The 72,089-nt window shown below is 35.6% G+C and overlaps 1 protein-coding gene across 1 annotated transcript; it reads left to right on the top strand.

Moving 5' to 3' along the window:
• Positions 1-28,244: 28,244 nt before the first annotated feature.
• LOC113775876 (cadmium/zinc-transporting ATPase HMA3-like) lies at positions 28,245-38,507 on the top strand. Its single transcript, XM_027320919.1, has 10 exons — positions 28,245-28,402; positions 28,540-28,780; positions 30,413-30,673; positions 32,916-33,013; positions 34,217-34,472; positions 34,564-34,701; positions 35,036-35,363; positions 35,660-35,862; positions 36,026-36,228; positions 36,673-38,507. The coding sequence occupies exons 2-10, from the start codon at positions 28,546-28,548 to the stop codon at positions 38,275-38,277; spliced, it is 3,327 nt and encodes a 1,108-aa protein (XP_027176720.1). The 5' UTR covers positions 28,245-28,402; positions 28,540-28,545; the 3' UTR covers positions 38,278-38,507.
• Positions 38,508-72,089: the final 33,582 nt, after the last annotated feature.

Raw genomic sequence — 72,089 nt, forward strand, 5'->3', positions numbered from 1 at the left:
AAGGACAACATTGAGCATAGAATGCAAAGCTGGAAATCCAAATTGCTAAGCTCAGCTGGGAAAGAAATCTTGATCAAAGCAGTCTCAATGGCCATGCCTACTTACACTATGTCTTGTTTCAAATTGCCATGCAAGTTATGTAAAGGTATCTGCTCTCTACTCTCAAAATTCTGGTGGGGAGAGCAAGACAACAAGAACACAATCCATTGGGTGGCTTGGGAGAAGATGACCAAGGAGAAGAAAAAAGGAGGCCTAGGCTTTAAAGATTTACAAAGCTTTAATAGAGTCTTGCTAGCCAAACAGATTTGGAGAATCATCAGAAATCCAAACCTGTTATCTAGCATGGTGCTAAAGGCAAAGTATTTTCCTGAGAGCTGCATCCAAGAGTGCATAATTCCTGAGAATGCATCATGGTTCTGGCAAAATATAATGAGCAGCAGAGAGGCCCTTTGGTGGGGAGTGGAAGACGAATAGGAAATGGGAAGAAAACCAGCATTTGGAATGACCAATGGATTCCAAACAACTACAAAGGGAAACCAGTCACTGCCAAACCACAAGATTGCAAGCTTGACAAAGTTGCTGACTTGATCAGTAACTACAGGTGGAACAAATCTCTCATCTTCAAGAACTTTTGTAAAGAGGATGCAGAAAATATTTTGAAAATTCCTACCAGCATTACTTGAAGAGACGATAATACCTATTGGACAGGGAACCTAAATGGGGAGTACACTGTGCAGTCGGGATACAAAGTGGCAATGGACAGGAGGGAGGAAGAGACTAGGAAAGAAGGTGAGGGAGCAGAATCGAGCTGCAGCTCACTGAGCCAGCAAGTGTGGAAAGTACTGTGGAGCTTAAACATCAGCCACAAAGTCAAGATGTTTATATGGAAAGGCCTCACGGATGCAGTACCAGTCAAGGAACTGATTTGGAGAAGAGTCAAAGTGGGAGATCCGATATGCACAATGTGTGGAGAAGAAGTGGAAACACTAGAACATATGTTATTTAAATGCAGCAAAGTGAAGGACATCTGGAAACTAGCTCCTATCCACTGGGATGGCATCGAACACAGGTCGGATAAATTCAAAGAATGATGGGTAGCAGTTTCTGAAGCGAGATGTAGGATTCAAGGGAAAGCTCATATAGGTCTCACGGCATATCTTGTGGCAGATCTAGAAAAGTAGGAACAACAAGATTTTCAACAACAAAGATATGGATCCAGCTACAATAGTTAACAAAGCATGCAATGAATGGTGTGAATTTGAAAATGCAGCAGGGAAAGCTAGGAAATGGGGCGTTGAGAAACCAGCAGTAGCTCAGCAACACAAGGAACAGGAGGAAGAGCAGCAAGAGCATTCCACAATCCCAGGAACAAGCTTGAGAAATGCAGTGCAATGGAGCAAAGAGGACAAAGCTGTTGGGTATGGCATTGTAGCGTGTGATGGAAGACAATAGGAACTAATGGTTTGGGCTTTGAGAGAAAGGGCAGTGGACAACCATCTTCAACACCTGATTGAAGGTGTCAAATTTGCCCAAATTAAGGCAGCCGAACAAGGATGGCGACTCATTAACATAGGAGTTCCTGACAAAAATCTACTACAGCAAATCTAGCGGACAAAACCAATGGCACAAAGAATAGCAACTGTGATACAAGATATCCATGAGATGAGCTCCATGTTTTACAAATGCTCCTTTTACCTAGACATAGGCAATAGTAATGATCTTAGTGTTCAATTTAGTGCTCAAGCTTTGAGCAGTTATCAGGATATAGAATGGGTTAATCCCAGTCTAATGTGCTAGATGCACAGTGTATGTATCGAGCCTTTGCTCGGGTGTAAATACTTTTGACCCAAGTAATATATATATTCCTATCGTTTCGTCAAAAAAAAAGAATATGATTTACACTTGTTACATCTTGTATTAACTTGTTTATTTATGCATACTTATCACTTGTTGTTGTTTGATCACCAATAACAAGCTTATAGTTGTTATTGTTCAATGAAAGTTGGTAGTAATAATAGAACAACATAAATAGAACTTAAGGAGTATACTCATGAGAATAGAGATACACTTAAGTGGATTAACTATGCATTTCGTGAAGAAAACAAGAGTAGAGCTAATTATTCACCATGAGAATAGGGAAAACTAGTCTAGTTTAGGCCATTTCATCATGAGAATGAGATTTGGTAATATTGAAAATGAATCCCTAGATAAACAAGAGTTGTAACAAGAGATAAATCTATTTATTTGTATCTTTTATACCATAAGTGGAATCTACATCCCTAGACTCAAATGATTAGTGAATTTTCTCTATTGTTACCTTGCATGTTATCTAGTTAAGATTAGCTAAATAGTAGTAATTGCAATTTCTCTTGCTTAAATTGATTATTAGTTTAAATAATAGAGTAAGTAAGGTCTTAGTACTTGTTAAGTTGCTCCCTATGGGATTGACCCGATTTATACCATAAACTATTAGTTAACCTGTATACTTGTAGCAAAATGGGTATAATTTGGAATAAACTCGTACTTACATTTAAATCCCGTCACTAAAAAAGGCATAATTATGAGATGAAATTTAACTAGGACCATAGCTATAAATATATTATTTGTTTATCACCATGTTAGGGATATTGATTTTTTAGACATTATTTGTCCTGGCTGTTATAAAATATTGGAGTTGACTAACTATTTTATTAACAAATAGATAACTTGAAAAAAATAATGTTGGGAGATAAAGTGCAAAATAAGTTGGAAAAACTACTGTATTTAACTATTAAGGGTATAAATGTCCTTTTCATATTATCATTACACAATGTTAGAATTAATGGCTAATTACAAAAACTCCCCTTAAGGTATAGCCACTTTTGCACTTTATCCCCTAACGTTAATTTTTTCTCACTTTATCCCCTAAACCATTATTCAATTCCAACATTGTGTAATAGTGATGTCAAAAGGACATTTATACCTCTAAGAGCTAACTACAGTAAATTCCCTTAAAGTATAGCTTGTTTTGCACTTTATCTCCTAACATCATTTTTTTTGTCAATTTGTTTATTTATTACTAATATCATTAATGAACTACAATATTTGATAACACCCAGAACAATTAATATCTAAAAAATCAATATTTCAAACATAATAATTAAATATTATATATATATGGTCCTAGTTAAATTTCATTCCATAATTGCACCTTTTTAGATTAAGGAGAATATCTTACTAATTTGATTCAATAGTGGGAAAAAATGGAAATTATTATTAAAAAATTAAAATGCGAAAATATTTTTAAAAGTCTAAAAATGATTAGGGTATTGTCAATTTCTCTTTAGAAATGTGCATACGGTTAAACTTTTCTTTTAATAGCTAGATTCTTTTATATGGAAGTACACATTTTTTTTCATTAATAATACTAAATAAGAGAAGCATGGTTGATTTGGAGTTCAAAATTTTCAAAGTTGTTCTTTTAATATACCATACTTAGATGCTATTAACATTTATTTGAGTTGCTGAATTTTTCTTTATTTTTTTTATTCCATCTAAAAAATTTATGTTGACTGGTACAAAATATTAGAGTTAACTAAGAGTATTAGGGATGAATAAACAAATTAAGAGAAAAATGATATCAGTGAATAAAGTACCAAATAGCTATACTTTAACGAAATTTACTATAATTAGCTTTTAGGGGTTCCGTTATGCAATATTGGAGTTGACTAGCGGTTTTTAGGGGGGTAAAATGAGAAAAAAATAACGCTAGGAGATAAAGTGCAAACTAGTTAGACCTTAGGGGGAGTTTTTATAATTATCCCTAGAATTAACTAAAGGTTTAGGGGATAAAGTAAGAAAAAAATAACATAGGGAGCAAAGTACCAAAATAGATATACTTTTTTGGGCCGGGGGGAGGGGAGGGGGTTTGTAATTAACCCTACTAATAATTGACACTGATGCACAATTTAAGTGATCTACTGATTGATAAGAAAAGAAAAATCAATTGGACACATTTTTAATAGCTGTTCTACTTTTGGAAGACCATGCATTATAAAACATGGAATATGCAATATCTTCTCCACAACTCTCAGCCACTTTTTTTTTTTTCCTGTCTTTAACTCGATGCCCCCAATAATTGTGCTCCCAAATTCGGCTAAACAACAAAAGATGTGATAGCTGTAATGCAAACAGAGAGGCACACGTGGAAAGGATCAAGAAAAGACATAAAGCAATGGAGATGGTGGATAATTTATTATTGTTCTTGCTAGGGTTAGGCATAATTTGTGGTTGGTGTGTCATGTCATCCCCATAACCAATTTTGTTATTCTACCATGCGCATAGAGGGAAAAATATAATGCCTATTGAGTTTGTTGCGGTCCATATATACTTCATAGGCTGCAATCCAATTAGGTCGGATAGTACGGACATGGTTACTTTCAATTTGTGGTATAATTATTAACTTGAATTATTTGTCCTGGTGGTACTTAGGATACACACTAAAGAATTAGTCATCTACATGATAAAACCACATCAATATCTACTCAAACAAGAAAATGACTTGACTAATGGTGATCGTGTCAATACACGATAGCTTATGTTAAGATTTGGGCTTTGCAGGTTATTAGTACTTCAGGTGCCTTTTACACTACCTTTTTTAAACTAATTTTTTAAATCTTTTTTTAATTGATCAGAGTTTTTTATTCCAAAATCTCCAACGTTTTAGGCTGTAACAGCTTCTTGAAGTAACGAAATTGTAACATGATAAGGCCTTTATGAACCTATTAAACGGCAAGTCTATTTTCCTCAATGTTGCAGAATTACATGGTTTGATTTCTAATTGGTATTCAGGTATGTCAAGCTGATTTGGTGGTTCTTGCCAAAAGCAAAAATATTAAGAGCGGTGAACAAATTTTTTTTTCAAAAAGATGGCAAAAATTTAAAAGCTTGTGGCGAAGATTTGAGGTACAAACATTATGATAGCATGGGTACATGGAGTCTTTTCACTTTCATTTCCATTAAAATGCATGGATTCAAATCGATTTCAAGATTTCAGCTTCACGACAGGCTAGTAAATAATTACCACTGCAGGAGATGACTAGCCAGAAGCAGGTTAGAAGTGCAGATGCAGACACTCCGGCGGCTGAACGAGGAATTCTATTTTAATTTGCATGGGAACCCTACTGGATTTTCTGATTATGATCACTTGATTCTAGCTTCTCACCCTCAATTAATTGATTTGTGTGATTTATTTGTTTTTATGCTTCTATATTCAATGTATTTTGACTAGAAAAGAATTGATTTTGAAAGGATGAGTGGTGCTTACCTGAAATAACGTTCTGTTTTACGAAACTCTTAATGCAAAATGATCTTCTTGCAGGTTTTTCAGAAACCTAGTGCCTAAGAACTTTTTTTTTTCTATAGAAGTTTTAAAAATACAGGAGATATTTTATTTTATTTTTCCTAGGAAAGAAACCTATTGTTTTGAGGCCATAGATTTGTTGCTTTGAGTAAATTCATGTTCAAATTTCAAGTCATGTATAGTACTGCATGATGATTGATGAGATTGGCCTTTAAAAAGTCAAAACCACTGTCTGTAAGTCCGCATGTGTCTTGCCTCCCAGAAAGAAGGTACAAAATCAGATGATGGTAAAATGGAGTCAAATCGATTTTGCTAATTGCAAAAACATTACATTGTCGCACCATCTGGCCTGTTTGGCATCTTGTCTTTTCATTTCCATCAAAATGCATGGAGCCAAATAGATTTCAGCAAAAACCTATCCTTGTTGCTGATCCGCCATTCCAGTTTCATGACAGCCAAGGATTTTTTCCTTGGTAAGACAGACCAGATATTAATTGCCAATTGCAAGGGGTGATTAACCGGAAGGAGGTGAAAAGTACAGGTGCAGACATTCGTGGCGAACTAGGAGTGCAATATTTGCATGAAGTCCCTTATTAAAAAAATTACTTGATTCGGGTTTGTGGATTCCAATCAATAGTTTTGGAAAATTAATTTGTTTATGCTTCTATTTTTAAGGTATTTTACCTAGGCTATAATTGCTTTTGAATAGAATTGTTGTCTGTGCCTTCCACACATTGTTTTGAAAATCGGACTGAACTGGTCTGTTCAATCGGTCGGATCATGAATCGTTCATAGCTCCAGTTTGGTTTATACTTTGGGTTGATTTGACTTAAAAACCGGTAAAAATCATTCGAACCATGCGAACTATATGAACCATTGAAAGGAGGGTTTTTTTTTTTGTTTTTGTCTATTAAATTGAAAAAATTTATAAAAAAATAATAGATTTTCCTTAACCTAAAGACTAATTATTAAATGTCACATCCAGTCACTTTCTTCTCATGTTTTGCCTCTTATCAAGTTTGCATCTCTATTTCTATTTTCTGGACTTCCTCCAAACTCCAGAATTCTTTTTTTTTTTAAGTTGCAATCTCTAAATTCTAAAAACATGATTTAAAATTTAAACTCATAATGTCTAATTCCCATAGACGTGAATTTTGTAAAATTTTGTAACATTGTGGTATTTTAGGGTTGAATTTAAGATTATTTTATTAGTAGATACAATTGAGATTGGGATGAAATTTATTTGTTTGAACTTATAATTTAAAAAATTATTTGTGAAAATCCAAGTTCTTTGAAAATATTAAACTTTTCATCATATAAATCTTAAATTAGTGCATTTTTTAGCTTATTTTGTGCATATATATTTATATAAATTATTTTTTAAAAATTCATTGAACCAGAGTTGGACCAATTCGACCAGTTGAACCTCTACTCGAACATCTCGCCGGTTCAATTAACAGTCTAAGTTTCAAAACATAGCTTTCACATTAGAATTTTTTATTTTTCAACACTTTCAATGCAATATGATCTCGTTGCAAGTGTTCAAAGACCATTCTGGCTACTCAATATGAGGTCTTTAACTGTTGGGGTCTACTTAGTAAATGCATCTTTATGCACTGTCCACATCTTGAGCGCTGCACACATTGATGAGAATGGTGAGGACATGATATTTCTGATTTTAGTATGGTATCCCTTAGTGATCCCCAATTCTCAAAGATACCAAAATTGAAAACTTGAAAGACAAAAAAAAAAAGAAAAAATAGAGAAAAAAAGTTACTTTCTTCACCGAATTTGACCTGATTTATTTTGATATGTAGTTTAAGTTTTAATTTGTGCATAAGAAAAGGTAACTTTTCACAATAACGTGTGAGGCTATCTTTGGTGGGTGGTGCAAAAGAAAATGTAATAAAAATGGTATAGATTTGGAGAATACCATTAATCTACACTTAGTCACTTACCTAAATAACCTAAGGTTTGAACCCTAATCCCTTGGCCTAAATCTTTATAAACAAGCACACCGACATTTGCCCTCCAAAAACTAAATCAATAAAAAGCAGCCTCGTACCATCTTCATCCGTTCTTCATCCTCCCAAAACCCCACAAAATCTTCAATTAAAAAAAAAAAAAGGGGGGGGAGATCAAGAAAGGTGTCAAGTGTCAACAAAAACCTGGCCAATCCTTGACTGTCTATGATGGTGACGAAACATTCGACAGAATTATAACAAGAGTACGTTGTCTCATTATCACTCTTCATCACCAACACAGCACTGGAATAATAGAAAAGCTTGGGTTCGCTCCTGTATCAGTTCCTTGTTAGTCAGGTAAGAGCATTTTATCGGTCATTGTAGAGCTACGTCTTTTACGGGTTGGAAAATTGAATTATTTTGAAACTAGATGGGTTGGATTAAAACTAAGAAATTATTTTGAATAAGGAACTTGAAATTTGTTGTAGTTTTACACGTTGCTATGTTTGAATGTACATATTTCTTAGAGTCTTCTCAACTATTAAATTCAGATTTCAAATTCGAATTCTGTACCTGATAGTCGAGAGCGAAAAGGGTGTGAGGAACATGAGAGGGTTAAAAAAAAATTGTTATTTACTAGTATAGAATTGCCTGCCATGATCCCCATTCCTTAAAATCACAAACTATTCCAATTGCTTCTCACTCTGCCATGTGTCTTTTCCTCAATATTCCCTATATAGTGCACCAATTTGAATTTCATAAATACTGCTGTTACTCAAAGCATGTATCTTTTCTCTTCGAATAAGACTGGTTATTTGCTGTTACTCAAAGTGTTATAAGGACAGCCCTTTCCCTGAGACATGTAAAGAAGACATGCAGTTAGGAACAAATCTTAGTAATGGCTTGGTTTTGATTTTGAATTCTTTTATTCATCTGGAATGAACCTAGGTATGGTATAAACTGCTTTCACAATATGAAGTAGTTTAGAGAAAGAAAGTGGGTAAATAAACGAATCACTTCGTTTGACCGTTATCACAACTTGCAATGAGTTTCGATTATACGTAGCATGCTTTTTTAATCCAATCTCAAGGAGTGGCTTTCATAAACCTTCAACTCTTTTATTAGCTGCCAGGCTATCGATTCTATTTTTTTTGGGGCTGTACAATTTTGCTTTCTACATCTTAATTTTTTGTCATTAGGCTGTAAATTTAATCTAATCGCTGAACAAGTAAAGTTTCGAAATTATTCGACCAACATATCATACTCTAAAACAAATCTTCTTCAGTTTTTTCTTGCTGTGCTTGTTGCCCCATTTATTTCTCTTCGCTGCTAGGTAACTTTGACCACGATTTCACACTATCTTTCAAGTGCTAATCACTAAGCTATACATCAGAAATAGTTATTATTTGAGATATAAGAAGCAAAATAGGCGCCAATAAACGGATGTTTTCCACTATGCCATGTACAAAAACAAAACAAGTAAAATAGCACATTGGTATGAATACTCAAAGGGCTAGTTTTGAAACCATACTTAAAGAATCTAGTCATCCAGCTCAAAGCCAATCAACAATGAATAGAAAGGACAAGATCTTATTCTTTGATTTAAAAGCCCTTAGCCATGTAATATAAGATTTTTTTTTTGTTTAATAATAAGGCTGAGTCCTATCATTTGAAGTTGTTTATCTTTTCATGATATAAGTGAACTCTGAAAGGTTAATAAGTAAAAGTTACACATAAGTTGATCGAACATCATGCATAATTGACAAATAAAAGACGTAAATGGATACATGAAGAATATTAAATATTGTGAATCCAGCACATCGATCTACATCTCAACCACAACTCGAGCAAGTATACAATGGAGTTAAAGAAAAGGATTCAAGGAAAACATAAGGGAAGAAAAGGACTGAAGAGGGTTAATGATTATTTCATAACGTAGAGTGTATTTAGTACTGGCACAAAGAAATAGGTAAACTATAACCGATTGTGATTTATCACAATCACCTTATATAATTTGATGTTAGAGACATGAAAAAAATGAAAATTATTCATTTGACCAAAAAAAAAAAAAAAAGTGGGCTCAGTCCAAAATTTTGGCATGAAATCTGAACTTTATTTTTTATTTTTATGTTTATTTATTTTCTTTCTTGGCTACATCTAGCCTTCAATAGCAAAGACGGTTCAATAATTCCATTTTCATAAGATTTAAAATCATAAATTATCTTTCCGCAGGGATTGTTAAGTATCGACAACTGCAAAACCTGGAAATGTCAACAGTAATAATTCAATCCGCCCGTCATCCGATGGGTTATGCTGAATCTTTATGTCTTAAAATTTTGTAAATTTCGGCCTTCGCCGTCAAGGGCCTTAGATGGGCAGTTTTGAACCGGATTTAACAATTGATTGTCATGAATGATATGCCCACTATAGTATGTGGTTTCTTATTTGGTCCGGAGGGACCATGACTGTCCATTAGAAGTACATGCCTGAGCCCAACACCTTCAAATACTAATGGTGGATACTGCTTTTAATGGTGGTAGATGCTTTTGACAAAAAAAAAAAAAAAATGGTGGTACATCCCTGACTTAAAGTCCAATTTGTCTACTGACCACAAAAAAATAAAATATAAAGAATGAAAAATAAAGGTCCATTTTGCCATACAAAAGGTAACATTTATACTTTTATACTCTGATCACAAGGGAGAAGCAAATTGGATATGCAACAGTTAAAAGGAAAAGGCCAATTTTAGGTAGTCAAATTGGCCTAAAATTGGCCTTTCCCTTTTATTGGATTTACTTTAATTAAAATATCACTCCACACATCAGATTTTTCAGAGTACAAAAGGTCATCTAAAAAATCTAATGTGGTGGAATCATATTGTAAGTTTATGTGCATGTTTGTGACCTAGTGAAAATTATTAGTGCACAACGTAGTAATGACACAAAAAAAATGGTAGCGTTAAATTTTATCACCGGTTACAATTTGATGACAGAGATATAAAAAACAGGTATTTGTTCATTTTGAAACAAAAAGTGGCCTCAGTCCAAATTTTTGGCATGAAATCTGAGCTATGCTTTTTTTTTTTTTTGGGTAAAAATAATTTTTCTTTTGCTTTTTATTTATATTTTTATTTATTTATACTTTTTTTTTTTTTTGCTTTCTTTGCTACATCTACCCTTTAAGAGCAAAGTCAGTTGCTCTCTAACAACCATTCCTATCCCAATTTCACATTTTCTTTCTGACCCCTTTATACTTTGTGGTTCAATAATTTTATTTGCATGAGATTTAAAAGGCATAAATTATTTTTTCATATTAGATTGTCAAGCATCATTTTTTTTCGGTTATGTACTGGAGGTAAGGTTCAGTCCTCCTCCTAGTTTTTATTTTTTTTTCCGTATGAGTATAACAATAAATCACTTTACACAAAAAAAAAAGGTATTTATAACGGCTGCAAAACTAGGAACGTCAAAGTAATAATTCAATTCGCTCATTATCTGATGGGCCATGCAGAAGCTTTGTATAATTAAAGGGTTAATCACAAAAATTCCTCCTAAGTTATAGTCGGATTTGCAATTTACCCTCTAAATTTTATTTTTTTCTCACCTAACTCCCTAAGAGCCAAAACTATTCCTCTATTATGCTCAGTTTTGATTTTTCTTCTTTCTTCTTTCTTTTCTCAATTAATCTTCAATTGTGGTTGAATTTAATCACTCTAATTTATGGTGATAAAGTGCCAAAGGAAAGAAATAGATTATTAGGAAAATATATTAGTATTTGATTACTTTTTGAAAAATAGTAAAAAAAAAATCTAATAAGCAAAAATTCAATAAAGAAAAAGAACAAAAAGATGTCAAAATAAGGATTTGCAGTTTCTTGTTGAGGCTAGATGGACAATGAGAGTCCGGCTGATATACATATCTGAGCCAACGATTTTAAGTGCTAAATTAATGAGTTAATCTGTGCATGGGACTTGGAAGAGGGCATGAACGGTTATCAGTCTAGACAATGTAACAGCTTTTCAACACGGTGTAACTCACTGCAAACTGTATGTACATTTTACAATAGAGATGTTACATTTGGATACTGTTTATGCGAATCCTTATTTTTTTTTATTGTGTCCAAATTATGTGGCATTATTGATGAACACAAGACCCATTTTGGGCATTTATTATTTGGAACTATTGTTTCTAGCAACCGTCCTTGCTCTTTGTCTATTTTTGCATAACCAGTGAAATGTTGCCTAAGGATTGTTTTTATTGGTTGATATCATCCCTGACTTAAAGTGCATTTCCCTACTGACAAGAAAAAAAGGGAAAAAGTTCTTGCAAACCTATGGTACAAACAACCTCTCTTGCTGTTTCGGATTTGATCTTATTTTTGGTGCCTTTAAACCCAATAGAAGTACCTATACTCTAATAATTACAAGGGAGAAGGCAATGGGTTTTTCTTTTAAACTTTTTTTTTTTTGATAAATGAGAGGTTTTGAATTTAAAATCTCTTACTTATAATTTCTCCCATCTTACCACCCAACCGAACTCTCTCCAAGCCATTGGGTTATACAACAAGTAAAAGAAAAAGGCCCATTTTAGGTAGGAATACATGACTGTATTCAAAATTGTAACCTATCAACAAGTTACAACACTCTCAAGACTAGATTGTCTTCTACTTTAATTGAACTACTTGCTTAATCTGCCACTCCTCCTTGCCAGATCCCTAAACTCTTTTTTTTTTTTTTATCCCTAAACTTTTAAGTATATAATACCCTATGGACAATTTTTTTTTTTGTCATCTAAAAAAGTCTGATGCAGTGGAGTCATATTGTAAATTTATGTGGGTGTTTTTGACTTAGTCAAAGTTTAAACTTATGTGGATTTTTTAATTGTCAAAACATAACATATATGATACGATATACAATTAATTAGAAAAGAAAAGAATTCAAGAATTTGGAAGGTGATGCTAATCACAACAGTTTATCTTGAAGCCAATCCTGTTGAAAATCCACTTCAAAATCTTTGGTTTATTTGACTGGCAACTTGAAATGCATCCATATAGTTGTGATAAATTTGTAGTTTGCAATTAAGCTTAATGGAATGGTTCTAATGCTAACCTCAACATTTTTTTTCTTTTTTTTTTTAACCAAAAGACAATGATTTCATTGATCATCAGAAAATATAGCTTCATATAGGAGTAGAACCACCTAGTACATCAAAATTCAAGTCTACTAATGCCCACTATACTAACGCTATACAAGTGAAACCTAATAAGCAAAGGAAAAAAATTTTCAAGCAAACAACCCCTGATCCAATCTCCATTCCAATGTTAATTCTAGATTTTCCTTGGCACGAGGAGTTTTAGGCCTTGAAAAACATGTGAACTGCACCACTCGAGCTACTGCTGCAACCATTTGTAGACATAGAAAAGTGCTGAAAGATTCACTTGTTCCTCACTTGGCACAAGTGCGAGACTGTAGCAGTCATTACCTGTCTCCTAAGCTTAGCAACCAACGAATCAGATCTGGCATGCTTTCTCCTCCGGTGCACTTCCTACTGCCTATATAAAGCAAGCACATCCTCGGAACCTTGTCCCACACAAATTGCGAAAAATTATGGATTTGACAAACAAATGTCCTATAGAGTCATTTTCTTGCCCACATAAAACACAGTGGAGATATATTTTCAACACCCCACCCACAATGCTTGTCTGTGGCCATCAATTTTTCCCGATAGCTAACCGAAGTACAAACGCAAACTTGGGGAACATGCCCTTTACCTCAAACAAGATTGAACCACCCCCCATTAATGCCAGACCCAAACAATAATTTTCCCAGCATATTTGACAGAATATTCACCAGAAGAAGAAGACAACCATACAACATGATCTTGTGGATGTAAGTGATGCAATAAAGACGGAGGGGGTAACCGTTTGAATTCCCTAGCCAAAGAACTAAACCTCCTTCGTTGTGGCCAATTCAAGTGTTCATGCATTATGATTACAATTATCACTAAAAACCAAAACTTGTTTATGAGTACATTTTGAAATCCCTCTTATAACCTTTTATGCTTGCATTGGTCTGTCTAGATGGATTCAAATAAATCCAAGCCAGTGAAGATTGTCTTTGCAAGCGTACAATTAATAAAGGGCCACTGATGGAGGATTCGCTCTTCATCTTCTGTCATGATAGGCTAGTTGTCATTATAGGCAAACTATCTCCATTACATACTCGATTTTATTCAAAATTGAACTCTATTTATATTACATTTCACTACTTCTATTTTATTACATTTCATTTTTATTTCTTCATAGCAACACTTTTAAGTTCATTTTGAGAGATATCCAAATTAAGGTACTACATCCTACTTTAGAGGTGCTTTTCTTGCATAATTTTTCTCTCATTCGTTTACCCCTATATCAACTTTAAACAGTAGAGAAGTACTCTCAAAGAGGCCCACTACTCCCTATTGAAAGCCATGACCTTTGAAAGCGCTGTGGAAAGTATTTGAATGCATAAGAATGTCAGTGAAGGCCCTGAAAGTAACAGCTCTTGAAAATGCATAATGTCGACGCTAATATCATGGCTTTGCCTAGCTTTACAGTCTCTTCCAGAAGAACTATTACACGTAAGAAAGGACGAATTATTTATAAAAAGGAAAAAAAAAAAAGAAAAAGGAACTTGACATGGACATGCAAATCAACTTTCTGCATTCATTGTCTTGTGTTACATTTTATTATTCGTAAATTGTTATAGAATAATATGACTAATGGTTTGTCTGTTATGTGTGACCAATATACAAATAAATTAATATTAGGGAGATATTGTTAGCACTCTTAAAAAAGCCTCTAACATTCCATCCTCCTTTTATAATTTTAAAGGAAGGATGGAGTGTTAGGGGCTTGTTTAGAAGTGATAATATCATTTTCCTTAATATTATCACACATTTCAATTTAATGCAACAGTTTAATCACTTTTTTTTGTCAAAATAGTTTAATCACTTATACTACTAAAGTTAGGATAAATTTTTTTCTTTATGAATGTGTTTTGCTCTATATTGATGCTTTGATCATGGAGTAATAAGTTACATGAATTGATTTAACTTCCATAAATATATATAGACAAGAATGGTTTCTTCCGTATTTATCACTTGTCATTTCTGCTCTAAGGACATCAAATAGAAAAGCCCGTGCATGCACACAGACGTATGTGGATTGCTTACATTACTCACCCAGACAATAAACAAACAAGAAGTTCATGCTTACATGTAAGTCTATTTTTTTTCTCTTTTTAAAATTTTTTTCTAGCAGTGGGGGAGTGGAATTTAACAGCCGAGAAAAGGGCAAGAGGATAAGAATTCAGGGCCTCTATATAAAAGATGCTTAAATGTAAGTCCATTTCCCTTTTTGATACACAAATTGCTTTTGTACAAATAACGAAAGGCACCATTATAACTATGCGAACTTAACTACATTGCTCTTTTTCTAAGTCCATGACCCTAATTGTGCTCCCAAAGTGGACAGAGAAACAAAGATATTGCACGATTAGCACCAAAATATGAGACCTTGATCAACCAACATGTTTGTAATTTAAAAAATATGCACTCAGGCAAGACAACAAGAAAATGAAGGAGAAACCAATGGAAATGGAGGTTTCTTGCCTATATTTTTTTGCTAGGACGATTAGGCATCATTTGCAATTGGTGGTGTCATGTGATGAGACACATTCGGTGTATGCATAATCCCCACTACGATGCTTATTTTGTTAGTGGGTTCTTCGTAATACCTTTTGCAGTGCCTAGTCGAATATTGTCGTTTTAAATTGCAAGCTCAGTGTACCCACTCCAAGTTCTCTACATGTAGTACAAGAAATACTAAATTATTTTGTTGTGGTAGGATGCAGTACAATTAAGTCTTGGTACGTGATTACTTTTAATCTTTGGACATAATTACCGACATGAATTATTTGTGTTGGTGCTACTTAAGATAAGACTAGTATGGCTATTGAATACTTAACGATGCAATTTATCTAATCACTTTCGTATCCACAAGAAACAGATTGGCCTAATGGTTATCGCGTCATTACATGATGGTTTTTGCAATAAGTTTGGTCTTGCGGAGTGGTTACTAAAGACAGATGCTTTGGTGCTTTAAGAACAAAAACTTTTGCAGCTTTTTGACACACTGATTTTTCTTTTGTCAATTGACAAAAGTACTTTCTTTTCCAAAAGCTCCAATGGTTTTTCATTTTTTTTTGTTTGGGTGTGTGTTAATTAATTGTGCACTTGTGCTTGAAATCTGACATTCAAGATTAAAAGTTCACGAATTAAATTAAAATCAAGGTGAACTCGAAATAATATGTGATATTTTATTCATGTTTGATAATGTAGGAAAGTGTTTACGATTAAATATGTGAAAACCACTAGGTAGACATGTCAATGGGTTAGATTTTACCCAGATCCAATATACTTGGATAAGATTTGGATTTAATTTCTCAAATTCAAAACTCTACTCAGACTCAGACCTTGTAAGAAAGTTTTGGGTTTGGGTAAGGTCTAACTTTCTATGATCCATACCTAAATTCAGATTCATAGCAAACCCATGTATATATAATTAAATAATATATGTTTGTATATATATATATATAAGTATAATAATCTAATATTCTATGGCTATTGGATCGAATATAGTAAGTATTCATGATATTTTTAAACTAATCCTAGTTGTCATTGTAATTGGTACAAAAATTTTAGAAAAAAAGAGAAAAAGTAGAGGCAAACAAATAAAAGATTAAATATGAATACAATTGAAACTTTGAAAATAAATAGAAGTAGCCGACAATAGTTCTTTTTTTGAGTTCATAGTATTGCATTCAACTTCTTAAATATTAATTTTATTATTTGAAAATAAAAATTGGATGGCATTTATAGTATTTTTGGACTCTATATATTTTAATGAATTTTAGTTTAGTATATTTAGAAAAATCCAATAGATATCCATCGAATACCTAGATCCATGAGGGTTTGGGTATGAACTTAGATTTCAAATTCATAAGGATCTGAATTTTGATTTAAGTCTAACTAAATTTAATGGATCTGAATGTAGATCAAAGGGATTCAATCCAAATTCTACCCATTGAGATGACTACCATTGACATGACATACAGTAACTTACCCTAATTAGTTTCTTTTAACTGTAAAAGAAATGAAAGCGTATTAAGCCAAAATGGATTAATTAGGTCATCGGACAAAGCAGCTACACAATATCTACAAAAAGGGCATTATGTGGTGCTTGCAAAAACAAAATTGTAAGACTGAAATACAAAGTTTTCTTCTGTAATATTAAACAAATTGTTTTTCCAATTTGAAATCAATTCGCATGAGAGAATAGGTGGATGGGCAACCATCCATGATCAGCTCAAAATACCATTTCAAAATATTTGCATATCTAAGTAGCGAGTCTAAAATCTTACAAGGTATATAGTATTATTTTAATTAACACAGAAGAGTGCCAAAAATATACGTGCACGTCTTGCCCCAAGTAAATTTGGTAGAAATGAAAGTTTGATCGTGGCCGAGGAGGTTTTGATCTATTAGATAAAAATGAGATCCTAAAAATTGGAGATTTTGAGTTCAAATCTTTCGCCTACCCCTCCCATTTTCCGCTTCTTATATTCCATTATTCTCCTATTAAAAAAAATTTCAAAAAAAAAGACCGTGTTTGGTTTTTTATGCGTGAACAAAATAATTTATGGTTGACTTGTATGACTCTTAACTTTCAGAATTTCGTTCCCTAATGCCAATGATGAGGAGCACTTTGCAAAAAAGTAATGCATGTCACACCATTTTGCTTGGTCGTGTGTCTTATCATTTTCATTTCCACTAAAATGCATGGACTCGAATCGATTTCAACAAAATCCCCTCTGTCCATATCATTGTTGCTGATCCACCATTTCACCTTCCGTAGAGGCCAGTTTTTAATTGCTTATTGCACGCGATGATTTGCCAGAAGGAGGGTGACAAGTGTTGATGCGGACGATTGTGGGACTGAATAAAAACAAAGGATTGCAATATTTGCATTGTGAGGCCACCTTTTTGTTGATTAAAATTACTTGATTCCTGCTTGTCTTTTTTTCAATAATTGTTTAGGTACTTTTGTTTGTTTTCTGCTTCTATTTTGACTGGAAAAGAGCCGATTTTGAGAGCATGAATGGGGTGTGCTTTTTGAGCAATAATTTTTAATTTTTTCAAAGAGCTTCATTCAATAATAACATTTCTGTGTTCAATATAAAAATGCCAAATCCATGGTTTTCTGATAATCGACGGTAATGGGCATTTTTTTAGAGGCATCCCCAGTTTCTGATCTAGTATGCTGTTTCGTAATAATAGCATAAATTCCATATGAGGATATTAATAGAGAGAAATATCTCGAGAGAGTTCATCAAAGAATCTAATATGTATGTTAGGTACCCAACTTTGACCCAAAAGCTTAAATCATTATGTCAGGAACCCAACTTTGACCCAAAAACTTAAACCATTAGGTCTTGGACTCTTACTTACATATTAACTGCTCTTTCTCCATTTCTCGGACCAATGTGGAATATAACCCTTTACTCATGAATCTAACAAATGTCTCCCTTCATGAGCAACATTTACATTAAACCCAAATTTACAAGCCCTTCTTTGAGCCCACTTTAATATTCAGCGCAAGCCTACCTTATCATCTAAGGTCACATCTTCTCCCAAATATGGACCCACTCTTCTTTAACATCCAAACTACATTCTGGACCCCCTGCCAACCTTTGACTCCTTCTTACACTAACCGGACCCCTGTCAAACCCATGGCACATCTGGTCCAATACTAGTCAAACTCTTTAGCAGTTTGATCCACCATCAAGAAGAGAATTTTCACTGATCCAACTCCGAAAAGAATCCACTTGCCCATGAGTAATCCAGTTTAGCAACTTAAAACTCTGATACCAATTTGATAGGGGAGAAACACCTCGAGAGAGTTCACCAAAAAGCCTAATATGTAAATCAAGAACTCAACTTTGACCCAAAAACTTAAGCCATTAGGCCTTGAGCCCTTACTTGCATATTAATCGCTCTTTCTCCATCTCTCGGACCATGGGATATAATCCTTTACTCATGAATCTAACAGATATTACAAGATATAGCATTTCATATTTGTTTGGTTGGTTTTATAATTTTATTTATGAGATTAGTTATTTGATTTTACCAAAATAATCCCATTACCATGGAATCAAATGATCCCAGTAGACGTAGTATCATGAAGCCAAGAATAACCACTTGATAATGTTTGTAGCATTATCTAGTATCACGCATTTAAAAACAGTACACATAAAAATTGCTAGCATCAATGAAATACATATAGTTATTCGAAATTTGTGTTCAGAGACAGTAAGTTGTTTTATTAGAAAAAAAAGTAATCAAAGTGGTAGAAAAAATCTTTTTCTCGTTAGTGGAATTTTTTTTTTTTAACGACTGAGAGAAGGTAATTACACCTTTCAAAGAACTTCAATCTAGTTCATTTAGGGCATTCTGGAGTCATTGTTTGCTGAATGCTATTATCACAACTTAGCTTTACGAATTTGTTTTTTAGACAAAAAAAAAAAAGCTTTAGGAAAATTATATTTGGAAAATCTTATAAGTGACAAACTTCACTAAAATGCATAAACTTAGGTTATGTTTGGATTGCATTTTTCTAGATTTTTTGTAGAAAATTACTGAAGCAATTTGATATATGTTAAGTAAAAATGTGATTGGGAAATGTATTCACGGAAAACGTAGCAATTTTTCCAAACAAGGCCTTAGGATGCGTTTGATAAAACTACAGTTTGAAAGCTGAAGTTTGAAATATGAAATCTAAAATCTGAATCCATTAAATTATTGAATTGCTAATTATTAAATCTAATACATTGGAATACATATCACGTTTAGTGATAAGTGAATAGCTTATCACCTAATTTTGGGAGCAAGTTTTGCTTAGAAAAGTCATTGCTACTTAATTAATTCAGATGTTTAATTTTTGGTTATCAAACAGTCTGAATATGTTAAGATCTGATTTCATTAAATTTAAGTCCTGAATGGGGTTATCAAATAGGGCCTTAGAGTGCGTTTGATAAAACTGAAGTCTGAAATCTAAAATATAAAGTTTGAATCCATTAAGTTATTGAATTGTTAAGTATTAAATCTAATACATTTGAGTACATATCACATTCAGTGACAAGTGAATAGCTTATCACTTAATTTTGGAAATAAGTTTTGTTTAGAAAATTCAGTGCCACTTAATTAATTCAAATGTTTAATTTTTTGCTATCAAACGATTTGAATCCATTAACTGTCGAATTTGACTATCAAACAGCGCCTAGTCTTTGGAACCTCTTATTTATGTCAAATTTGTTGAATAGATGAATAAATAATTTCTGGCGTCTGAGCCTTTTATAAAAGTTCCTCCTCTCATGCGCCTGTAAAAGCTGCTAACGGACGATGCATTCTAATAGTTTTCACAATGTAATAAAGTTAATCTTTAGTGGAACGGGATAATCATGAAAAAGTATTCTTTTTTTAACATGCACATTCTTTATGGTTAATTATATAGACATGTAATGTATCACAAAAAAAAGAAGATTTAAAAAACTAAAGAAAAAGAAAAATTGAAGTAAACTTATTTGAGAGGCAATAATTACCAATTATTTGTTGAGCTGCATACAATGTTTTAAAACCCGGACCGAAAAGTGAATTGGAAAATCTTCCGATTCATGGTTCGATCAGTTCAACCGGTTCAATCCCGATTCAAAGGTTTAATAATTTTTTATTTATTTAGTAATAAAAATTTTGAATAAAACTAAAATATTTATTTTAGAAAATAAATACTTAATAAAAACCGATTGAATCTCCCGATTTTTACCGGTTTTGATTGGTTTTGATCGATTCAATTAATTTTTTGAGTTTTTAATTGAATCAGACCGAAGACATGACCAGTTCGTGGTTCAACCGGTCGAACCGGCCGATCTGGTTCAATTTTCAAAACATTGCAGCAGCTTAGCCATGCAAACAAAAGAAATAAAACTTATTTGTCATGTGACACTTTTCAGTCAAAAGGATTTAGGCCGGGGACACCCAAAAAGGGGAAGGGACATGAACGGCTGCAAACCGTTTTAAAAAGAGGAGAGGCAGAAACAATTATAAAAATAATCATTTCAGAATGGTATATGATGTTTTAGACAAATTGCAATTCTTTTTTAATTAAATAAAAAATTGTAATTTATCGCATTTAATTGTTGCAAGATTGTAATAAGGGTGTATTATGTTTTCAATAAGATCCATATATGTTAGTTATATCAGAATTATGCATGTGATTTCAAAATTACTTTTTAATTTCTTGTGTTGGTGGGATGTCACGTGAAAAAAGAAAAAGAAAAAGAAAAAGAAAAAGAGGGGATGGAGAATATGAGGTGGCCAAAGGACATAGTAAAAATGGTTATTTACAAAAAAACCCCACTTTAATGTCACTTTGGCCCCTATAATTTTGTTTTTGTGTCATTCTTTAAATTATCTTTTCAAATGTTGTTCATTCTTTTTCTTTCTCCCATTCCTCCTTTTACCCCTACCCCTGCTAGCATTAGGGTGCATTAGATAGAATTGAAATTTGAAAACAGAATTTTGAAATATGAAATCTAAAGTTTAAATTCATTAAATTATTGAATTGTTAGATATTAAATCTGACATATTTGAGTGTATATCACATTAAGTGATAAGTGAATAGGTTATCACTTATTTTTAAAAACAAGTTTATCTAAAAAATTCAGTACTATTTAATTAATTTCAATGTTCAATTTTTTGTTATCAAACTGAACATGTTAAAATTTGAATATATTAATTTCAAGTGTTGAATTGGATTATCAAATAGGACCTTGATCTTGCATTCATCAAACATCTCTCCCATCAACTTTCTGCCCCTTTCTAACTAGAATATACTTTATTTTTTTAATTTAATCGGATAACAAAGGAACAAAACCTTTAGTGGAAGAGCTTTGGAAAATTTGACACAAAATTCCAACATTTGATATTGGCCTTGATCTTTCAATTATACCTCAGAATCAGATATAGCGCATTCATTGACACAAAATCCCAGTGATTTGACCCCAATTCAATTTGGAATATTCTAGCTTTGTTGATTAAGCCACTGATTGGAATTACACATTTCAATCAAGAATCTTATTGCGAAAGATAGTGACTGAGGATTAATAAATCAATACATAATTGGTCTCACTTGTCTTCATATTCATGATCATCTCAAAATTGCGTTTGTTAAGGTGAATTATTTCCCTTAAGTATTTTCTTTTCTCAGGAAATATTGCGATCAAAACTTTCTTTACAGGAGCATACTGAATTTGTAACAAAAAAAAAAAAAAAGCAAAGAAAAACTGGAGGGGAAAAAACTCTCTCTCTCTCTCTCTCACACACACACACACTAGAAGCAAGTCTAGGAAGAGAGTAGATTCACTCCATCCCAAGATTAGAGCATGCCACCAGCATATTAAGCTGCCACTGATTGTCATAGATCATATCTTGAAAAGGCCGCATTGTTGATTTTTTTTTATTTAACTAAGAATGGCTTTTGTATGCATACTTCCTTTGCGTCATTTAATTTCTATTGACCTAGACCAAAAGAGCTTAGCCATCTAATATTGGATTAAGTTTTTATATATTATTAGTGTAGAGGATTTTTTTTACACTAACAAGTGTAGATATATGTCAGCTATGCAAAAAATAAATTTGAAATTTGAAATTATATTATGTGACATGCATCTATGTATGCCTGTTAGTGTATAAAAAAATTATCCTTTAATACTATGTATATTCGTATTTTTAGTTTTCTTTCTTTCACTGTTTCACTACACCATTTTTATTTCACTTCTTTATCCTTCTATGGTGGCCCTAAGCCCTAATCGAGGGGTGGCAAAATTGTTATGCCCCTCAATATCTCAATGGAATGCCTTATCTGCCTTTTTTGGTCTTTTCTTTTGTATTTGGGCAAAATACACTTTACTCCCTTGTGATTTAGTGATTTTTTACATAATCCCTTTATAGCTTCAAAAATTATATATAAACTCCTCATAGTTTGGATTAAAGTATCAAAGTGACGGAAATGATCATTTGTAACGGAACCCATAAAATGTTGAAATTACCCTTTGGTTGAAGTGACTAAAATATATAAACATAATATGTATGACATTCTAAACCCATATAGCTCCTTATGATTTTCAAAATATATACATAACCCCTCGTGGTTAATAAATAATTTTCAACTTTATATAGGGGTACCTTGGACATTTTAGTTGACTTCGTTATGGAACGCAAATTCCGTCATTTTGATATTTTAATTCAAATCATAAAGAGATTATGTATAGTTTTTGAAATCATAAAGGGGTTACGTAAAAAAAAAAAAGCTCTAGGGGGTAAAGTGCATTTTGCCTTCTGTATTTCCATTGCTATGGGCCACAAGCACAAAAGGCCATATACATCGAGACTAAACGATTGATGAGGGCTTGAAAGTTTCAGAAAACCATATATTCCTTCAAGGGATGAAAAGATTAAGGTCTTCAACCATTTGGAAGCGTAATGGAATTTGTTTTGAAACAATTTATTCCTGACTTAACAATTAACGAATATATCCTTCATCGTGGTCCTGGAACATGACTTAAGGGATTACTTCTAAATTCTCAAACAGCGACCTGTAGTACCGTGGACCAACAATGTGTCATACAAGAATTGGTCAGATAATGATCTCATCTCTGAAGTGTCCTCACATTTTTTATTCCTTTTTTTAATTCATATCCTTAATTCTTGTGTTTCACCTTTAGCCTTCAGGCCGCTTGAATGGTTATTTTCCTGACAAAAAACCTAATCAAATAGAAACGGCAAAAAGAAAAGGTAAAAGAAATAAGGTAAACAACTACCATAAAAACCGTTAAACATTTTAAGAATTTTTTTTGTGGGTTTAGCTTTATTGTATAGCAAGTTTCTTTCTGCTCCAAGTTCAGTTGTAATTTCATTTTAGGCCTCTAACTACATGTTTCACATAGTTTTAGTTGCCTTAATTGTACAGTTTCAGCCTCGATGAAAAGCATGAGAGGGTTCAATTTATATATGGTTAAAGATATTGGGACGGTCCAATAGTTTGCCCAATGAACTAATTGTGTGATGACAATAGTAAAGGACAACGAAATAATATAAAGAAAAACAAAAGTAAACCAAACGATATAACTATTAGACATCATGGTAAAATGCCAGGACAATAACATTTGCAGGATGCTGATATTTAGCATAATTAAACAAAGCTAAAAGATAAGATAATACTGTTTTATTATCTGTCCATTAATTACATAGAAGTAAGTCAACGATACAATACTTACCCAATAGAAAAAGTCAACGATACAATGCTTACCCAATAAAAAAAGTCAACGATACAAGAAAAAGCATAGGAAAATGACTTGTGGTAGGTTAATTGATGCGTTATCATCCTAATTTACTATAATAATTATATTTTCAGTTAGTTTAGATGGTAATTACTGATTAGTAAATTAGTCATTCACTTGCCCAGATAACGAGGTGTGAGCATACTTGGGTGAATATGAGTTGTCCAAGCTGGTTAGTTTATTAAACAAAAACTGCCCAACAGTGTACGAAAAATAGGCTTTTAAAACAGAATCTTCATTAATTAAAGTAGTATTAAATGCTGTCCAAAAGGGTACCCTTAAAACCAAAAAAAAAAAAAAAAGGGTACCTAAAAGTTTGGTTGACCCCTATAATCTTGTGTTGTTTCTTTCATGTGCTGAAATCATATATACGAATATTGTTAAATGATCACCACCCCTTTCTCTAGAATTTGCTAGGTTTTACCATTTTGTAAATATCAGTTGCAAGTAGCATCCCAAGTATGCTGCAAGTCTAGAATATGCCATGGAAAATTGCCACCGACTTATTTGTGGTATGGCCGACCTTAGTTTCCGAGGCGCCTGGGTCTTGTAAAGTAGTATAAGGTAAGTCTCCCAACTCGTGGCGCGTCTTAGGCAGTTGTGTTAAAGAGTTGGAGCGTACAGCAGAGACCGATTTAGTGGATTTTGGGACAGGAACGGTTTAATTGGTGGAGAAAAAAATAGTGTGGCTCATATTATAAGTTTTATATAGATTTTAATAATGTGTGTGGGGCTCAAAGAAAATGAACAAAATTTATATTGTGTTCAAGTTGACTTACATTCTGAACGAATGTATTACATTTTGTTCAAATGTCCAAAATCCTTTTGGACGGTTTCATTGGTAATAGTCCCAGCACGGGAAATTCTAAAATTTAGTGTGAGGTCAGTGGGGACAATTCTAAAATTTTTAGTTTATATGTATAAACTAAATATTTTGCCCTCACATTAATAAAATGGGAAAATTTCAGAAACCTGCCTTAAGGTTTCTGAAAGTTTTAATGTCCTCTCTTGAGATTTTAGAAATTTCACTTACCCTTTCTATCAATCATTTGCGACCCAACGCTTATATCACTAATGGCCAGATGACTTTATTACCCTTATAATTTAGAATATTTTACACATATATGTGAAGAAAAAGAGTTCAACGTTTACGGAACTACATTAACCATAATTTCGATTGCAAAAAGTTAATTAATTTACCATCTGAAAGTAGAGCCAATACTACGTGTACCTTTTTTAAATTTTTATATACTTGACAAATAAAAGATATCAGACATAATGCACTTGATAAATTGAAGGATTTAGACATGAGAAATAATCAAGCCATTTAGAAACTAAATTAAACATAATTTGAAATGTGAAAAAGAAAATCTAATTTGGCATCTAAAAAGAGATTCAATACTAGGCATCCTTTTTCCAATTTATGAACTTGACAAGTAAAAGAAATCAGATATATAGAGATTTTAGTTGGGCTAATTTCTCTTATAATTGTCGTAATACTAAGAATTTAATGTATGGGAAAAAATTTTATTTTGTTAAATTTTGAAAGTTATTGTTTTTTGTTATGAATGATGGAAATTTTTTGCTGACCATGTATAGTAATTGGCCCATAAGTGAATTAACAAGTCAGATCAAATATTTAATCTAACTAGTATAATAGTTGAGAGGCACTTTTAGCATAAATAAATCTTCTCATGCTTGAAATTATTTTTTTATTATTGCTTTTTTTGAATTGGACTAAATTGTTACAAGAAAATTAGTTTTAAAAGAGGTTAGTGATATTTTTAGAATATCATGGGAGGGCAGTGAAACTGTGAGAAATCTCAGGAGAGGTATCTAAAATTATCATTTTATAAATGTTGCTCACTTGCTCCAACTGCTCCAATCAAATCTTTAATTTATATGCATAAATTATTACCTATGCCCTCACATTTAAAGAATATTCCTGATCGCTATTCAGCAAGATATTTATTTGACATTCTAAGCCAACAACTTATAAATAAATAATTACACATTTCACTATTTACACTTGGTTGAAACTACAAACAAACACTAAATTTTACCTTTATGCGTTTTCTACTTCGTTCTCAATATGCTTTAAACACAAAAATCCATTTGAAAATTTTGGTTAATTTTCTAACTATGATTGAAACTCACAAAAATTGCTTTTATTTCATTTCACTTTTACAAAAAAGAAAGAAAAACTGCATAGTGATTGGTACTATAATAACTTTTTTCTTACGACTAACCTGAAATACAATCGTCCAAACGGAGGCACATTAGGAATTTATGTAATTATTAAATTCTTTTAGTTTACCGAGCACCCAAAACAAAACAAATTGACTTATTTGGTGATCAAGTGGACGCCAAATTTTACACTTCTAGTGTGGGAAAAAGAGAGCATGAAAAAAGGGTAAAATGATGCATGAATTGCAGGAAAGACAGTGTCCGTTATTGATCACAGCAAGTTGTGAGAAACCGAAAAAAGTTAATACAAGCATGACTTGGACAGTGTTTATGCGTCACATAAAGGTTAATAAACAAGGAAGAAGTAGAGCACGACTCTCCTAGCTAGTGTAGGAAAAACGTCAATACTAATAATTTGGACATAAAAGTTGCCTATTCAAAAAAGTTTTCTGTTTGTGTGTCTGTTTTTTTCTTTTTTTTTTTTTGAACTGTGATTGCGTGTATCTTTTCCATGCCCTTTACATTAGTTGTTTGCAAAACTTTGCTTCTTGTCGAATTGACATTTCTTTGTTTGGTTTTGCTTTTTAGGATGAATTGTGGATGGTCCAACACGTCCTAAGAAATGGCCTTTATATCAATTATTAGGCACTTTCGTGAATTATTATATTTCTTATGCGGATGAATAAGAAAGTTGAAAGGGAAAAGGCCACAGCAATCTCCATGCCAGATCGAAGGATTTGTTACTCACCTCAAAATGATCATTTAGATGATCTCTGCTTAACTCGAGAAAGGTGATCTTAGATGTCCATCTTGGCCGTTTATCTTCCACAGTTTTTTTTTTTGGTCCATTCACCTATGTCTAAATAATTAAAACCTAAAAGAAATTCTTGGCTCAAACTGTTAATATCATGTCATTGAGTTAATAATTAATCATATCACAACACCAATCCTGTTGGAGAAAATTCCACTATTCACATTTAAACTGGGTGCAATAATTGTGAAATTTTGGCAAACCCTATAATTCAATAATCAAATGGTAATATTATTTTGTCCCTTCGTCATGTTTGCCACTTATATAAACAAAGATAGGGATTCTGAATCATGTTGGTTATCACAAGCATTTTTAAATGCGTTTCAAGAGTAAATGGAGGATTTGACTCTAAGTGAACTAAGGCCTCTGTAGCAAATGTGTTAATTTGATTAACGGAAGCAATTAACTACATCATTAAGGGAAGCAAACTCATTAAGGGAAGCAAACTCAAACATGTACCATCCAAATCGCATGTATGCCTCATCTGAATCTTCTCCACTTAGGTGGTAAATGGACGATGTGCTCAATGAAGATTAGATTAGGCTATTCAACCGTTTCAATTGGAAACTGAGCATCCTAACGCTATCTGGTTCAGGGGTGGTTAATAAAGTTTTTTTTTTAAATCTTCTTTGTATCATATTATCTATAAGTCTTATTTTTGTTTTGCATATTATATTTTCACTTAAATATAGATTTATTTATTTAAATTTTTTTTCTTGAAATAAAGAAAATCCTTGACCGGTTCGGTCAAACCGGCCAGATCAGAAAAACTTAGATCATTCGGTTCAACCAGGCATGTCTACGTTTCTAAAACGGAAGCTGACGAGATAACCGCATCCATGCCAATTCTCGCATCATAGAATGAGTCATATATGCTCCTTTCTCGGCTACCAAAGCATTAGTTCCAAATTTATCACGTGCCGGACTGCAATTCAGAACAAAGAGGCCACTGAAGGATATTAAGTAATAGAAAAGTACCAAAGGAGCCCTTCTCTCCATTCTATCAGGGAGATAAACAAAAAAAATTGAAGTCCGCATCCATACCAATTCTCTATCTGTTATCCAGTTAGGTGTTAGGTCATTCAAGATAAGAAACTGTTAGGCATGCTTTTTTGCTAATAAGGATATAGAATCATCTTTAACAATTCGAGCAAATAAAATTTTCATGAATTCTAGCATTTTTTTTCCTAGATATAGGAACCAAGTTACCATATATTCATCCAAGTGCATTTAGGAACTGGGAATTTCACTAATATGATAGGATCCTTTGTTCCAACATATATTCTTGGCACTAGAATAAAATAAAGTGATCAAGAAATGACCCTCCAAGAATCGTCACTTGGGAGCCCCCAAGGTCAAAAGCCATGTCCAACTGTTCCTCCATATAATGATCCCTATATAAGTTCAGAGTTATTCGAGTAGGTGGTTTTCATATGTGGACTCCAACTCTTTTCCTCCATTTTTCTCCCTTATATTTCTCCCTCATATTCACCATAACTTGTGACTTCTAAGTCTGATACTTTGCCCTGACTCGATACAACTCATCCTTCTTTAACTTGGAGAATTAGCTTATCAGAGCATTTCTCTGATCGCAGAGATTTTCTTGAGTAAGCAAGAATACTAGAATTTTGTTCCATCCTTCTTCTTCTTTTTTTTTCCCGCTGTTATCGCATTTTGGATTACTTGTTTGCTTGAACATTGAGGAGATTAATATTCATATTCTTCTGCATATGGTTTCATGCAGAAACTTATGATGAAGAAAAACATGGTTGCACATGCTAGTGCTAGTCATGGAGAAGATGGTGAAGAGAAGAAGATTCAGAAAAGCTACTTTGACGTGCTGGGAATTTGTTGCCCTTCAGAAGTTCCATTGATTGAGAACATTCTCAAATCAATGGATGGGGTGAAAGATGTTTCAGTAATTGTCCCAACGAAAACAGTTATTGTTCTCCATGATAGTATTCTCACTTCCCAGTTGCAAATAGGTATTTTCTTGAAATGTTCATTTCTTTTCCTTATTGATCCATCCGTAACGTGGAGGGCTAGGGGGAGGCATGTGGATGGTCCTTTGCCTTTTCTTTTTTCTTTTTTGGTTTCACTTTACATATCACTTATTGATGCTAGACGTTATATTTCCCTTTCATTTCCAATCAACTAAAAGAGCAATTAGTGTCATTTTTGGTTATTTCCGTAATGCAAAAGGTTTAAGAGTTTAAGATGTCATAATCCGATAATTATAGTGTCGATGGTTAAGAGGTTAAAGGTTTTGATGGCTTTTCTTTCTTGGTAATGAAAAAAGTGTTTCTCTATTTTTTTTTTTGGGGGCAGGGGGTTAATTCACTTCACCTAAAAATCTTAAGAAATGAAGTAAGAAAAAAAGGAAGAAGACAGAAAGCAAATAATTGTATGTGTAATAGGTTGTCTAAGTGAAAAATGTTTGACTGCTGTTTGCTTCAACTTGGACTTGTTTTTCCCTCTGTTTTCTTCAGGTGATAGTGAAATTGATACCATGGAATTATGTTTTTGGCATTATAGTAGTCTATGGTAATGGCTGCTTAGATGAAAAGTGAAGCTAACATTCATCAAATGGAATCAGTTTATTCTTACAAAAAAAAAAAAGGTCTAGGTTCTTTGTGCATTAGATAGATTTGATCAAGTGCGTGATCTGTGGTCCATTTTAGCATCAGTGCTGGTGGGGGTTGCTGAAACGTCACAGCAGTCCCATTGGCATTATAAATTGAAAAGGAAGATGTCATCCATCATGCTAATCATGTTGCCTTTGTTCAGTTATTTTTGCCCTTGTCATCATTTTCTTTTTTCATATGCAATTATTGGGATCACCTAAATGGAACTTAACATGTAGTCTATGTCAAGAGCTATGCACTTTTCCCCCTTTTTTCTGGTTGGAAAAATAATGGGGTTGGGGTGAAGGGGGTTGAGAAGTTTATAGAGAGATTTGGGGCCTATAACTATAATTAAAACTACTCTTTAGTCTCTTTATGTTTGCCAGGATTACATTTTAATTGTTTGTGACTTGGTATTGGAGACACCATTAGATGGAATTTTTTTAATTATTTACTCTGAGAATCCAAACTTGCATAATTTTCTTGAATCTTGTCTAAGCAAAGTTTGTAGATGGTTAGTTTAGAAAAGTTCCTTTTTTTTTATCCTTTAGAAAAGTTCCTTTTGGATGTTACATTTTTGTTTCCTTTTGTTCTTTTTTTTTTTGTCAATATTTTAAGTTATCTCTTTCAACAGATTTAGCTTTTTTTTTTCTTTTTGGCTCTCTCCCCTCTCTCTCTCTCTCTCTCTCTCTCTATATATATATATATATATCTATCTACAGACACACACACATGTATGTATGTATGTATGTATATATGTAAATATTTTTTGGAAATATTTTTTTTGTTTGCTCTTTTGAGTCAATTTTCTTTGGGCAAACTAATCTAGATTGGAAAATCTACAAAGTAAATGTACTAAATTTAATTACCCAAATTGATTTTGAATATAGAAAACCACTCTTTAATATAGAAAACCAGTAGAATGCGATCATCGATTTTGATTTTCACTAACAAATTCTCTTATTATTCGTTTCTTCTGATTTTGATGGGCAGTTAAAGCACTGAATAAAGCAAGATTGGAGGCAAGTGTTAGAGTACAAGGCGTCAATAGTGCCAAAAAAAAATGGCCAAGTCCATATGCAATTGCTTCTGGGGTATTACTTTTGCTGTCCTTTCTCAAATATTTCTACTACCCCTTTCACTGGCTAGCACTTGGATCTGTGGCATTTGGTATCATTCCAATTATTTTTAGAGCTCTATCTGCGCTTCGCAATCTCACACTAGGGGATATCAACATCCTTCTTGTGATTACAGGTAAATCATATCTCTTGATTTCAACCCAAAAAATTGTTATTATATTGTTCCATGCATAAAAAGGTTAACACATTATTTATTAGATTATTGGACCTACAAGAGATTGTTAAGTGCTTTGTATCCCATCTATTTTATATTCAAAACTCACAAGCATTCTTGTGGGCTTGGACAGACATTAAAAGATCTAAGTAGTAAGTTGGACTAACTCTATTTTGCAGTCTCAAACTTGTACAAGTTTTACATTTTACATCTTAAATTTTAATTTTATACACTTTACATTTTATTTAAAATTGAAAGTTTATAGTGCAACGTGTTTAAAATTAAAATTAGAGTGTAAAATGAAAAAGTGATACAAATTCGAAAAGCAAAGCAGAATTGATCCTAAAAGGTTCCACCTCTTGGTGCTTGGAGCTATAGGGCATGTTGTACAAAACATCCTAGCTCCTCATATTGTATGAAAAGAAATTTCTGTGCTCCAAAATGAAAGTGATATATAATAATCTAAAATTGATTTATGAAGCTAGCAAATAAATTAATGAATATAAATTTTGGGATCCAAAGATATTTGGCAGGAATACCTGTATTGCTTTAATAAAGAAGCTCTTACTCCTAATCTTGTCCAAATGGCAACAAAGTTGTGCACGTCACGAAATGACATGCCTTACATTATCGTCCACGCTACCTAAAAAAAGAGTAACTGTCCTTTTGCTTTTGTAGTTCATACTGTCTTCCCTTAACTTCTTTTGAGTTTTGTTCTTTTGTAAAGATCTTATCTTTAACTTTGGTCTATGGGATTAAAATGTTTACTCTTGTTTTTTCCCCTCTTTTTGCAGGCTCATAGGCTCAAAAGGTTAACGGAATAAACTGTTAAATATTAACCACTAAACTACAATCAAATAGCCAAAAAGAAATTGCTAAATTACTTAATAAATGTTGAATTACGAAGGAAGGATGTGCATTTCTTTTTTACGATACCATTGACTGATAATGCTATGATCCTTTAATCTAATCCTCTCTTCTGTTCACTGTATTACCAAAACTCAGCACACAAATGGCATCTTTGCATGTCACTTTCATTTGTTTAATTACGTTGTCTTTTCAAAATTCTTTTCTGTTAAATTATGTTTAGCTTAGTGGAGTTATAAAGTTTAAGCAACAAGCAATCACGATTCATTTAAACAAGAGTTAGAAAGATGAAAAAAATTATTATTTTCTTTTCTTCATATATTTTTAGGAAAAAAAATTGTTAAGTGTCAATTGCATGTCTAGGAGGGAAATGGAAATTTGCCTCTTTGCATGACGATATCAAACGGAACGCAAAGTGGGATCACCAGAACCCATTTTATCGAGTAACTGTTAGACAAATCGTTAATTAATTCGTGATTTTATTGCTATTTTAACAATGTTATCAACTGTAAAGGTAAAGAGGAAATATTTGGAACAGATGAAGCAACATATAGTAATGTAGTATTGTACGAAATTACCAATTAAAAACAAAGAAAAGTTCAATAATTGGAGAAGTAATATAATCAGATATCGACATCCGATAGCATTTAGAATTTGATAGCGATCCGTATCTAGTGCCACTATAGTTCGATCCCCTGTCTTTCTTGTTTAGCACAAAAAATGAGAAAACTAGTTTTTTTTTTCATTCTTTTATTTTTCCAATCCCTTCTGACTTTTGAGAAAGTTCCAATAGGTTCTTTATTTCTGAATGATATTTGCCATTAAAAAACATGTTAAAAGTCCCCACCCCACAAAAGAGTCTTTGTGGATGGTATGGCTCTTTTCTGGCTTTTTGTTGTTGTGGCTTCCCTTGATACAATGATAAATAGGATTTCCCACTAACTTTTCTTCTCAAAAGTGGCAACAATTTTGTTTGCCTAGGTGGGCCGTTCATAATAATAGCTACCACATTCTTTTTTCTTTTTTTTTTTTGGGGCACACTACCACATTCATTTTAGGTCCTTGCAGGTTATCACAACATGCAATTTTGTTACATCTACTCCAAATTTTTTCTAATTGGACTTTGCTAATTTATTTATTTTTCTTATGTTGCCCGCTCAAATAATAATACATATGCTAAAAGAACCCTTCCATTTCAACCAGAATTCCACAAGGACAAATTCGTAAGTTTAAAGAAAAAACTCAATTCCAATTTAGGCAAAGATTGGTGCTGTTTTGGGCTATATCTTTGAGTGTAACTTTTTAGTTTTTCTAATCTGTGTCATATTTTTTGCAGTTGCGGGTTCAATTGTTTTGCGCGATTATTGGGAAGCTGCCACAATTGTCTTCCTGTTTACCATATCAGAATGGTTAGAGTCACTAGCAAGTCACAAGGTTTGTGCCAAAAGTTCAACTGTCCTGCCCTCTTTTCTTTCTGTCTATGTGTGTACTGTGTGAACTTGCATGCGTAAATTAGTGGAATTTAGAAGGAATTGACTAGAGAATCAAGAAACGAAATGCTAGTTCTTGTGGACAATGTTAGCAGCAGTTTGCATTTCTTTTGTAGTTTTGAATGTTGGTAAGGTCTCAAATAACAAAACCATGAGGTACTGGCTGATCAATGTATCTGATGGTAAAGTAAATATAGCCAATCTAGCTAGTAAAATGCTTGATTCTTTCATTTCACCAACAATGCCACATTTCTTTTGGTATCGTAATTCTTTGGATAAATTATCTTTTGCTCCCTTATGATTTGATGCTTTACATCATAATGCCCTTATGATTTAAAAACTTATATAACCCCATTATAGTTTGGATTAAAGTATCACTGTTAGTTTTTCAATTATAACTAGTGATCAATAACAAAAGATCAAATTGATAAATTTGTCCTTTCATTACTTCCTTTTTTTCCCTCCAAACATAAAAAAAAGAATTTGAAATTAAAAAGATATATAAGAACTAGAAAATACCATTAATGATTTGGTTTTAAAAACCCATAATGATATTTGTAGTCAAACAAGATTTGGTATTATTTGTTTCTTATTTATTTCTTTTATATTTCCCTTTCAATTTTTTTCTTATTTATTTACTTTTTATTTTCCTTCCATCTCTTTTGTATTTGGAGAAAATTAAGATTTTGTACGCCAAAATATAGGTTCTCAAAATCATCTCTTCACTTTCAAAAGAAGAGAGAGAAGGGGGGGAGAGAGAGAGAGAGAAGGAAAAAAGAAAAAAAGTAGTGAAAGGGTGAATTAGTCAATTTATTAGTTTGATTTTGACTTTTACTATTGACCGTTAGTTTTAACGGAAAAACTACTAGTGACATTTTAAACTAAACCATAAGGGGGTTATATATAAGTTTTTAAACCATAAAGGGGTTATGTGATAAAATATCAAAACTATAAAGGGGGTAGAAGGTAATTTACCCTAATTTTTTTTATCTGAAATCTTCCCTGCTAGTTTATTCTCAACTGGATGTTGAAGCTGGCTGTTAGGATTTAGGAGGGTTTTAATTGATGTAATTTCTACTTCAGTTGTACTATAATCAAGAAAATTGCAAATCCGTAATGTTTATAGATGGTTTTGATGATTGTGTAGGCCACTGCAGCAATGTCATCATTACTTAATTTAGTCCCACAAAGAGCTGTTTTAGCTGAAACTGGGGAAGAAGTTGATGTTAATGATGTGGAGGTGAATTCAGTTCTTGCTGTTAAGGGTGGTGAGATTATACCAATTGATGGAGTTGTTGTAGAGGGGAATTGTGATGTAGATGAGAAGACTTTGACTGGAGAATCGTTTCCAGTTATCAAGCAGAAGGACTCCAATGTTTGGGCTGGCACCATTAATATCAATGGTAATTCTTCTGTTCTTCCATATTCTGTTGTTGATCAATGACTAAACCATTTAGACTGTCTTGTACTGATAATGGCATTTTTTTGCTTTAGGGTACATTAGCATTAGAACTACAGAGCTTGCTGAAGATTGCGTGGTGGCAAGAATGACAAAGCTTGTAGAAGAGGCGCAGAACAACAAATCTAGAACTCAAAGATTCATAGAGAAGTTTGCAAAGTATTATACACCAGGTTAGCAATCTGCAACATTGTTAGAGGAACACCGTCTCCTGCATTTTCCTGTAGAGTAACACAGATAGTATGAGCAGAAGTTGCATAACACAGATAGTATGAGCATAAGTTGGACGGCTATTCTAATTCATTGCTATATATGCTTTTACCTTCTTTTTGCAGCTATGTATGATACTGAATAGCATGGACTTTTCTCTTCAAATTGCTTACAAGCAATTCCAGTGTTTTGAATTTTGATATCAACATTGCCTCAAATGAGAAACATTGTTTCAAATCCTTTGCTGTGAATTCATTTCTAAACTATTAGCTAATGACAAATTTGAATTTCTGGCAGCCATTGTGTTAATGTCAGCTGCTTTGGCAGTGATTCCAGCTTCATTAAGAGTTCACAATCAGAAACAATGGTACCACATTGCTTTGGTTGTTCTAGTCAGTGCTTGTCCGTGTGCGCTTATCCTCTCTACGCCTGTAGCTATCTTCTGTGCACTTACAAAGGCTGCAAAATCAGGTGTATTCTTTAAGGGGGCAGATTATCTTGAGACGCTGGCTAATGTAAAGGTTATGGCGTTTGATAAAACTGGTACGGTAACTAGAGCAGAATTTGAAGTGACAGAATTTAGATCTCTGCTGGATGATTGTAGCCTAAGCAATATGCTTTACTGGTAAAGTTTTCTAATTTCCTTTTCTTTTTTGTTTGTCTGTATTACGTTAAATGGTGGAAGCATTTTTGACCATTACAGTATGTTGATGGATATAAGACAATGGTTTAGACATGTCACTGAGCAGAACTTACTCTTACATGTTCGAATGCCAATAGGCTAGAGTAACAGAACCTTGACAGAAAGAAATTTTGACTTGATTAGACTCAGAATTGTAAACAACTTTGGAAAAAAAAACAAAAAGTTCAGGTTGATGTCACAAAAGTTGCAACTAACCTCTCTAAACTGAACAATTTCAGGGTTTCAAGTATTGAGAGCAAGTCAAGTCATCCTATGGCAGCTGCACTGGTTGACTTTGCACAATCACATCAGGTTGAACCAAAACCGGACAAAGTTGAGAAATTTCAGGATTATCCTGGTGAAGGAATCTATGGCAGAATTGATGGGAAAGAAATCTACATAGGAAATTCAAAAATCTCAGCAAGAGCAGGATGTCCCTCTGGTAAATTTAATTTATGTGTTTGTTGCTTAAGTATTACTTCGAATGCCTAATATTTTTGACATAATTCATATATTACATTTCTTGGCACCGGAGAGGAAGTTTGTATTGAAATCTGATACATATTGTTGTCATAGAATGAGTCTCTTAACAGCTTCACTTTCAGTTCCCAAACTAGGAGGAAATATTGATGAAGGGAAGTCGGTGGGCTACATATTCGTGGGGTCAACTCCTGCTGGAATTTTTAGCCTTGCTGATGTCTGTCGAACCGGAGCAAAGGAAGCGTTAAAAGAGCTTAAATCAGCAGGCATCAAAACGGTCATGCTAACAGGGGATAGCTATGCAGCAGCCAGACACGCACAAGATCAGGTAACGCCCAAAACATATTTAGCATATCTAATGGCTGGATAATAAGATTTTATACTTGATAATGTTTCATGTATGCTCAGAAATACTAATGTATCTGTAATTAAAGATAATAGCCGTTGGTTTTATCCTATCTTTAATCTTGAAATAGCATGAGCCTGGTCAGGATTCGATATTCGGATAAAAATGTTCATTTGCAAACAAGTTTTGTATGATTTGCAGCGTGGTCAGGAACTCTGAAATGTCCGTCCAATGCTTATTCCTTTATTCTAGAAGAACATTTTTTTTTTTTTTGGTCTTCGAATTAATCCAGCTCTTTCATTTAACACATAATAGAAGGGGCAAATTTTCATCTGAGAAATTGCATTCTTTCATACTTAAGGCGACAGGAAAGATCAGAAATAGTGTTGACAACTTTGAATTATGAACTGGAAATTGTGATTGCAGTTAGGAGGTGCTCTAGATGCTGTCCATGCTGAGCTCCTGCCACAAGATAAGGCAAAAATTATTGAGGACTACCAGAAGTTAGCCTACACAGCCATGATTGGTGATGGAGTTAATGATGCTCCTGCATTAGCTACTGCTGACATTGGTATATCAATGGGCATTTCCGGCTCAGCGCTTGCAACAGAAACCGGTCATGTCATTCTAATGACAAATGACATTCGGAGAATACCAAAAGTTGCACGTCTGGCTAAAAGAGTCCGAAGAAAGATACTTGAGAATATGATTCTTTCAGTTGTAACCAAAGGTTCTATAGTAGCCTTGGCCATAGCAGGCCATCCACTAGTTTGGGCTGCTGTCTTGGCTGATGTCGGGACATGCATGCTGGTGATCTTAAACAGCATGCTTCTACTTAGAGAAAAGCCAAAACACCAGAGAAAAGGTTGCAAATCTTCTGCTGCATCATCACTGGCCAACAAACAGAACAAGAAATGTTCAGGAAGAGATTCACTGCATATTCTTCCCTGTTGTTTTGCAATAAAACCACAAGAACACTGCAGCGTGAAGTCATGCGGTTCCAGGAACTGTGCTCCAAGACATCAATCTGGTCCACTGGGCAGCAGTTCAACCTCATGCAGAAGTAGTAAAATTGCAGATTACACTGACAAGCATAGTTGCTGTGGAAATGATAAGGGAATCCAAATGGAAAAATGCTCAAATCTTGGAAGCTATAATAGTGATGTTGAACATATAGGAGAATTAAGCACACATCAGCATGGAGAGCTTAGTTGTTCAAAGTCAATTAAAATGCTTGGCAAAAGTTTATCACCTGCCAAAGAAGACAATGGGAAAAGTTCTGAAAGTGATTTGCTGCATACTCATCAGCCTTGTTGTCATGCAATTAAGCCTCAAAAACAGTGTGAGGTGGATACATGCTTCTCCAAGGACTGTGCTCCAACATATCAGTCAGGTGCATTGAGTTCCAGCTCCAGAGGTACTAGTTGTAAAAAGTCAGAGTTCAAGAACAAAAAAAGTTGCTGTGAACGTGATAAACAAGCTCGAAAGCCAAAATGCTGTAATCGTGGAAGCTGCAAAGGTAATACTGAACATATAGGATTGAGCACACATCATCATGGAGAAAGCAATTGTTCAAAGTCATCCAAAAGGCATGCATTTGATGATGGGGTAAATGAGATCAAACAGTGTTCCTCCTTCAATTGCAAATCTTGTGGCTCTTCTGTTCAGGATTCCCAACTGAGTTCCAAAACTGAAGTTGAGGTGAAACTTTGCCCAGATCATCCAAAAGATCACATCACTGCAGATGAAGAATTAGGTGAGCTGAAAAGATTTTGTTGTGGTCATGATCAGGGGGACAATTTTCAATCTTTGTGCAAGGATCATTCTGCAGACTGCAGTCCACCATATCAACAAACGACCACTGATATTTTAGGAGGCCACAACCATGTTGGCTGCGGAGCCCCAAGGGCTTGCTTGTCAAAGAGACATGTTGGTGGATGTTGTGAGAGTTTTAGGAAAGAATGTTGTGTTCACAGTGGACATTTTGAAGCCAGTTTCAGAGGAGGTTTGTCAGAAATCGTCATTGAATAAGAATAGACAACTGTATTATTATCAGAAGCAGTGTTCTATTCAGAAGTTTTGGTTCCTAATTCCTGATATAGAGAATGAGTTTTCTATTCTCTTCTTCTTTTCTTATTCGATTAATGTTTTTCTGAAATTTGCATAGCCTATAGTTTGGTTATGCCTCCTGTCTTGCTCTACCAAGTACTACTATTATTAGGAGGAAAAAAACCAGTAAAAGGAAGTGCAGTTTATTGGTCCGGGCTTTGTACAATTTTATCTTGGACTAACATTTCGAAGGGAAAAATGAGCTGTATAACGTCGAAGAGAACTGCAGATCCAGTGCTTCTGCAATTGTGCTGCAATTGTACTTACTATTATAGGCACTACCATAACAAATGTAAAATTAAAATAGAAAATATAGACACCAAAACAACGACGTGCAAAAATTCAACAAACGTTCTTGCTCATGCAATTTGTTTCCCATATTCAAATTTGCTGAGTCTAATTTCAAATAAACTTATATCTCACCACATTAATTTTAGCGAATACAAACAACCTAGATCTGGAGGCAACTATATATGAGACTTGTATACTCCTCTTAGCTCGCTCGTAGTTACCTGTACCAAAGGTTCCATCACCTTGCGAGGAAATTTCAGTTCCAAGAACGAAAAATAAGTAGAGAAATAGAGGATAACCTGAGGGGAATAAAAGTCAGCAAGGTGGATTAAAGATATACTGTCAACTTGTTGAAATAAATCTGAAACGTTATCAATCAGCACAAATTTTTTGACTTTTATTACCATCTTATGAAATGGTTAAAGTAAAAGAACAACTAAAGGTAAAATTCCTGCCAGACCAACATATATTCTTTAGTGGTGTTAGGCGACTGGTTCATGTTTTTGCCTCCAGCCGCGGCAACTCTTTTGGAACAGCAATTACAACGAATCAGATAAGAACAATACCATTTGTGGCTCCAGTTAATATCTTCCCCTTCTCCTTGATGTTGTCGCGAGATAAATGTTCAAATCTGTGGGCAGATTGCTTCATTTCAAATGTCACAAATCAAGATTTTAAGAACTGCAAGAAACCATTTTAGCAATTTTTTAATTAAATATTTTCTTCCCATTACACAATCCGCGCATATGTCTGAGATTTTTACAAGAGTTTTAGGCTAATTATCGCTATTCTGATGCTGGTGGTGTCCCTTTGATAATTCGAAGAGCCAATTCTCAATATTGACGCAAGGCCACTACACTCTAAAGATTCTATTCCCATTCTAATCGTGCAGCACTTTCTAGTTTCCATGACTTGTTAGCTTGTTAGGTCTAGTCCCACAAAATAACAAATGAAAATAATAGTAAATAAAGATTCCAGAATTTACACACGTCCATCAGTGCGAATTTACTATGAGAAAGTGAGTACAAAACCCCAAGAAATAATTCCTAAATCCAAAAGCATCTAAAATTAAAAATACAAAAGAGACTAAATAGCACAAAATGCTTAATAATCTAAAGGTCCAAATAGTCTACTAACTTGCTCTTTTTGTTTAATTCTTAATTAAAACCTCCCTTAGATCAAGGCATATACCTCCTAAAATGCTCTTGGATCGGTGCCCATGACACATGGATTGTTGCCTTGGCACACTTGAACTTAAATAAGTCTATTCTATTTATAATCACCAAGAGAAGAGATCTCTTTGTAAAACTTCTAATGTGTGATACAAAAACAAATTCAACAAGTTTTCACTTTGGCATATTAACGTATATCCAACATCGACAAATAGCATACATACTCCATCTTCTCTACAAAAGTCCCAATGGACCCCAACAAGCCAAAGCTCAATGGTCTAAAAGTCACAAAAGCCTCAATGGATCCCAACTAGCCATATTCAAGAAAGCCTCCATGGATCCCAATATCCCAATTGGTTAAAAGTACGAATATAGTAATCTTGTTCCATTTTCTCCATAAAGTCTAAATAACCTACTAACTAACTCTTTTGTTTTGGTCCTTAACCCAAAACCACTTTTTAAATTGGGACCTGAGCCACCCAAACTTCTCTTGAATTGGTGCCTTGGCACTTAAACTCAAATAAGTCCACTCCACCAAACGAAAAGATTTATTTGTAAAACTCTTGATATGGAATACAAAAACAAACTCAGCATAGCCTTCTTTTATTGGTAAGAAAAAAAAGTTTAGAACAAGGAGAAGGTATTTCATTCTAAAGTCACTGTATTTTTAGCAGTGCTTCTTATAAATTGTCTACTATAATTAAAAGGCATAGGAAAAATTTACTATTTTCTGGTTCTGATTAGGTGCATAGAGATTTTGTAAGATATTTCAGTTTTATCCGAAATTTCTAATGATCTACCTTCTTCATATTCTATCTAATTCATCACAGATTTGCAACTTTGTCCATCCTGGAAAAACTTATTTATGTTTTCTGTGTCAAATTTTATTGTTAGCTAGATACTTGAAATAATTGTCTAGAATTTTTTTTGTTTCATTTCAAAAGATAGGGTGATAAAAGATGAATGATTCTTTAACTTCGTGGTGAATGAATCTTATCTCCACATGTTCCCAACACTTCATTGAAAGTATCCACAACAGCCAAAAATAGAGTAGAAAAGAATAATCAAATTGCTTCACTGAAGCAAAATTGTGGTTCTCATTATGACACCATATGTTTATCCAACCATGATCGACAGAAGTCATAATGGGAGAATGAAGGTAAAATATGCAAAGCAAACCAATCTAAATGTTGGCCGAAATGCATAGTTCTTGTTGCTAGAAGGAGCAAAGGTGGTCCAAAAGTGGCATTCCAGAATATATGCGATCCCCTCCTCCTTATCTAAGCCAGACCACCCTATACATGTATATATGTCATGGCAATTGCATTGTTTCCTCACAAGGGCATCCACCTTTCTTTTCCTACGGCTTATTCACTTAATTAAGTTGTTTTTCCACAACATGCACAAGTAGTTAAAGGAGCTAAAGATATGATTCTTAATATGATTAAATTGCAATCCACCGCCCCTTGTGCCTACTCTTGTTTTTGCCTTTGTTCAGATCTGTGGAGGAGAAGCACTGATGATCTTCTGACGAGTTTTGCATGAGGACTGAGGAGATAGGAAGCGGATTACAGCCAGGGATGACTTGTGCGGCAAAGCAAGCCCTGGCTGCATTTTGCTTTCTTCTCATCATGTAAGGCTCTGAGAAGCTATCAAATTAAGGTGGCAACAAGAGTATTTTGATGGACAGACTGGGTTTGTAGTAACTTCTAAGCAATTAGTACATTGAAAATTTGCAGATGTTTCGCATGGAAATTTACAGAACCATATTCCAATCTGAACAACATTACACGGTTGCTTTCTTTCTTTTTTGATTTATTTTTTTTCCTGAAAGTGATTGAAGCAACCAGCAATGCATGGGTGCTACTCCCCCACCCCCGTCGCCCCGGCGGGGAAATTCCTAATATCTAAAAGTCTTGTAATTGTTTTTTCTAGAGGAATAATCTGAGGAATATTTCAATCAATTTTTTTCAACACCTTTCAAAATTGGATCAAAATCAGATAGATAAACCATTGAAGCTACAACGTGATTCAAGATTGTATCTTAGGTGCAAGAACAATACTGATACAAAATATAATTTTACATAAAGTATTGTACGTGTTCCACTTTCTTATAGTGCTAACTATTGTGACAAAATAGGGCATATGAAAGAGTTTGGGCCGCAAATTTAAAGGTGAAAAGTGAAATTAGTCCTCAAAGAAATTAACTTTCACCATTTGGACCAAAAAACTGTGTAAATTTATTGAAGTAGAAAAGTAAAGTTATCTATAGTTAAATAACAAAACAAGAAACTCATTTTACGGTACTTGACAGAGTTGAAATTAGTAAATTACTATCTTATAATAACTTTGTAACCGTTTGCATGTTGAAACTTAAAATTTTGGGATAATATCAGCAACCTCCCTTGAGATGTGTTATAGTATCACTTAATACCCCTGAAATTTCTAAAATCTCTCTTTACTTCCCTCGAGTTGTCAATTTTTGTAACATTTCAGTTCCTTGAATTAAATTCAAGGGATAATCTCGGAAACCTCCCCAGAGACTTCTTGTGAGGACCTGAATTTTTCTTACTTTTATTTTATTTTACTGGCTTATTTAATTATTTATTTACCCGTTTTCTCTGAATAATTTATTTTAACCACTTTAATTTTATTTGCACAGACCAATGTCTCATTTATATCTTTAAAACGTTTCGTTAGCAAATTTAATTTTTCTGCGGCTCGTCTAGTAAGGAATAGCGAATGCACGTTTTTCGAGGCGATATTCGATCTGAGAGTGTAATGATCTTGGAGAATTAATTTTAAACTAATAAATATGAGTATTTGTAGTGTTAGAGGAACCACCTTGGAGGATTAGTATTTAAGTGTAGCAAACAAGAAGGAATTGGTAGTGCATGACGCTATTAGAGCTACTATTCAAAGTTGACTTTTACCCTCCAAAAGCTTCCTTTCACCTCACTTTCTCATCACATTTCAAAGCTCACTTTCTCTCCTTTTTCTCCTCTCCATGGCCGGCCTTCTCAAGCTCAAGAAGAAGGGAGAAAAACTCCAATTTTTCTTGACCAATCTTGCTCCAAGATCCATACAAAATCCTCCAAACCTTTAGTAGTTGATCCCACTTGAAGGAAGCTTCCATCTTGTGGTGAATTCTTGGTGGTTAGTGGTGCATAACTTGGCTCTTCCTAGGGTTCAAGAACTTGAAAAGGTAACAAGTAATCCTTCTTTAATCTTTCAAATTTTACCAAGAGTAGAGGCTGTATTTCATGAGTTTGAAACCCTAATCAAGAAGTTAGCCTAGAGGACTTGAGGAACTTTTATTTCTTGCTTTATATCCTAGGCTAGTGGTCTTGAGGTGGCCTTTTAGGTAGCTGACTTGAGGCCTCTTGCTTGATTGTTGTTGTTTTTGTGATGAGTGACTTGATATTGGCTTGGTAAGTGGAGAGAAAATTGGAAGAAACCATGGGAAGTGCTGGCCGAAAATTTGCTGCCTTGTTACCTTGCTTGGTTTCGAATTTTTGTTGCTTATATGGCTGCTATTGTTATATATTATATTATATGTGTGGAAATTGTCTTTCAAAAATCATTTCAATTGGTTACATAAAACTTGCGTTTTGAAGAAAGGAAGAAAACTGGAACAGCCTACCAGTAATTCTTTGTCTGCATACAAATCTTTGTACAAAAGTTGAAATCGAGTGCTGTTTATGGCATTTGAAACTAGACACCAAGGGCTTTCAAATGGTATAAAATCCCCCTGCTAATTCATTTTGAGTGAGCTGTAGCGAACCGGCAAAGTGGACTCATTTACTTCACTTGTTTACCCGAGAAAATCATACAGCTGCATCTTGTGGCTCAATTTCGTCTCACTTGTGAAAAGAGTTTGAAAATGATGTCTTCTGATGAATTATTGCATTTTGAATTGAGTTTCTAACGCCATAAATCATTCTCAATTTGGACTTGTATAGAGTTAGTTATAGCCGGATTTCAAAACTGTGTCGAAGCTTAGTGACTGGAAATCTGCTAAACAGGTTGCAAAAACCAGCATTCTTAAAACTGTCGTATCTTGCTGTTCAAAGATCCAAATTGAGTTCCATTTATTGTATTTCAAACTAGATTTGGAACTCTATTATCAATATAAATTTCAAGGGTTGATTTGGTTCCTACGAGTTTTGCTGAATTTCAAAACTTTACTGAAATTACAAGGCTGTTTTACTCTATCTTGTCTAGAACAGTGAATTTGAGCTAAAATTTGAATGATTCGAATTTGAGTCTGAGAAAACTGTCTTCTAGTGATTTTTAGTACCTTGAATCTAGTTTCCAATGGTGTAAAGTTTTCAATTTTTGGACTTACCAAACTCAAGATATGAATTTTCAAGTGTTGTCGCATAAAACTGGAAATTTCTGGTTTCCTACGAAATGAACTTTTAAGAACTTCTAACTTCCTTTTGAGATTGTTAGTTCATTTCAAACTTGATTTCATGGATGATACAAGTTCTCTTGTGACTTTAACACCCTCATTTTTGAAACTCGATCCCGATGGAATAAACCTCTCTTGATGCGTTTTCTTAGTTGTTTAACTTCTTGGTTATTGTGTCTCATTTTTATACTTGAGAAATAGACTTCACTCCCTAGTCTTAACCCTTTGATTTCCATGAGTTTGAACTTTAAGAATGAAGCGTTTTAACTCGAGTGATTCTTAGGAAATTTCTCTAGTTTTCTATCCAAAACTTGAAACCTTTAGTTTTGACAATTTCTATGAAATTAGGGGAGTTTTGGATGAATTTTGACTCCGTTAGTTTGAAAATGTGAACACTCTTTATATTTTAAAGTTCGGATATGAGATTAAAAGTTTTGAGAGATGGAAACTATCTACCTTTTTCTCAATTTTCGTGTCGAAAGTGAAATTGGTACTTTCTTTTGGAATTGAGATTTACTTACCACGACATGAATCAAAAAATGACTTTTGAGTCTCTTTGAACATTATTTCAATGATTTAGCGAGAAAAGCTTCTTTAACTTGACTCGAACTTGAGACTTTAAATCCTCATTTTTGAATCTCGATTTTCGATGAGTAAAACTCTTTTAAGGCGTGGTTTTAAATTTTAAGGAAGTGCATTTTCTTCCTTGAATGTTAAGAGGTCTAGAGTATACGTGAGTGATGGTTGGTCACTATTTCTTCAGGTGCTCAAGAGATTTCGAAGGGAATCTCAATGCAGACAACTAAAGGCCTTATTTGCTCACTTACTTTTGAATTGGTGAGTGTCAAGTGTATGACTTGTTTCTAAATACTTGAATTGTTTCTTGTTAATTAAGTGATTTGGACTTGTCGAGACGAGTGTGTATTTTATCGCACTTGTTCTCATGTACTTGACTAGACCATTGACTTGTGTGAACGTGACTTGATAATTGAATTGCGCAAACTTGGCAAATTGTATTTGTACATCTGGGGACGCCCAAAACTCATTGGCTAACCCTGCGACTCGAGTCGGCTTGGGCTTGATCGAGAAGCTTGGTGAACCATGAGAAAATCATAAAGTTTGATCTTTTGAGGTCTTGCTTGGCATACTCGAGTAGTATTGCCTTTCTAGTGAGAGTTTGGTTACGGATCCGAGAGGGTAAAATGATGGATGAAGGAACTAAGTGGGGTTTCTATGGACTTGCTACCTACCCGATTGATGGAGTGTCATCACGTGGAGGTATTGGATCAAGTCTTGGCAAAGCAATGGGAATTTAGTTTCTGAGAACTCTCGTATCCTTATTGATTGTGCTTTACTGTTATTTGTGGATTACATGAACTTTCTAACTATATTTCTTGTACCAGTATTATTGTTACTTGAACTTATTTAGTTGCATGCTTTTTATGGCCTCATTGAGCGTTAGCTCACACCCGTAGTTTGTTTTTCTTAACAGGAGCTTGGAATGGAAAGATTTTTGGAGCAGCTGACTTGATTACTTTTGGTTAGAATTTGGATGTAAATGGTTTAGTCAACTTTGGAGGGTTGTATTTTGGAAAAATTTGATGTATCTTTTGAAAAAATTGTGATGTAAGACTTGAATGATTATATAAGAAAGTGACTTTTCTTTATATTGACTTTTATTTATTAGTTGATTACCTTTAAATTTAAATTTGACTTGTATTGAGCCCTGGCGAGAGTTAGGCAGGCGGCCCGCCGAAACTCTAGAGTTCGCCCTAAGGAGAAGTGGGGTCGTCACAGTTGGTATCAAAACTTAGGATTCAGATCTCTGTAGTGTATCTTAGGGTAAAAGTTTAGGATGCCGGACTGTGGGACTGGTTTGAAAGTTAAGTGATTGCTTGTAGGGATAAAAATCAGAACGCTAGGTTTGAAATACCTGAAATAGAGTTAGTAATTCTTAGATGTGAACTTTTGGTCATAGAAATTCGTGATAAACCTTAAGTTAAATTTTTTAATGGCACCAGTGATTATAAGGTCCTAACCTTTAGTTTTGTGGGTTAATTGTAGGTCATGAAAGGAAATGGTAAAGTTGGATCACCTCTGGGGTACCTTTCAACGATTCGTTATCGAGTGAGGCCTTGGGGCCCTTTTTGACAGTGGACCCCGGTTCGTCGTACTAGGTCTTCATGTGATTGTTGGAGGACTTACTCGTACCCTAATGAAGTGGTGCTAGCGATAATCGATGATTGGAGGTGGTTATCCGAGGAAACTAGGGTGGTCCGAGAAGATAATCGAGGACTGAGAGTGACCGTGGATGTCCAAACTGCTAGAGTTCATGAACTGGAGACGGATGTACTTGAGAAGCGGGAAAAGGCTGAGGCTCTTCGTCAGCAGTTTCAGGAGGTTAAATGCCAACTTGCTAGGGTAGTACATGAAATTAGAGACCGGGCTGAGAGGCTGATGGTTGAGGGTGTTACCTTGGTTGAACAAGTGGTGGATAGCAAGATACTCGACGGGGGACATGATGTAGAAACTCCTAGTGCTGAAGATGAAAATGATCCTATTGAAGTAACAAAGATTTCTGGTTCCACCAATCACTGAGCTAGTGATTTAGTCTATTTTAGTAGTTTTTGTTTAGGATAGTCGGGGTTGTGCTTGTTCAAAGGCCATTGTATTTTGCTTAATTATGCTACCTATCTTTTGAAGCACTTGAACGTTACTTATGAGGTGCTTGACTTTATTGCTCTATGACTTCTAATCTATGCTATGGGTTGTGCATATTTGCAATTATTTTGGATGTCTTTCCCATTTATTTTTATTTTTGCATGATTAAAGTGTCATTTTCAAACTTCGCTTATGTGTATTTATTTTACGTTATATCTTTAGAAAGTATTAAAATTATGGACGACCGTAGAAATGAAAGGGGCCAAGGGCGAGGGGTTAGGCAACTCCAAATTCAAGGGGATGATCAGGGATCGACAACTGGACCGAACCAAGGGCAAGGAAATGAAGGGGATAATCACGTAGCTACTGCTATTAACCGTATGATTGATATCTTAGCACGGTTAGCTGAGCGCCAATGCCCTAAACCAATCAACCAACCTAGGAACTAAGAGAGGTGTGAGGATAGAGCGATTCTTAAAGTTCGCCCTATCTAAATTTCACGGAGGGTCTAACCTCGAAACAGTAGAAATTGGTTTGAGGTGATAAAATAAGACACTAGTGAGAGCAAGAGGTTAGGCTTTCTTCTCGAACAACTTTGTAAGTGAGTATTGGAGAGTGAGTTAGGGTATGAAACTTCTATATTAAGGAATAAGATCTCCGTATTTTGTTATATTTATAAGTAATGATAGTAATCTTGTAGAGACTTAAGAACTCATTCATATTAAGCAGAAAATAGTTAAGATTTATATTTTGCGGTAATCTATAAGCAAAAGAATGAAAGAGTAAAATGGCCAGAGTTTTCATTGTGAATAGTTACTTATTTTGATCCTTTGATTTGTCTGGCAGGCTAGCATTTGACTTAAGCCAACCTGTGAGATAACAAATTTGGGAAAGATGCGTAAGGAAATGGACATTCTTCGAAAGGAGGTAGAATTTCAAAAGAAATTGGCTGACTACTGGGAAGGACGGTGAAAACAAGAATGTCGCGCCCCATTTTTTTGTAAAAGAAAAATAAATAAATAAATAAATGGTTTAAAAAATAAAATTTTTTACTTGAAAGATGAATTTTGATTTACAAAGAAAGTGGGTATAAATGGGACATGAAAATGCGACGATTTGACCCAAAATATAGTTTAAAAGGGGTTTTTTTAAATAAAAATCGGAGTCGCCACTTGGTATAGAGTTAAGGTGTACCAAGCCACCTAAAATGAATTTTTAAAAGGAAAAGGTAGAAAGAAACCCCTTTTAAACGATTCCTTGTGTAGACACCAAATTTTTGGTGTAATTTCTTTTACTTTTTATTCTCATTTGTCGTGGTTGCTTTTAGTTTTTTTTAGTTTCTAGTTTTTATTTTTATTTTTATTTTTAAGTTTTAGCGTAGAAAAATTATGAAAAAAAAGAGAAAAAGGAAAATTGTTCACAAAATAGGTGTATTTCTTTTTAAATTCAATCTTTTGACTTTATTTATTTTTTGGTTAGGTTATTTCGAAAACAAAAGAAAAGTGAAAAGTGAAAAATGAAAATGAAAAAATGGAAATTTGCATTTTTTGTTGTTTTTAGTTTATTTTTATCTAATGTTAATTAAGTTGTTTTCATCATTAATTATTATTGTTTTATTATTATCATTTTTGTTGTTTAATTAATTAATTAAAAAAAATAATAACATTTCCATCTCTGCCGAAGTGCATTCCTTTTCTCCACTAACTCACCTCAACTACAACAACACCCTCTACCTTGGAATCATCGAAGTGAGGAAACCAGCGAGGGAGAGGGAGCTGCCATTCCATTTTTTCACCCTCAACGAGCCGTGATCAATTCAGTCACAACCACTACAGCTGCAACCACTGAATTCAGACTAACCATCCTCGCGTGCGTGAGCTGCCGAGAGGAAAAATTGCAGCTGCTGTCCGTGTGAGTTTTTCATCCATTTCCTTTCGTCTGTAAACTAGAAAGAGATTGGGAGCCATATTGTCTTCATACTAGTCGCAAGCTAGAGCAAAGGAGAAGGAGAGTTGCGGACTGAAATTCTGGACAGCCGAGAGTAGAGGATTTTTGCAGCTGCTAGTTGCGTGATTTGAGCCTTAAGCTGAGGTAATTTCTGGACTTAAGCTAGTTGATTATGGCTTGATGAAGTTGTTTATAAGCATGCATGTGGAGTTGTGCGGTTGGATGACAAAATTAAGTTACAAGAAAACTGATTTGGAAAGAATTAAAGCTGCCGAGAGCTTGAGTTGGAAATTTCAGCTTCAGCTTGCTAATTTGTGATGATCTGAGCTTAGTTTTGGATCCAAATTGATAGACAGCTCTTTATTTGGTACTGCATGTGAACTTTATGGGCAGGATTTCGGTTGCATGGCTGGATTTTTTTTTTATTGGAAGTATTGGACTGCTAAACCAATTTTCCAGCTTTGCCGAGAAGCTGAAATGGAAATGCAATTTTAATTTCGTTTCCCTGAGGCAGGCTGAGCTTATAAATGTGATTAACTAGCTAAGAAGTAGGTGATTAAGCTTTGCATGAAGTTCATTAGTTCGGCTAAGCAAGGAAAAAAAATATGAAACAGAAAACTGCTACATGCAAGTTCATCCGAGGGTGGTGAACAGAATTTCTGGAATTGTGGATGATTATAGTTGCTGACCGAACTTGATTTGAACTAGTTATGATAGTAATTTCATTAAGTAGCCTTGCATGTTAGTTTTGGGTACTTAACACAATGATTCAACCGAGGTAAATTCGGATTTAAGACCAACCAAGTGCTGGAAAATTTATGTGATTTATCCGAGGGAGTTATCAGGGCTGATTTTGGTCATCTTTTGCTTGTTTCATTTGGTGTTGAAGGGATGATAGGGAAGGTTTGGAGTTGATGTTGGTGTGTTTGTTTAAGGAAAAGTTTGAAAACAGGCTTAAACGTTGCAGGAAGAATAATTCTAGATTGCCGAGTAGATTTTTTTCGGTCTTGCCTCTTGAGTTTAGTCTTTCCTCTTTCGGACTTTCAGCTATGGTTTTTGTTTAGATAATGATTCCCTCCCATTTCTTTTTGGTTTGTTTGCCTAAACACTCTTAAACTGAATAAGGAAATGGCACGAATGTGGTTGCGAGAAAAGCCGAAGTTTATGGAGAAATTGCAGCAGTGTTCATTCCTTCAAAGGAAAAAAAACTGTGTTTGAGTGTTGTTCCAGAAATTTTGCATCAGCTTTTTCTATTTTTGAACTCCTTCTTACGTCTTTGTTTGTTTGATTGTCGATGTCTTGTTTGTTTAGTTCAGAGTTCAGGTGTTAGATCAAGGAAACTTTGGTTAAGGTAGAGGTTTGAATCTGAATTTGATCTTGATAGGTGAAACTAAGAAAAATTGCAGCAGTTTCGTTCTTTCAATGTTTGAATACTTGCCCAGAATTTTGTATGGAATTTTTCTAAGTTTTCTACCTGCTTGGATGATGGTAATGATATAGTTGCTGCTTAGTTTAAAGTTGGGTTTTGGATTTGAAACCTGTTTCCGAAAACAAGCTATGTGTTTGAGTGTGGTCTCGATTGGTGAAAGCATAGCAGAAATATTGCAGAGACAATTTTTTTTTCCGTGAGATTGCATGAGTTTGCATGAAATTTTTCTGAAAATTGCGCTTTGGCCCCCAAGTCTCCCCTTAAGCCACTAAGGCCCAGAAACTTTGAAAATTTAATCAATTGGGTCCCTTTGATTTCGCAGCAATGCACTATGGCCCAATTACTTGACTTATTTTGATCAATCTTGTTACTCTATAGTCTTCATTGCTGCTGGTATGTTTTGGTTAGACTCTTGTAAGGTTTTTTTAGGATGAGTTCAAAGGGTTTCAAGAACTTTATGGGATAATTTGGCTTTATGTGGAATTTGGATGTTTTGATGATTTTAATCACAATAGTTGGGGCCTTATTTCATGAACATGGAATGCTTAGGCATTTAAATGCTTCTAACCGGTCAATTCCATGTTTATGTGATTGCTATGTGATTGCTTGACCTTGGCTTTGTTTTCAGCCCCCAAGTTCCCTAAAACTCTGTTATGGTCTAGAAACTTTGGAAATCAATCAATTTGGGCCTTGGCAGCTTTAGTTTTTGCAATTTCATTGTTTGTTTTGCTTCAATTAACTACCATGCTTTGTCAATTGCACTTAAGTCATGACTTTAGAGGCTTTACGATTAAGTGAGCTTTGTATTTGCGCATTTCTTTTAATTTTCCCAAATAAATTGGTACCTTGACCATTTTTTTTATTTTGGAGGATAAATAAGTGATTTCATTCCATTTAAGGCATCAATTCAAGGGAGGTACACTCTATCCCTCATTTGCACTTCATTTGACCCTTCGTGCTCCTACGTGTTATGTGAATATGCATGTCTACTTTGCTTTCCTAGCTTTTCTTTAATTTCTTTTATTTATGCCATTTACTTTTGTTTTTTTATTTAAGTTATTCTTTATGGGGTATGTGTACACCTCTTGGCTTGTAATAGATAGGGCTTTGGCGAGCAATTTGGTCCATTTTCCCTTTCCCCCTTTTTGTTTTAGTTAGTGAATGTAATAGATAGGGTTTGGAGGAGCATTCAATGAAGACCTATCGAAGACGTGTGCCTAGCTAGAAAATGTAATAGTTAGGGATTTAATTGTCTTATGTGTCTCGCATGCTTAGTTGCTACGTGTTAATTTGTTTTGTTAGGGCCTTGCATCTAGTCGAGCATGCTAAATGTTACGTGCTATGTGTTTACGAGTGTTTGGCATGCCTACTCGCTTTCCATAGCATGAGTGAATGTGATGGATGAATGTACGTTTCCACTAGTCCAACGCTAGTCGGAATTCATAGAATGGGCTAGTTCAACGCTAGACCCTTAGGAATTTCCCCTCGTTAGTACATGTTTGCATGTTCATTACATGTCATGCATTCTTTCTAGTTTTATCATTTTGCATGCCCCTCGAACCCCTTTTCCCTCCATTTTTAGGATTTTTGCATTTCATGCTAGTTATAGGGTTCATTTGCTTGAGAGTCCCCTTAAATATGGGATATAGACGAGTGTGGCTTTTTCTAAGCCTTAGCACGCTTGTATTCCCTCTATAAAAGAGCAAATTGAGTCACGATTTAGGTCTCCCCGTACCCAATATGCATGAATTCCCTAGGCTCATGCATTTTTAAATCCACTCTACCATTTTATACCCTCATCACACTTTCATTTTTCCTCCCATTTTGCACACGTGCACCTTTATGTTTCTTCACTTGCACACGAACACTTTTATCATCACTTGCACACATGCACTTCATATTAGCATTGCACATACCGTACCTTGCCCACTCACGTGCACATTTTCATTTACATATTTATTATTTTTTATTACTTTTTCAAACTCATGTCCTCACATTGCATACATGCATTTCATTCATTTGCATCCCACTCGCATTATTCGTGACCTCTCCAAAGGGTCATTATTGGGCTTCACAATTTATGTGATTGGCACCATTCAACCTTTGAAGAGAAATTTCCCCCAATACCCCTAGGTCTAGGGTTTGCATTCATATAGTACATCCAAATGTAATAAATTCTTTGGTTAAAACAAGAAAATATTTGATTAAATCACGCAACTAGCTTTGGCTAGGTCGAAGGGATGCCTTGGATTTTTATCCTCGCCTTCCCCTTCGTCAAATGTGACTCCCGAACCTTTTTCGTTGGTTTGCGTGGACTAGGAGTCGTTTAAAAGGGGTTTCTTACTACTTTTTCCTATTTTTCTTTAAAAATTCATTTTTAGGTGACTTGGTACACCTTAACTCATTACCAAGTGGCGACTCCGATTTTTTTATTTCAAAAACCCTTTTTAAACTATAATTTTGGGTCAAATCGTCGCATTCTCAAACCCCCATTTAGACCCATTTTTCTTTTAAATAACAATTCATTTTCCAATTACAAATTGAATCAAAAAATACGTTTTTTAAACCATTTATTTATTTTATCAAAAAATGGGGCGCGACAGTTGGCGACTCCACTGGGGACATTCGAGAGTCCGAGCAAATTTGATTTAATCAACCTTTTTCTTCTTTTAACCTTTTCATATATTACATTTGGGTGTTTTAGGGTTGCATTTTTCCTTTTCTTAGGATTTTTGCATTTCGCGCGTATCAAACTACTCCCTCACTCACGTATGTATGATTGGTTGATTGGATGTATGTTTACTTATTTATCTCGCGCTTTGCATTGCATTTGGGTGGGGGATATACCCTAGAGCCTCGCGTTGGTTCTTGATCCCTCCCCTCCAAACGAGCACTGGCATACGTGCATACGCTTTAACTTTTCACTCCTCATTTATTTTTATTTTAGTGGCTTGTCCCGCCACTCCACCCTATTAGGATTTTAGGCGACCCACTTGGACGTGTGATCGTGACACGACGTGTGCGTAGCACGATCCAATGGGTCACTCGATCTTCCGCTTTAAACTTTGGGTTAATAGCCTTTAGTTTTTAGTCGAAGGTTGAGGATTTTTATAGATTCACTCAAACATGCAGCCGTAACACGACGTGTGCGTAGCGGTGTTTGGGGAATCGCTCGAGCCACCGACAAAGGGCCTTGGGAGTGATGACCCTTGGCCACGAGTCTGAAGGCTTGGGGGCCTGAGCTTATTGAGTATAGATGCATTAGCGAACCCCAACCTCATGCATCCATATAGTTTCACCTAGGGTAGAGTCTGCCTTACCCTATTAGGAACACCTTTCACGAGGGGAGGGATCCCACCCTTTTTCCTTATTTATGTTTCCTGCTTTTTATCCTTTAATTGTCCAACGTGTTATGTGTTGAACTAACTTTCCTTGTCTTTTGCCTTTGCATTCACAAACGTTAGGAAATAAGAGGTCTGGCATGACTTCTTTTAGGGCCTACCCTTATAGATAGGCTATCGCATGTTTAAAATTGTGACATATTTCATCAAATAATAATGCCATGTCATTTTAGGCCTACCCTGGCAGATAAAGGGTTCCTTAGGTCACGTTTCATTTCGAGTTGCATATTTTCCTGCTTTAATAAACTGGCATCATGCATCCACCTTAGAAGGGAATGCCATTTAGGGGATCCCGTGCTAGGTATAAACCGCCCTGTGTCTCGGATACATAATCCAATGAGACTTGCACGTTTACATTTCCTGTACCATCCAAAGGGGTAGTGCACGAGGTAAGGTAGGATCCGATCTTTTCAAAGACGGCAGCAATTTTTTGCATATAAGCGTCTAAAAATCACTTTTTGGCCATTTTTAAACCTAATTGGTAAAATTTCCTTGCGTAAAAGGACATTAATTTGAAGAAAATTCACAAATGATTCCCCATTGATGAGACGATAAATATAGAGGCCAAATCTTGATTTTAGAAGGCTCATAGACTAAGGCATTGTAATTTTTTGAAACTACCCAATGGGTAGAGAACTCAATCGATTTTTGAACAAATCATCCATTTTATCCAATCCATTTTTGTCAATTCATTCAATTTTAGTTCAATCTAATCATTTTTGAATAAATTCATTTCATCCAATTCATTTGACCAATTTACCCTTTTTAGGGTCATCCGGTCAATTTTTGAATAAATCAATTCATTTGACCAATTTACCCTTTTCAGGGTCATCCGGTCGATTTTTGAATAAATCATCAATTCATTTGACCAATTTACCCTTTTAGGGTGATTTGGCCGATTTCATTAACTCCATTTCATTCATTTGGCCAATTTATCCATTTTTAGGGCGAAATCAAGTTGATTTTGAAGAGATCATCAATTTCATTCAATTCAGTTGACCAAGTCTATCTATTCGATCAATTTTGAATAAATCGTCAATGTTATCCGATACATTTGATCAGCTTACCTATTTTTGGGTAAATCGGTCGATTTTGAATAAATCACCAATTTTATCCATTTGACTCGTTTTTTTCCCTTTAGGGTTCATTGAATAAATTAATCGAGACATGGCAATCCCTTTCACAAATCATTTTATGTGTAGATCAAAGCAAGCAATCCGTTCCGACTTCGTCCTCATGTTTTAGGGCAAATGTCTCTTCTCACTCCAAGTGGCCAAATTTTTCAAATCATTCTTCACACGATCAGTCGATCGGATCCATCAGGTATTATATAGTGCCTGCTCTGGAGGACTGCATTTTCATGCTAGGCCTACCCTTGGCACAAAAGGGTTCCCCCATAGGACATGCATCCGAATTTTCTGAATATCTACTAATTCTTGTTTTTTCTTTTCTTTTTCTTTGTTTTTATTGGAATAACTAAGCAAGGGTTAAATCTAAAGGCAATTCCTTTCAAAATTCTCAGGTAATATTTAAATATAGCTTCTCGTCGAAGCTCCATCATAACGCGATCCCGTAGTCAAGCCCAGAGGAGTCGTGTAAACATGAGTTCACAACCGGAACAGTCAGATAGGTATGCTACTACCGCTCAACCCGAGACTGCAAGTTTGGGGATTCAGTTGGCTGAGATGCTTACCAAGTTTGGAGAGATGGCGTCTGAGATGGCCGCCCAAAGGAAGTTGAATGATGAGCTAATTAGCAGCGGAGTTCAACCCGAACCTGTACCCGCCAGACAGCTTGAGCAAGAGCCATTTGTCCTACCTTCGGCCCATGCCACTGTTACTCCATCATTTCCTATTGCACCCGAAGAAACTTTCACCTATCCCACCACAAATTTGCCATACACTTACCCTCCTCATCCTTCATTTTTTCTTACTCACACGCGAGGTCCACCACCCCAAATCACTTCAAATATACCACCTGAGCCACATACCTTTTATCACCCTGTTGCTGAGCCATTCCTACCAGACCATATTGTTCAAACCAAGGCAGAAATGGGGGAATCTTCTGCTCCCGTTGATATAAAGCTGCTCAAACGCCTTGATCGTTTTGATGAGTTTATGAGGAAGAGTCAGGGGTTGAACAAGCAAGGAGTCCTGGACTACGATGAGCTTTGTCTCTTTCCCAATGTGCAATTGCCTGAGGGGTTCAAAACCCCTAAGTTTAACAAGTACGATGGGACGGGTAATCCCAAGACACACCTCCGACTATTTGCTAACAAGTTAGGAAAGCCTGTAGATGACGAGAACCTGCCTCTAAGGTTGTTCCCGGAAAGTCTGGAGGGGGATGCCCTCGACTGGTACTCAAATTTGAAGCCCGAAGAAGTAAAAACCTGGATTGACTTGTCCAATGCTTTTGTAAAGCAATACGAGTATAACTGCGAGCTGGCTCCGACACGAACCACGTTGGAAGGAACAAAAAGAAAACCCTCCGAGGATCACAAGACTTATGCCAAGAGGTGGAGGAAAATAGCTGCCAAAGTCGAGCCACCGATGACTGAGGACGAAATCATACGCACTTTCATTAAAGCACATGATCCCCCGTATTTTGAAGAAATTTTCCGCATGACTGGATGCTCGTTCGCCACCATTGTCAATAAACTTGAGGAGTACGATGACTTCGTGAAAGCTAGGAAGATTGTTAATGTCTCTGCCCTCAAATCCCAGTTGGATGCTTTGCAAGGACAGGAGACTAGTGAGAAGAACCCGCAATTTAAAAAGAAAGAGGGGGAAACTGCCTTCACCTGGAATCAAAACCCTGTCCCAAGACCCAGACCTCGACAATACCCTACCTACTCAAACCCTTACCCCTACTACTCAAATCCTCGTCCTGTTTACCACACCAATATCACTCATCCTCGACCTCGCCCAAATTATGCCAACCCGCCTACAACCCCTTTCCAAATATCTCAACCAAGCTTTCAACAAGCTCGTCCTCGGCCTCCTTACCACCAAAGATTTTCCCCACCAAATAGACCCACCTACAACTATCTCCGACCCACTGAAACCTACAATCAAAGCCGTACCCGAACCTTCGCCAACCTAGGCAGGCCTTTGGACCAATTGTATGAGCAATTGAAGGTTGCCAACAAAATAGGCGTGATTCCCCCTCCAACTTACCTTCATGGCATGCCTGCTGGGTACAATCCACATGCTATTTGTGCCTATCATTCGGGAGTACCTGGCCACTCAACCGCCGATTGCAGGGCACTTAAGCACAAAGTCCAAGACATGATCGAGGCAGGAGAAATAGTGCTAAGGAAAAGAGGTGAACAAGGGCCGATCATAAGTACAAATCCTTTTCCTGAACACCAGGACACCTTCGAGGCATCCACCTCCAATGACGAAATTTGAAAATCCTAAAGGAGCTCTACACAAGTTGAATGGCTGACTATCTTCCCCCTCGAAGATAATTTCGATAAATTTAGGGGTTGTCATTTGCTAAAGTTCACAAAAACTTTTTCTTGCATGTGTGAATAGCTTAATGAAAGCGCCTTTTGCAAATTGAGTTTTGTCTTGTTTTCGCTTTGATTTGGAGTTTCATGAAATGCACAATTGGTTTTATTTGTTTATTTAATCATTGTCATGAATTTTTTTAATTCTTTTAGATGGCCAAAGATGAAATTATTTGATCCTTTGAATATCACTGTTCTGGAATCTGATGAAGCTCTTCATTGAAAAACCTCTTCTTTTGAGAGAAAACCTTCATTGAGAAAACCTTCATTGAGAAAGCCTTCATTGAGAAAACCCTTCATTGAGAAATTCTTCATTGAAAAATCCCTTTCCTGCCAGGTTGGAAGCTGATGGGTTAAAGCAGCGTCATCAATGATTGATTTTGATTGATGAGAAATAGTTGGATGCTATGTGCCATGGCCAAATGTTGCCAAGACCCATGGCCTGTGTTCATAACAAAAAGGTCCGCCACCGATCCTTTGAAGGAGGGAACAAAATGCTAAAGTGATTTTGCTAACGAAAGATGAAGCCAAAGGCAAAAATTGCTTCAAATTGGCAAAGCTCATTGGGTGTTCAAAAGGTATTACCTGGCGGGGCATTCATGGATAGACAGATATTCTCTCAACCTATCAACTCAGACATGTGTAAGAAGTTTTATTTCTGATTATGCAAATTTCTTTTGGAAATCATGCAAGGGACGAGGCAAAAGTCAGGCCATCTTCCTTTCCAATCAAAACATTTCATCCCTAGTCGTCCCTTTTGAGCTATCAGAACAATAATTTTTTCGTTTGGCAGCCCCTGAGGATTGCAAACCCCACACTGGGGCAAATTCATTTTGAAAAGAGATGATCAGAAAGGGAAAGCCCTACACTGGGGCAAATTTATTTTTGGAAAAAAAAAGAAAAAAATGGAAAAGAAGGAACCCCACACTGGGGCAAATTTAGTTTTGACGAAAAATGCAAAAGTGAGAAATATGCAATGAAAATGCAAAGAAAGAGAAAATCCAATCAAACTGGGGCAAATTTCCTCGGTTTCGTTCAAAATTAGAGATAATTTCAAAATGATGCAATCTCAGGTTATTTCACACCTTTCATCAAACCTGCTTTCAAGCCTCAACTTTTCTTGAAAAACACCCCACCTGACCCCATTACAAAAGCCCAAAGTCCTGGCTTTCGTCACTTGCAGTATTTCTATTGGAAGTTTGCTAATCAACTGACAAGTGATGTCCATAATGCCTTCGCCTTAAACTTCTAAGGGAAGTGCATTTTACTGATGCCAGAAATCTTCAACTCATACTCCTGAGTCGATCATGGTTGAGCTCTTTCATTTGCGTCTTTAGGTGAAAACCCGAAAGGGCACCTCAAAAGAAAAGGAGGAAAAGAAAAGGAAAAGAGAAAAACAAAAACAAAAACAAAACAAAAGAAAAGGAGTAGGGGCAACCTTGGTGAAAACCCGAAAGGGCGCCAAGGTAGGATTTCCGCATGAGCAAGCACAAGGAGGAACAACTGGTGGTTTGATCCATTTGGATTTCTCCTCATTTTTGTCATACTTCTGTCAATTTTGAATTCCAGAACAAAGATATCCATAGATTTGAATATGACATTTGTTGGCCAAAACTGTGTCATTTTGTAAAACATTCTTTTGCAAATACATTCTTAGGAAGCTCATTTTTCCAAATTACTTGCATTCATGGCATTTTTGTAGAATTTAAGCACAAATGGTTATGTGTGCATTCTTGTGCATATTTATTCTTACATGACATGTGAATTTTCTTGCATACTTCATTCTTTATCTTTGAATTTTGGTGAATAACAACCCCCGTGGTTTATTCGAAGCATACTTGGGTTCAGTCATCTCTTGAAAAGGGTTAAGGTTCAACAAAGTCAGTTACGCAGACTTCACAATATGGCCAAGCACATACCTGATCAGTTTGTAAATCGGAAAAGCCTTAGGGTGAAAAATCCAACTCAATCGACTGCCGCAGCAAAAGTTGATAAAGGCCTTGAAAGACTCATGTTTACACGATTCTCAAAGGAAAACGGATCAAATGATGGTGGCAATTTCTTTGTTTCTTTTCTCTTTTGCAGAAAAACTGCATACACAGATGAAAGTAATCACACCTCGCACTGGAATCGGTGTCGGAAAGAGTCCTCCGGTGAACAAAGGCAGATTGAAAATGTCGCAAGCAAATTTCATCAAAAAATGCAACAGCATGGCGATACAGAATCAACTCTGGACTCAAATAGCAAAAATTCATCATACTGGGGCAAATTAATTTTTTGTAAAGATTTTGAAAAGTCAAAAAGAAGCAAAAATCATCAATCAAAAACCAAAATCGAATCAAATTTCGTCACGGCAGGATCGGGTTTAATCCCACTGACCGATGATCAAAAGCATTTTCGGGTCAGTCCCTCGATCAAAAACATTTTCGGGTCAGTCCCTCGATCAAAAACATTTTCGGGTCAGTCCCTCGATCAAAAACATTTTCGGGTCAGTCCCACGATCAAAAGCATTTTCGGGTCAGTCCCTCGATCAAAAGCATTTTCGGGTCAGTCCCTCGATCAAAAGCTCATTCGGGTCAGTCCCACGATTCAAAGCTTATTCGGGTCAGTCCCGCGATTAAAGCTTGTTCGGGATCAAAAGGGTCAGTCCCATGATCAAAAGCTTATACGGGTCAGTCCCATGATCAAAAGCTTATTCGGGTCAGTCCCACGATTCAAAGCCTGTTCGGGTCAGTCCCGCGATTCAAAGCTTATTCGGGTCAGTCCCGCGATTAAAGCTTGTTTGGGCCAGTCCCGTCTTTAAATTCCGTTCGGGTCAATCCCGCTTTAAATCTCCTGTCTAAGTCAATTCCATTTCAAAAGTTTTGCCAAAAGGGGTCAGTCCTTATTTCTAAAACGTCCACCGTTCGTGACGTTTGCCACAGAATAAAGCAGGTAAGTATTTGGTGTCTACTTCTTTGTCTCAAGTTTTTCCAAAACTCAGACAAAGAGGGGCAAACTGTAGACACCAAATTTTTGGTGTAATTTCTTTTACTTTTTATTCTCATTTGTCGTGGTTGCTTTTAGTTTTTTTTAGTTTCTAGTTTTTATTTTTATTTTTATTTTTAAGTTTTAGCGTAGAAAAATTATGAAAAAAAAAGAGAAAAAGGAAAATTGTTCACAAAATAGGTTTATTTCTTTTTAAATTCAATCTTTTGACTTTATTTATTTTTTGGTTAGGTTATTTCGAAAACAAAAGAAAAGTGAAAAGTGAAAAATGAAAATGAAAAAATGGAAATTTGCATTTTTTGTTGTTTTTAGTTTATTTTTATCTAATGTTAATTAAGTTGTTTTCATCATTAATTATTATTGTTTTATTATTATCATTTTTGTTGTTTAATTAATTAATTAAAAAAAATAATAACATTTCCATCTCTGCCGAAGTGCATTCCTTTTCTCCACTAACTCACCTCAACTACAACAACACCCTCTACCTTGGAATCATCGAAGTGAGGAAACCAGCGAGGGAGAGGGAGCTGCCATTCCATTTTTTCACCCTCAACGAGCCGTGATCAATTCAGTCACAACCACTACAGCTGCAACCACTGAATTCAGACTAACCATCCTCGCGTGCGTGAGCTGCCGAGAGGAAAAATTGCAGCTGCTGTCCGTGTGAGTTTTTCATCCATTTCCTTTCGTCTGTAAACTAGAAAGAGATTGGGAGCCATATTGTCTTCATACTAGTCGCAAGCTAGAGCAAAGGAGAAGGAGAGTTGCGGACTGAAATTCTGGACAGCCGAGAGTAGAGGATTTTTGCAGCTGCTAGTTGCGTGATTTGAGCCTTAAGCTGAGGTAATTTCTGGACTTAAGCTAGTTGATTATGGCTTGATGAAGTTGTTTATAAGCATGCATGTGGAGTTGTGCGGTTGGATGACAAAATTAAGTTACAAGAAAACTGATTTGGAAAGAATTAAAGCTGCCGAGAGCTTGAGTTGGAAATTTCAGCTTCAGCTTGCTAATTTGTGATGATCTGAGCTTAGTTTTGGATCCAAATTGATAGACAGCTCTTTATTTGGTACTGCATGTGAACTTTATGGGCAGGATTTCGGTTGCATGGCTGGATTTTTTTTTTATTGGAAGTATTGGACTGCTAAACCAATTTTCCAGCTTTGCCGAGAAGCTGAAATGGAAATGCAATTTTAATTTCGTTTCCCTGAGGCAGGCTGAGCTTATAAATGTGATTAACTAGCTAAGAAGTAGGTGATTAAGCTTTGCATGAAGTTCATTAGTTCGGCTAAGCAAGGAAAAAAAATATGAAACAGAAAACTGCTACATGCAAGTTCATCCGAGGGTGGTGAACAGAATTTCTGGAATTGTGGATGATTATAGTTGCTGACCGAACTTGATTTGAACTAGTTATGATAGTAATTTCATTAAGTAGCCTTGCATGTTAGTTTTGGGTACTTAACACAATGATTCAACCGAGGTAAATTCGGATTTAAGACCAACCAAGTGCTGGAAAATTTATGTGATTTATCCGAGGGAGTTATCAGGGCTGATTTTGGTCATCTTTTGCTTGTTTCATTTGGTGTTGAAGGGATGATAGGGAAGGTTTGGAGTTGATGTTGGTGTGTTTGTTTAAGGAAAAGTTTGAAAACAGGCTTAAACGTTGCAGGAAGAATAATTCTAGATTGCCGAGTAGATTTTTTTCGGTCTTGCCTCTTGAGTTTAGTCTTTCCTCTTTCGGACTTTCAGCTATGGTTTTTGTTTAGATAATGATTCCCTCCCATTTCTTTTTGGTTTGTTTGCCTAAACACTCTTAAACTGAATAAGGAAATGGCACGAATGTGGTTGCGAGAAAAGCCGAAGTTTATGGAGAAATTGCAGCAGTGTTCATTCCTTCAAAGGAAAAAAAACTGTGTTTGAGTGTTGTTCCAGAAATTTTGCATCAGCTTTTTCTATTTTTGAACTCCTTCTTACGTCTTTGTTTGTTTGATTGTCGATGTCTTGTTTGTTTAGTTCAGAGTTCAGGTGTTAGATCAAGGAAACTTTGGTTAAGGTAGAGGTTTGAATCTGAATTTGATCTTGATAGGTGAAACTAAGAAAAATTGCAGCAGTTTCGTTCTTTCAATGTTTGAATACTTGCCCAGAATTTTGTATGGAATTTTTCTAAGTTTTCTACCTGCTTGGATGATGGTAATGATATAGTTGCTGCTTAGTTTAAAGTTGGGTTTTGGATTTGAAACCTGTTTCCGAAAACAAGCTATGTGTTTGAGTGTGGTATCGATTGGTGAAAGCATAGCAGAAATATTGCAGAGACAATTTTTTTTTCCGTGAGATTGCATGAGTTTGCATGAAATTTTTCTGAAAATTGCGCTTTGGCCCCCAAGTCTCCCCTTAAGCCACTAAGGCCCAGAAACTTTGAAAATTTAATCAATTGGGTCCCTTTGATTTCGCAGCAATGCACTATGGCCCAATTACTTGACTTATTTTGATCAATCTTGTTACTCTATAGTCTTCATTGCTGCTGGTATGTTTTGGTTAGACTCTTGTAAGGTTTTTTTAGGATGAGTTCAAAGGGTTTCAAGAACTTTATGGGATAATTTGGCTTTATGTGGAATTTGGATGTTTTGATGATTTTAATCACAATAGTTGGGGCCTTATTTCATGAACATGGAATGCTTAGGCATTTAAATGCTTCTAACCGGTCAATTCCATGTTTATGTGATTGCTATGTGATTGCTTGACCTTGGCTTTGTTTTCAGCCCCCAAGTTCCCTAAAACTCTGTTATGGTCTAGAAACTTTGGAAATCAATCAATTTGGGCCTTGGCAGCTTTAGTTTTTGCAATTTCATTGTTTGTTTTGCTTCAATTAACTACCATGCTTTGTCAATTGCACTTAAGTCATGACTTTAGAGGCTTTACGATTAAGTGAGCTTTGTATTTGCGCATTTCTTTTAATTTTCCCAAATAAATTGGTACCTTGACCATTTTTTTTATTTTGGAGGATAAATAAGTGATTTCATTCCATTTAAGGCATCAATTCAAGGGAGGTACACTCTATCCCTCATTTGCACTTCATTTGACCCTTCGTGCTCCTACGTGTTATGTGAATATGCATGTCTACTTTGCTTTCCTAGCTTTTCTTTAATTTCTTTTATTTATGCCATTTACTTTTGTTTTTTTATTTAAGTTATTCTTTATGGGGTATGTGTACACCTCTTGGCTTGTAATAGATAGGGCTTTGGCGAGCAATTTGGTCCATTTTCCCTTTCCCCCTTTTTGTTTTAGTTAGTGAATGTAATAGATAGGGTTTGGAGGAGCATTCAATGAAGACCTATCGAAGACGTGTGCCTAGCTAGAAAATGTAATAGTTAGGGATTTAATTGTCTTATGTGTCTCGCATGCTTAGTTGCTACGTGTTAATTTGTTTTGTTAGGGCCTTGCATCTAGTCGAGCATGCTAAATGTTACGTGCTATGTGTTTACGAGTGTTTGGCATGCCTACTCGCTTTCCATAGCATGAGTGAATGTGATGGATGAATGTACGTTTCCACTAGTCCAACGCTAGTCGGAATTCATAGAATGGGCTAGTTCAACGCTAGACCCTTAGGAATTTCCCCTCGTTAGTACATGTTTGCATGTTCATTACATGTCATGCATTCTTTCTAGTTTTATCATTTTGCATGCCCCTCGAACCCCTTTTCCCTCCATTTTTAGGATTTTTGCATTTCATGCTAGTTATAGGGTTCATTTGCTTGAGAGTCCCCTTAAATATGGGATATAGACGAGTGTGGCTTTTTCTAAGCCTTAGCACGCTTGTATTCCCTCTATAAAAGAGCAAATTGAGTCACGATTTAGGTCTCCCCGTACCCAATATGCATGAATTCCCTAGGCTCATGCATTTTTAAATCCACTCTACCATTTTATACCCTCATCACACTTTCATTTTTCCTCCCATTTTGCACACGTGCACCTTTATGTTTCTTCACTTGCACACGAACACTTTTATCATCACTTGCACACATGCACTTCATATTAGCATTGCACATACCGTACCTTGCCCACTCACGTGCACATTTTCATTTACATATTTATTATTTTTTATTACTTTTTCAAACTCATGTCCTCACATTGCATACATGCATTTCATTCATTTGCATCCCACTCGCATTATTCGTGACCTCTCCAAAGGGTCATTATTGGGCTTCACAATTTATGTGATTGGCACCATTCAACCTTTGAAGAGAAATTTCCCCCAATACCCCTAGGTCTAGGGTTTGCATTCATATAGTACATCCAAATGTAATAAATTCTTTGGTTAAAACAAGAAAATATTTGATTAAATCACGCAACTAGCTTTGGCTAGGTCGAAGGGATGCCTTGGATTTTTATCCTCGCCTTCCCCTTCGTCAAATGTGACTCCCGAACCTTTTTCGTTGGTTTGCGTGGACTAGGAGTCGTTTAAAAGGGGTTTCTTACTACTTTTTCCTATTTTTCTTTAAAAATTCATTTTTAGGTGACTTGGTACACCTTAACTCATTACCAAGTGGCGACTCCGATTTTTTTATTTCAAAAACCCTTTTTAAACTATAATTTTGGGTCAAATCGTCGCATTCTCAAACCCCCATTTAGACCCATTTTTCTTTTAAATAACAATTCATTTTCCAATTACAAATTGAATCAAAAAATACGTTTTTTAAACCATTTATTTATTTTATCAAAAAATGGGGCGCGACACCTTGTCTACGTAAACCAATGAAAAAGGTTCGGGAGTCACATTTGACGAAGGGGAAGGCAAGGATAAAAATCCAAGGCACCCCTTCGACCTAGCCAAGGCTAGTTGCGTAATTTAGTCAAGGATTTTCTTATTTTTAACCAAAAGATTTATCACATTTGGATGTACTATATGAATGCAAACCCTAGACTTAGGGGGGTATCGGGGGGCAAAATTTCTCTTCAAAGCTTGAATGGTGCCAATCACATTAATTGTGACGCCCAATAACGACTCTTTGGAGAGGTCACGAATAATGCAAAAATATGAGACTTTAAGAAAAGAAAAGAAATAAAATTATTATACAAATATACATGTTTTAAAGGAATGCATCATGTCGGATACGGGGGACTAATGCTCGTGACTCAATTTTCCCTTTTAATAGAGGGAATACGAGCGTGCTAAGGTTTAGAAAAACCACACTCGTCCATATCCCATATTTAAGGGGTTATTCCCTAATCTAATCAAGCAAATGAACTAACCTAGTTCTAATGCTCATATGAAATGCAAAACTAATGTCATGTTTCATACAAAAGGAGCAAGTAATATACATATAAGAGAAAATATGGGGGAAGGGGTATACATATATAAAGAAGTGTCATGCAATATGGTAACGCCCTAAAAAGTGAAAACATGCATGAGATGGAGTGATTTTATCATGCAATTATGATCTAACGCGCGAAGGGCTCCTAAGGGTCTAGCATTGGATTAGCCCACATCTACGCTCTCTCACAAGCATTGGACTTGCGAGAGCTCGAGGGGACAACCATGACTAGCATTGGACTAGCCACGGTTACGTGCATTTGCATCCATCGTACACACATATATAAGTAATGTGTATAATTAAAACAAGTAGACATGTGGGCACGTAATTCACATAACACATAACACATAAGCATGCATATCTAGATGCCAAACCTAAGGAAGCAATTAAACACATAGCACATACGCATGCAAATCACACAAAGAAAAATAAAGCAGATAAAGCCCTAACTATTACATTCGGGGGGAAGCCTACTACAATCTAAGGGGGGAAATGAAATAAATAAATAAAATAAATAATAACCTAGCTATTACAGCTTTGACATTCAAGTGCCTTTCAAATGAACGAAATTGAAAAATAACTATGCAAAACTAAAACAAATAAAGTGAATAAATAAATAAATAACATGAAAACGTTCAAAAGGCATGCAATTAGGCACATAAATCACATAGACACATAGGGTCAAATAAATGAGAATAAGGGATAGAGTGTACCTCCCTTGAGTCAGGACCCTAGCGACGAGAATTTACTTATTTACCCTCCAAAATAATAAAAAGGGTCAAGGCATCACTTTAATTAACAAATAATCATAAAAGATAAAATGAATTGTGAAATTGAATCAATTAAATCATATAAACAACCCACATTCAAGAAGTCAAAAGAATAAAAGACTTGATTGCAAAAATTAACAAAGCTTTGGGTGTCAAACTATAATCATCACAAAAATCTGAGGTCACAATTAAAGAAAAATAAAATTCAAGGACCTATTTGCAATTAAATTAAGGACCCAATTGAAAGAAGTTGAAAATGTCTAGGGTCACAGTATAGTCAAGGAGAAATCCAGTGACTGATTTGCAAATTTGCTTTCTGGTTTCTTAATGGATCAGGCCATTGGTCCATTTTCTAACTTCTTCTTGGGCCAAGACCACTTGGCCCGCTTAGAAGTCCAAGGGAATGACATGGGTTAACCCATTCTTTACCAACCCAAACGAATTAATTACAAGCCCAATCCTAAAACCCAACCAAACTTGTTGGACTTTATCTTCCTAAGCCCAAACCAGAAACCCAAATAAAAAAAAACTAAACCTACCCTCTCAAACCCAAGTCAAAAAATAACCTCTTAACCCAAATCATCTATTTCAGTAAAGCCCAACATGATAAAATCAACAAAAATTATTGAGCCACAATTATGTCCTAAAAACAAGAATTAATCTAGTTAAAAGACTACTCATGCATATTAAAAGATGATTAAAATCTAAAAGGGAGAAATGAACTTAACTTTTCCAATTCTTTGGGCTATATCAGAATAAAAGGGAAACTTGAGAGGTTCAAAAATAACAAAATTAAGGACCTGATTGAAGGACTTATGACAGTTTTGGAGATCGAATTATGAAATTCTAAAATTCTGGGGTTAAATTGAAATTTTTTAGAAATTGTGCTTCATGCTTCGCAGAAGCATTCTTCTTAATGCAAATGAGAGGGAGAAATTTCTGCAACTTTTGATGCTACAAAGATCTAACAAATTTACTCGGCAAAATCACCCCACCATCATCCAACACGCAAAAAGCAGAAACGGAAAAAATGGATTCTAAAATTCAGTCTGATTTCTTTTCCTCTCCACAACTAACAATTCCTGCGGATTCTGGCTGGCTGGCCAGATTTCATCTTAAGCGCATACAGAGAAAGGACAAAATTTCCTCTTTTTGGTTCAAAATCTCCATTCAGGCATTTCATCAAACACTACATGGGCGTAAAGGATTTCAGTAATTCTCTGCTCAAATGATGTAATTTAGCACCCAAAATTATCAGAAATCAATGAAGAATGCAGCCCAATCAGACTTTTCACACACAACAGAAAATATTCTCCACAGAAATACACAGACGTCAGACAAGGATGAAAGTTCTACTAAAATGAGGAAGAAAGGAACGATCAGGTCACTGTCTCTCATTTTCACCCATCCGTCAGCAAAATTAAAGAGGAGAAGGAAGAAATAGAACCTTACCAAGCCTTTGCGGTGAGGATTTGCAAGTGGTGGGGTGGATTCTGGTGACAGCGGCGGCAAACTGTCGAGTATTCGTTCTGCATTCTTCTCAGTCCGAAGGAGACAGAGAACGGCCGGAGACTTTCCCTTGCTAGTCAGTGGGGTATTCGAGTTGTGACTTGGCTATGGAAGCGCTGATGGCAGACGGCTTGGTGAAGGTGGCAGTAGAAACCCCTGTTGCTTCGACGGCTACGGTGGCAATGACGGACAGCAGCAGCGGCGGGGCGCGGATTGGTGGTGGCTTGGGCATATAGCGTGAGGAAAAGTCTGAGCAGGCGGCGGAGGGAGTTGAGATTGTGGCTGTGGTGGTTGGGAATTTTTCCCCCTCTCACGATCATTGAAGCGGAAGCCCCCCTCCTTTTTTTAGATTTTTCCTCTCTGTTTTTCTTAGCTCTTCTGCAGCTTGCTTTTTCTTTTTCTTGTTCTAGCTGCACGACTCTCCATTTCCCTCTCTGGTTCCCTTTAGCCGTCCCCCATGAAGTTTCTTTTCTTGCCCTATTTTCGGCTCCCTGTTTTTCTTTCCCTTGCTTCCACGAAAAACCCCCCAGTTTTTCTTCCGCCCGACTGCCGCCCCTTTTTTGGATTTTCTTGCTCTCTGTTTCTTTCTCTCTCGCCGCAGCCTCCTCTGTTTCCTTTCCCTCTGTTTTTCCTAATCCCCGAAAGCCTTCAAAAGTTCCAGGTCTTTCCCGTAGCTCTTTGTTTTTCTGTTGCCGAAGCCTTCCCCTCTAATCTTTCTTTGCTTCTGTTTTTCGCCTCCGATGAAGCACTCCCTTTTTTCTTTCAACCCAGGCCCCCCTTTTGCTCCCTTTCTTTTCCTCTGTTTTTCCTCTCCGCCGCCAACTTCCAATTTTCCAGATTTCTTCTTGTTCTTGTTTCTATTTTGCAGCTCCCCTTTTTTGCTCTTGTCCGCCGTCCCTTTTCCTTATCCTCTCTTTTCTTTTCCTCTGCTGCTAACAGCTTTCCTTATCCCCTCACCGCCGCCTCTCTTTTCCTTTTTCCCCTTTGCTCTCTATTCCCTTTTCTTTTGTTCCCCCTTCTGGCTTGCGGCTGTTTTGCTTTTTAAAGGCACCTCACAAGACTAGACCTAATATGGAAGGCCAAGATTTCAAACCCCAAAGTAGGCTTATGTGTCTTATTCTTGTCCCTCTGATTGACTTTTCTTTTTTTTTTTTCTTTTTCCGTTCTTTACCTTTTTTCAAAAATTTAGTGCAAAGAACTCTTAATTCAATTAAAGTAAGACAAGAGACACGAACCAAAATAAAATAAAATCAAATAAAATAAAGACTTAAAATCGAAACAAATAAAATAAAAATTAATTTAATTAAATGATTAAAATTTGAAATCAAAATTTGGTGTCTACAGTTTGCCCCTCTTTGTCTGAGTTTTGGAAAAATTTGAGACAAAAAAGTAGACACCAAATACTTACCTGTGTTATTCGGCTGCAGCTACTCGAATGACTGTCATTATTGAAACGAGAACTGACCTGTTTAATGAGAACTTTAAAATGGGACTGACCCAGACGAGAAATTTAAAACGGGACTGACCCGAATAGAAAATTTAAAAGGGGACTGACCCCAAACAGAGATTTAAAATCGGGACTGACCCGAGGGGACTGACCCCAACAGAAATTTAAAATCGGGACTGACCCGAAGGAGCTGACCCCAACATGAAATTAAAATCGCGACTGACTCGAGGAGCCTGACCCCAACATGAAATTTAAAATCGGGACTGACTCGAGAGGACTGACCCCAACATGAAATTAAAATTGGGACTGACCCGAGAGGACTAACCCCAACATGAAATTAAAATTCGGGACTAACCCGAGGGGACTGACCCCAACATGAAATTTAAATTCGGGACTGACCCTAGGGGACTGACCCCAACATGAAATTTAAAATCGGGACTGACCCGAGGGAGCTGACCCCAACATGAAATTAAAATCGAGACTGATTCGAGGGGACTGACCCCAACATGAAATTTAAAATCGGCACTGACCCCAACATGAAATTTAAAATCGAATGCACACTAGTGGGACTGACCCATGTTTAGTGGCAATAAAATGCACGCTAGTGGGACTGACCCATATTTAGCGGCAATGCAAATGAAGTGCTCACTGGTGGGACTGACCCATGTTCAGTGGCAGTGCAAAAGAAATGCTCACTAGTGGGACTGACCCAACGGCTAGTGGCGGTGTAAATGAAATGCACGCTAGTGGGACTGACTCATGTTTAGCGGCAATGAAAATGAAATGCACACTGGTGGGACTAACCCATGTTCAGTGGCGATACAACTAAAATGCTCACTAGTGGGACTGACCCACGGCTAGTGGCAGTGAAAAATAAAATGCTCACTAGTGGGACTGACCCACGGCTAGTGGCGATGCAAAATAAAATGCTCACTAGTGGGACTGACCCACGGCTAATGGCGGTGTAAAATGAAATGCTCACTAGTGGGACTGACCCACGGCTAGTGGCGAATAAAAGAAATACTGGTATGTATACAGAGACTGTATAAGACTTGCTCGAAAAATTATCCAAAGATTTGCCCCAATGATGAATTCGTCAGTGGGATTAAACCCGAGCCTGCCTTGATATAAGCGGTCAACGGGAAAAATCCGGTCCTGCCGAGGTTGGCGGGATAAAACCCGGTCCCAAAGTGATATAAGCGGTCAGCGGGATAAAACCCTGTCCTGCCGAGGTTAGCGGGATAAAACCCGGTCCTAACGTGATATAAGCGGTCCCAAAATTAAGTGTGATTGTCAAGAAAGGGGGGAGATAGAAGGGAGCGCGGCGGACGCTGAGACATTGCCAACAAGAATTCAATTTGATTTTTCAAGAAACAAGAAATTGAATTTGATTTTTTTTTGATTTTTTGATTTTTTGATTTTTTGATTTTTTGATTTTTTGATTTTTTGATTTTTTTTTTTTCGTTCGAGAGAACCTTTTTCAAAAATAATTTGCCCCAGTGTAGGGCCCTTTTTCCCTCTTCTTTCTTCTCTTTTTTCCGGTATCGGCCTTCCACATCACCAGATGCTCTTTCGTCGATTTCAGCCATGAATACCTGCACAGGGGGCTCACCAAAGTATGACATGCACTTAAATTTCATGAAAAGAGCAGCGTGATTGATTTGGAAAAATGTATTATTTGATTCTTGGACGAAAACCCTCAAATGTATTACAAAAAAATTTGCCCCAGTGTGGGCCCATTTAATTGCAAAAATTTGTTTGGATGACTCTCCATTTAATTAAACAAAGTAAGAGACTATGTTTCCTAACAGACAATTTCATGATGAATTTCTCGAAATAATACCAAATTACAAAAGATTTCTTCCTCATCTCAGCATCGATGCTTAGAGTAACGGGTCACCATTTCTTGTTGGCTCATCTTTCAGGATCAATCCAGTGGGGCGTTATTTCTGATTTGGAAATGGGAGGTCAAGATTTGTCTTATTCTTGTACCCAAATTGCATATAATCCCTTCAATACCACATCTTAGTGAAAGCAAATAGTTTGTCACCCCTATTTCTTAAGAAAATTTAGTCAACATATAGGCTTTAAGCTTGCAACAAAATGGGTAGAAACGATAGCTAAACATATGAAAACTGGTTATACCCTTATGATCACAAATGATTGACTTCTTATGAGCATAATCCTCGCTTTGGGTTGTCATGAAGGAATAAGTCAACGATGGACTTTATGGGCTTGTAATGTGGCTTGAAACGATAGTTAAAGAAATAAGACTTTCAAGGACATTGCACCGAAGATCGCATTTTTTAAAATTGCCCCTATTTTGAACTCAAAAGATCTCAAACTTTGTTTGCATTTTTCTCATCATTCACCAGGGATTTTAGCGTCGAATTTTCTGTATTTTCTTTTCTTGTTTTGCTTTTGCTTTTTTTTTTCTTTTCCTCAACTTGGTGGGTTTTCACATGGTGAGTAGCGTCAACCCCATACCCAAGCAATTCAGAAATACAGCTAAAATTTTCCTGCATCAGAAATTTTCTTGACAGGGCCATTGCAAAGAACAGAAGTCAGGACTTGCGGCTTTTGTAATGGGGTCTGGTGGGGTGCTTAAAAAAGTTAAGGGTTGAAAGTGGATTTCAAAAGCGGTTTGAAGAATCTGAGATCGCATTGTTGCGCCAACCCAATTTTAGGGCTAAATCAGAATTTGCCCCAATTTATGCTCAATTGAGGCTTTTTCCTTTCATTTTCTTTTCCTTTTGATGTTTCGGCCTTCTGCCATTTTTGAACTTTCACAAAATTTGCCCCAATTTATTTTTGAATTGAGGTTCTCTTTTCTTCTTTTGTCTTTTGATTTTGTTGCATTATCACTTTCACCTCTTGAGACTTTTC

This window comes from Coffea eugenioides, chromosome 6 (genome assembly GCF_003713205.1).
Source record: "Coffea eugenioides isolate CCC68of chromosome 6, Ceug_1.0, whole genome shotgun sequence".
Taxonomy (NCBI): Eukaryota; Viridiplantae; Streptophyta; class Magnoliopsida; order Gentianales; family Rubiaceae; genus Coffea; species Coffea eugenioides.

What these genes read in the sequence shown, in the direction of transcription:
- LOC113775876 (XM_027320919.1), top strand. Translation starts at nt 28,546, where the DNA reads ATGATGAAGAAAAACATGGTTGCACATGCTAGTGCTAGTCATGGAGAA. An exon ending in TGGCACCATTAATATCAATG is followed by an intron (nt 34,473 to 34,563) that starts GTAATTCTTCTG and finishes TTTTTGCTTTAG; the next exon opens with GGTACATTAGCATTAGAACT. An exon ending in CTAAGCAATATGCTTTACTG is followed by an intron (nt 35,364 to 35,659) that starts GTAAAGTTTTCT and finishes GAACAATTTCAG; the next exon opens with GGTTTCAAGTATTGAGAGCA.